Source organism: Nicotiana tomentosiformis, chromosome 12 (genome assembly GCF_000390325.3).
Source record: "Nicotiana tomentosiformis chromosome 12, ASM39032v3, whole genome shotgun sequence".
NCBI lineage: Eukaryota > Viridiplantae > Streptophyta > Magnoliopsida > Solanales > Solanaceae > Nicotiana > Nicotiana tomentosiformis.
This window is the reverse complement of record NC_090823.1, coordinates 110207406-110279494: the sequence shown is the minus strand read 5'-3', so window position 1 is coordinate 110279494 and position 72089 is coordinate 110207406. Positions and strand designations below refer to the sequence as shown.

Genomic DNA, 72089 nt, shown 5'->3' with positions numbered 1-72089 from the left:
CTACACCTACCTCTCCTAATTAGACATATCACTATCAAATCTCGCACCTCCTCACTTCTCTTCCTCTTCACATGCTCGAATCATCTTAGCATCGCTTCCCGCATCTTATCTGCAATAGAGGCTACTCCCACCTTACTCCGAATATCTTCGTTCTTAATCTTATCTCTCCTAATAACCCACACATCCATTTAAACATCCTCATTTTCGCTCATTTCATCTTCTGAATGTGTGAGTTCTTAACTGACCGACACTCTACTTCATGCAACATAATTGGTTTGATAATCACTTTTATCCTCAAGTCTTGATGACACATTCTTATCCTATTAGTCAACGTTGATAAATTAATTAGGATATAGAGCTTTGATTTTCGCAGTATAGCAATATCCTGAACGTTCCACTTAGTTTGATTAGCGAGGTAGAGATGGGTTTAGAACCTTAGCCAACAAATGATTACATAGAATGATAATGTGGTTTATAGACAAGCAAACTGATTTGATCCAAAAATGATAATGAAATGAGATTAAAAGTAAGACTTAGCAATTGAAATTGATGAAGAAGCTAACAAGCCTCGCTCCAAGAGCAGTGTCTCCGAGGACAGAAATTAGAGCAATATAAAAGAGCAAATAAAGTTGTTTAATTGAGAGCGAAAATGAAATATAGCATATGTTTTGCTAAGAATTTGCGTCCCTTATTTAACTGTTGAGCCTACTGTTTATAGTTATACCTAGAAAAACAAGATCCTAGGATTAAGACCCACTTAAATGATAATAAATGAGTGATTCATAAACATGTAACGGCAGGCCATGACTGCAAATATTCTCTGCAACGGCTGCCCATTTAATGTTAGAAAATATCTTTTTTGAATGCTATCCGATGACAAATATTCTATTTGACCATGCTCCCTTCGGGGTTTACCCAATATCAATTGCAGTTGTTGTTCCCGATACTAATTGTTACTTGACTCGCCTTCTACCTGTCTTCGACTCCACGTGTCATGCTATCATTCGATCATTTATTACAAACCAATTTTACCCTAAACATAGAAGTCAAAAGAGACTGTGAGTGGTCGACACCTCTTTTAATTTCCTCACTTTTTTTTTTTAAATTAAAGATAAATTTCTTAGCATTTTTTCACAAATTAGGGATGGGGAGATTAGCCAATGAGAGAAAATATAAACAACAGAGTTATGAAAAATATTTTTCTGAAATGTACTCCTTCTGTTCATGTTTACTTGTCTACTATGCTAAAAATATATTTTTATTTTTACTTGTTAATTTTGACAAATCAAGAGAAAATTATATTTTTTACATTTCATTTCACAAATCATTTCTCAAGACTTTTTAAAATTTTATCATTATTATGGGTATTCATATAAAATATGAATTTCATCTTCTTCTTTTTTTAAGAGACAGTGAAAAATCGATTGTGTACATGTAAAAATGAAGTAAGGGAGTACATAATTTTCTTTTTTAAGTCTTGCGTCTATCTAGATCAGAAATGTGCACTAGCACTACTAGTGAGGTGCCTCTTTAAGTTAGTCATATGACTGTCTAATTAGAGACGTGGCTAAACGGTTTTCTTTGAACCTTTATCACGGCCATAATTTGAAATTATAAATAAAAGCTCTGATTAAAGACATTGATCTCACCCTAATCTTTACTTTATTTCTCTTTAAATTATTTAATTTAATTCAATTTAAAGTTTCTCCACCCTTTACATGTCAAATGGAGAAGGCCTCGTACCACTGCTGGTGGTTGTTTGAGTTCCAATATTAAAAAACATTAGGACACCGACCGACCGACATCTGCCTTTAATAATGGAGTATTTTAATATAGTTCTGTAAATTCTACTGAAAAAAAATATATAGAACACACAATCATTATTTAGGACAACAAATAGTAACTCGACACGTGTATGTATGACATATCAAATGATATGCATGTTCTCATGAAAACCCCATAGGTGTACCCCACAAGTGTAAGAGGTTGAGATCCAAGGACAGAGAAAATTTTAAGAAGATATAAATCTGGCAGATGGTTGAGCCACGTATGTAATTAAGTTAGGTCGAATTAATAAATTTACGTGAACTTTTTTTTTAACCCGTACAAAAAAGAATGACCTTTTTACCTATTTGAAAATAATTTATCTTTATGCAATGATTTATACTCAAACAAAATATATGTGCCTCATTTTACAGTATAAATTCAAAAATCTTCTATTTTTTCTTAAATTTCGTGCTCAGTCAAATGAGTACGTACTATTTTGAAATATAAAATCAAGTGCTTGATTTTCATTGGATACAACTAACTTTAGCTTTAGGCCATCTTGTCTAAATATCTACCAGATATTTCTGTCCTGCCCGTCGATTCCCTGCCCTTTGGTTATCAGCCACTGGATCCTCCTGCGTATTCGCATCTTCCTTTATTTGATCCGCCTCGGGCAGCTCTTCTACCCGTTGCCTCTCTTAGGGCTGGTTTTATTTGCAGACGAAAGTTATGCGAATATGATAATACAAAGATTGCGATATAATTATTTGTTACATAATTGTTTCCTTGGTGAATATTTGATATATAATATGAAAAATTGAGATATATAAATATAAGTTAATAGCAATAAACTTTTTTTAATTAAATAATTAATAAAAAAATGAAATCAATGTTATTTTGGTCTTTTAAAGTTTATTCTAGTAAAAGCTAATCCCAGTTAAGTTATATCATATCAGAACTGGTATTAAAATTGTACCTAGTGTTGCTTATATTGGTATTGGAAATAAAATGCATGCCAGCCAGATATTATATACGTATAGAATTTTATATCGAAATTATTTTCCTAATCTAGGTAATCAAATGATCCCTTAAGGGTCGTTTGGTTTGAATACGGCTTATGCCGGGATAAGTTATGTTGTGATTAGTTATACTGGGATTAGTTATTCTGGTATTGTTTTTTATCCATTGTTTGGTATGTTGTATTAAAAATGACAATTGCATAATTTCTAAGAAGAATGTATAAGTTATCCCGACATTAATTACCCCACCCTCTACAAGGTATAAGTTATCCCGATACTAATTATTATCCCGAAATAACTTTTATTAGCTTTGCTAACCAAACAAAATATTAAGGTGGTATTAAATTTTTATACCACCACTATACCTCATATCAAACGACCCCTTAATGTATTAGGTGCACTCAAATTTTTAAAGTTAATGCATATTTGGTCTGTTCAAATGTCTATATCTAATAGAACAAAGAACTTGTAATTAAATCACATGCCTCATATATAGTTAAGGGTGTTCATGGTTCAGTTTGAGTCGGTTTTTCCATAAAAGGAAACCAAATCAAGCAAGTTATTTTTTTCAAATATTGGAACCAAATCAAACCAAACCAATTAAGTCAATTTTGTATCGATTCGGTTTTTGTCGGATTTTCGGATTTTCGGTTATTTATCGGATTTTTTCCTTAAATATGAGACATACACTACCAAACGCATATTCTAGCGACTACATTTTCAATTTAATACTATCAAATCAATTGCTTTTTGAGAAATCTATCATTATCAAGATATATTGATGATAATTGAATCAAATTGTGATGAATAATTTAAGTACTCATGTAAAAATCGATAATATCTAACATGAAATAAATTCTTGTACTTAGCAAAAGAAAACTACCAATCAAACTAGAATATAAAGGCAAAAATTAGATTATTATAATAGCAAAGAACTAGAATAAAAATATAAATGACTAATATGTACCATAAAATTTTAGAAAATTTATATAAAAATATACATATATATATGTGTAATAATAAATTTAAATAGTTACTTTTATAGTCGGTTTGGTTCGGTTTTTTCGCTTTTTTTTATTAATACCAAAATCAAACCAAATTTGATCGGTTTTAAAATTCAAAACCAAAACCAAATCAAACCTAAAAAGTATCTATTTTTTGGTCGATTTGGTTCGGTTTCATCAGATTTTTGAGTTTTTATGAACACACACACACACACATATATATATATATATATATATATATATATATATATATATATATATATATATATATATATATATATATATATAGGTGTTCCATTATTAGATATAGATAGGAGGACTGCTTGAACGCCATTCTTGAAAACATAGCTTGAAAATACTAGTTAGTGCTCCACTTTGCACATTAAAAGAAAATATATGAGTGAAACACATTTTCTCCTAATTACCAGCTTGTTTAGAACTAAAAGGAAGGACAGGTGCATGGCATGTCAAAAATATAACTGTACAATTTAGCTATGGCGAAAAACTTATTATTATATTACTATTCCCATCCCCATTTATTATTAATCTTTTTGTTCGATCTGTACTCTATTGGTATCACCTACAACTGGAGAAACTTCTTTTGTAATAACTTTAATCTAACAAATGTAAATTTTTTTAAATAGGAATTAGTTCTCCTTTAATGAACTTTATACAATGCAAATTCAAATATGTCAGAGCTTCAATGAAGACTTTTAACACCGGGTGAAAAATAAAAATAAAATAAAACTCTAATGTAACTTGGATATAATCTTTTTAAGCCAAAAAAAAAAATGGAATAGTGGCATTCTCGCATCAACTTATGGCGTGTTTTCAACACTCTCAATTTGATCTCTAATATGCTGAGTGTATCAATCTTTTTCTCAGGATGAAGTGTACAAGCACTACCAATATGTATACTCTTCAATCTTGTGTGCTTTAGTTGAGTGGTTTCTCTATAATAATCATAATTTAGAGAAGCATTCAATTAGTCAACTAATTTTTACTAGTTTAGCCTTCTAATAATCTTCTAGCTAGTGTGATTAGGCTTACTATGAAACTTCCCACCAGTAATGGATCTTTTACAAAATTGATGTTGCCTACTGAAAAGAAATTAATCTTCTTTCAAAGTTCCCACTTTTGCAAAATTTAATGAAGACTTTTTTTAGGTAAGTTAGCGTTTTTGGTTCGTTGACATGGAAATTTTTTAATAAAAATGCCTACATAATATTTGACCACTAATTTCTCCAACTAGTCGCACAATAAAGCATTTTTATTAGCTTACATATATTACTATATATGCAGTCTTTTAATACATATTTTGTATTTTGGTTATGAGAGTGTATTACTTAATTTCTTTTCTTTTTGAAACTTCATTTCAGTTGTTGCCATCAAATTCTATAAAATGGTAAGTTCAAAATAGGCAATGTTGTTGAAATTAGACAAGTGTATACGGGTAAATCCGAGCTCAGCTCGTTGCATGACTCGACTTCCCGGTAAGCCAATCGGAGCATGAACCCGTATTGTATCGGAGTCAGAACGAAGAATCCCTCATATTAAGGCTCGGGCAAGGCACCTGCCCTCGGGGATATCGAGGTCATATCCTCGAGAGCCAATCTGAAGATTGAAGACTTCGGAGAACATTACCAAGTAGTTGCGCACGACTAACAAAGGGTCGTGATGTCCGTGTCTAACCGGATATCACGACGCGAAACTCGGCTCGTATCGGTGATCGGCGAAACGAAAGATTTTACTTTTTTTAGAATTGTACTTAGAGTAAAATTTCCCTACTATATAAGGGAGAAAGATTATTATTCATAAGGACTTATTGTAACACGTATATCAAGGCAATATACTCTTATTTTCTCTTTTATTCAAAGTTCTTACTTTTGTTCATGAGTTTTTCATTAGTGTGAGCCCAGGATCGAAGGCAAGCATTTCATTAAGACATTACTGAGTTCGGGATCACTCTCCTTATTGGTTTGAATTTATTATGTCCTTTATCTGTTTAATCTAACACCATATATTATTTGTATTGAATTAATCCGCATATTCTTAAAACAACATATAAATTTAATTATTATCCATTTTTTAGGGTAAACAGTTTGGCGCCCACTGTGGGGCTAAGGATAATAGTGGCAATTTAATATAAATTTTCATAACGCACTCTATTTCACACTTGTTCTTTGAGCTTTTAATTTCATGTCAAACTCCCAATCTGCCCATTTGAACGTTGATGATGAGTCCGACCACTAGGGCAAGAACAACAACATGGTGCCCAGCAACGAGGTGCCCCTTTCTGACCCCAACAGAGTCCCAGTTGCAGATCCGATCAATGCTAACTCATACATGGCTATCGAAGCAAACTTGCCTACTGACCTCGAAAATAGTATTTGCTGGGGAGCTCGGTCGATAGCCCAAAGTACACACGACGGCAAAGGGTTGGGATCAACTTGCGGAGGATCTTCGAAATGTTATAGGCTCAACAGGAAGCAATAACCCAGTTACAGAACCAAAGTCGCGCCCCCAGCAGAGTTGAGCCCGAAACATACTGGGAAAAAGCTCGCAAAAATGAACCGTCCATAAAAAGGCCGGGTAAAGCAGAACCCGGGACCAACCCTGAGATAATAAATATGCTTGAGGAACTGACAAAACATGTGAAATTGGGAGAAAAGAAAATCGAAGCCAACGACAAAAAATGGAGACTTATAACTACAGGGTCGATCAAATCCCAGGAGCACCACAGATACTGAAGGGCCTAGATTCCAAGAAATTTGTCCAAAAGCCTTTCCCTCTGAGCGCAGCTCCGAAGCCGATCCCAAAGAAGTTCTGTATGCCCGAAATTCTGAAGTATAATGGAACAACTAATCCAAATGAACATGTGACCTCCTATACGTGCGCCATCAAGGGGAACGACTTGGAAGATGACGAAATCGAATCAGTTCTGCTGAAAAAGTTCGGAGAGACCTTGTCAAAAGGAGCTATGATATGGTATCACAACTTACCCCTTAATTCTATTGACTCGTTTGCTATGTTTGTGGATGCCTTTGTAAAAGCGCACGCCGGGGCCATCAAGTTCGAGAACAGGAAGTTAGACCTTTTCAAAGTAAAGCAAAGACATAACGAGATGCTCAGGGAATTCATGTTGAGGTTTCAAATGGAACAAATGGATCTGCCTCCGGTCGTAAACGATTGGGTCGTTCAGGCATTCACCCAAGGACTTAATCCCCAAAGCTCATTGGCTTCGCAGTAATTGAAACAAAATTTGATAGAATACCTGGCGGTAACTTGGGCTGATGTCGATAATAGGTACCAATAAAAAATTATGGTCGAAGATGATCAACTCGGGGCCCCTATCAAATCTGTTTATCCCGTCAGAACTAGTGACAGATCCAAAAGAGTCGTCGACCATGAACCAAGTTTGAACAGAGATCGGTATCATCCATACAATGGAGATCGAAGGGGTAATGGGTCCGGACACAACCCTGCGAGGAGTGAAAAAAGAAGCGATCGAGGTCATAATAACCGGGGACTCATGAGCAAAAATAGTTTCTACAGACCCATCGGGTCTAATGAGTCACTAAGGTTATCAGAGTACAACTTTAGCGTCGATGTTGCCGGCATCATATCAGTCATCGGACGAATTAAAGATACTAAGTGGCCTCGACCATTGTAATCTGATCCTACCTAAAGGGACCCCAGCCTAATGTGTAAGTATCATGACACTGACGGCCACAAACCGAAGACTGCTGACAACTAAGAGAAGAAGTAGCATGGTTATTCAATAACGGACACCTCCGAGAATTTCTGAGTGATCGAGCCAAAAATCACTTCAGGAATAGGGACTCCAACAAGTAGATCGAGCAAAAGAAACCTCAGCACGTCATTAACATGATCATTAGTGGAGTTAACGTCCCCCAAGGGCCGATGTTAAAGCATACTAAGGTGTCCATTATAAGGGGAAAATGGACTCAAGATTATGTACCAGAGGGAACCGTATATTTCAATGACGAGGATGCTGAAGGCATCATGCAACCACATAATGATGCACTGGTTTTATCTGTACCCATAAATAAATCTCGAGTTAAGCGTGTATTAATTGATCTAGGTAGCTCGACCAATATCATGAGATCGAGGGTCGTGGAAGAGCTGGGTCGTCTACAAGACCAAATAGTGCTTACAGTCCGAGTATTAAACGGATTTAACATGGCATGAGAGACTACTAAAGGGGAGATAACGTCCTATAAACACCGTCGGAACCGTTCAGGAAATAAAGTTCTACGTGATCGAAGGAGATATGAGATGCAATGCTCTATTCGGAAGGCCATAGATTCACAATACGAGGGCAGTACCCTCGGCACTACATCAGGCATTGAAATTCCTCATACCGGGAGGGATCAAGACTTTATGTAGAACAGTCGGCCACAAAATATTCGCGGTCGATGAGGTGACCCCGATATCCGCACTCTCGACATCAAAGAACCAGAGTTTGGTTACCAAAGAAGAAACCAAATAACAATCACCGACACCGGCCCCGACCGAACCAGAAAAGTAGGAGATAGATGAGGATGATGATTACAGAGTCCCTAGGTCCTTCATAGCCCATGGCGATTTCGATGCCACAAAGTCAACCGTTGAGGAGATGGAGCAAGTGAGATTGATCGAGCGCTTGCCCGATCGGAAGGTATACTTGGGCACGGGGCTAACTCCCGAGCTCAGGAAGAAATTCATTGAATTCCTTATAGCTAACATAGATTTTTTCGCTTGTTCCCACCTTGATATGACAGGGATCCCGCCATAAATAACCACTCACAAGCTGATCTTGGACCCGAAGTTCCACCCAGTTAAGCAGAAGAGAAGGCCTCAGTCCGAAGTCAAGCACGCATTCATCTAAGACGAGGTATCAAAACTCATTAAAATAGGTTTCATTCGGGAAGTTAAGTACCCGGATTGGTTTGAAAATGTAGTAGTAGTGCCTAAAAAGGGAAATGAATTAAGAAGGTGTGTAGACTACAAAGACTTGAACAAGGCATACCCTAAAGACTTTTTTCCTTTGCCAAACATCGATCGCATGATCAATGCGATGGTCGGCCACAAGATACTCAGTTTTCTCGACACCTATTCTGGGTACAACCAAATACGGATGGACCCGGGCGATCAGGAAAAAACTTCCTTCATCACTAAATACGACACCTATTGTTAGAACGTAATGCCATTCGGACTAAAGAATGCTGGTTCCACTTACCAACGCCTGGTAAACCGGATGTTCGAAGAACAAATAGGAAAATCAATAGAGGTTTCATTGTCGACATATTAGTTAAGTCCCTACGAGCAGGTGACCATTTGGAACATTTGCAGGAAACCTTCAACATACTCAAGAAATACCATATGAAGCTGAACTTGAGAAATGTGCATTCGGGGTCGGGTCCGGGAAGTTCCTTGGATTCATGGTGTCTAATCGGGGAATCGTGATCAATCCCGACAAAATCAAAGCTCTAGAAGACATCACCGTAGTGGACAATGTCAAGACCGTTCAAAGGTTAACCGAGGCGAATAGCCGTCCTGGGTCGGTTCATATCAAGGTCCTCCGATGAGAGCCATCGGTTTTTCTAATTGTTGAAGAAGAAGAAGAATACCATTTCGTGGACCCCAGAATGCCAACGATCTTTGGAAGAACTCAAACAGTACCATTCGAGCCCACCTTTACTTCATACTCATAAGGCAGACGAGAAGTTGTACCTATACTTAGAAATTTCCGAGTTAGCGATAAGTGGAGTCTTAGTTTGGAAAGAAGAAGGTATGCAATTTCTTTTATATATATATATATATATATATATATATATATATATATATATATATATATATATATATATATATATATATATATATATATATATATATATATATATATATATATATATATATATATATATAGCAGGACTCTAGGCGAGGCCGAAACAAGGTATCCTCACTTGGAGAAATTGGTGCATTATGTTGAAGACACCCACGGGTAACGTAGTTAGGCAAGCTATTAGAACTGTGAAATTCACTAACAATGAGGCCGAATATGAGGCCATGATCGCAGTTCTCGAATTGACTAAAAGCTTGGGGGCTGAAGTGATCGAAGCCAAATGCGATTCCCACCTCGTGGTAAATCAAGTTAATGGAACATTCGAAGTGAAAGAGGAACGAATGCGAAGATACTTTAATAAACTACATGTAACACTACATCGATTCAAGGAATAGACTGTACAACACGTGCTACGGTATAAAAATAGTGAAGCCGATGCTCTAGCTAAATTGGGGTCGTCAGTTGATGATGATGAATTTAGCTTGGGGACAACCGTACAACTTATGAAATCAGTAGTTGAAGAAGGCCATGCCGAGATAAACTCGACAAGTTTAACCTAGGACTTGAGAAACAAGTATATAGATTACCTGAAGACTGGGAAGCTTCCCTCGAATCCCAAAGAATCGAGAGCTCTGCATATGAAGGCGGCTAGGTTTAGCATGTCCGAAGATAATTCCCTATTTCGAAGAACGTTCGATGGCCCTTCGCCAAATGTTTGGGATCGGGGGACACCGAATATATTTTTAGGGAAGCTCACGAAGGCACCTGTGGGAACCATTCGGGGGCAGAATCATTGGTTCGTAAGATAATCAGAGCCGACTATTACTGGATCGACTTGGAGAAAGATACGATGGAGTTCGTGCAAAAATGTGGGGTTTTCAGAGGCACGCACCAATGATCCACCAACCCATGGAGTTGCTACACTCGGTCCTGTCACCATGACCGTTCATTAAATGGGGAATGGACATCGTCGGTCCCCTATCATGGGCACCCGGAAAGGCTCAGTTTATACTATATATGACTGACTATTTCTCTAAATGGGTTGGAGCTCAAGCGTTCGAGAAGGTCCGAGAAAAAGAAGTCATTGACTTCATTTGGGACCATATAATATGCTAGTTCGGTATACCGGCCAAGATAGTATGAGATAACGGGAAGCAGTTCATCGGCAACTATGTCAATAAATTTTTCGAGGACCATAAGATCAATAAGATCTTGTCAACATCCTATCACCCTAGTGAGAACGGGCAGGCAAAGTCGACGAACAAAACAATCCTTCAAAACCTTAAGAAAAGGTTGACCGATTCCAAAGGGAAATGGAAGGAAATCATGCCCGAAGTCTTGTGGGCATATCGTACGTCCTCAAAATTCAATATCAGGGCCACCCCGTTTTCATTGATCCATGGTGCCGAAACACTAATACTGGCCGACGAGGGAGAACCGAGCCTCAGGTTCCGATATGCAACCGAAAAGTCAAACAATGAGGCCATGAGCATGAGCCTAGAACTACTGGATATGAGGCGCGAGGCCGCTCTACTTCGGTTGGCCGGCCAAAAATAACAGATAGAAAGATATTACAACCGAAGAGCCAACCTCTAACACTTCAACATCTGGGACTTGGTATTAAGAAGAGTAACATGGAACACCCGAAACCCGAACGAAGGGAAGATAGGACCGAACTGGAAAGGTCCGTATCGAGTCTCGGGATTACCGATAAAGGTTCGTACAAACCCGAAGCGGGAAATGACACATGGCTACCCAACAACTGGAATGTGACCCACATAAAACGATACTATTACTAAGGTACACCATCATTCTTTTTCTTTTATTTATTTTATTTTGGCTAACACTTGCAGGCAATAACCAAAGGAGAATGTAGTTGATTAGGTCTGAAAGCATACATTGCACTCTTTTTTCCTTGAACTGGTTTTGTCCCAAATATATTTTTCGGCAAGGTTTTTAACGAGGCAACAATAAATCATGCTAACTTAGAGTCGAAGACTAGTTTTAAATCGGAGTCAATGGCCGCATCAACAGTATCAGAGTTTACTTGAAGATCGACCTCGAATACTGAGGGCCATCACCCTCAGGTCATGATTTTTAGTAAAGAAGGAAACTCTGTGCTCGAATAGTCTAGGCTCTGTGGTTAGGATTCATTGTAAGGGCCAAGCGGTCAAATGAGCCGTGCCCGCGTAGGTCACCGCGGCCACAACACGAGCTTTTATATAATCTTGCACGTTACACACAGAAATGAGAATGTTTCTACTTTGCTAACAAACACTCTTTGCTTCTTAAAAGTATCGAGCCCAAGGGCTTTTCCTACTCGTGAACTATCAAGCCTAAGGGTCACCTTTGTCCGAGCCCAAAGGGCTAACCCCACTCGGGGACTACCATCCTTGATAAGTTCGGACGGCTTGGGTTATCAAAACCTAGAGGCGCAAAACTTATTAGGCAGTGCCCAAACCTAAATGGCTACTGCTACTCTAAAAATGGTTCGGAGACGCTCGAAGCCCATAATCATAACATAAGGCCTTCAACAAAATTCCAAACATATTCAAAGGTTACCCTCGGTAAATATATAGTCTAAAAACATTTAAACGAACATCTTAAGGAAAGCTTCCAGTTACTCCGAGCTCCCATAAGTTTCAAGCAAAACTTGTATCGAGGATGAGTCTTGTTCGGACCTCCGAAAAATGACTTATTACTACGTTAGATTTCGTGCTAAGGAATTTGAAATCTTTGCAATTAGGATGCTAAAAATAATAGACTTCAAAATTGCCAAAAGTGAAAAATTTTATATAAATTCCGGAATGTCTTTACAAAGGCGAATGAAAACGGCCGCAACAAAATAAATGTACAAGATACAAAAACAAAGACAAAAAATCCTAAGGCATCTACGCCTGATCTTCACCAGGACCCGATTCGTCACTAGAGCCGTCGAGGCCTTCTTCATCTTCGGGTTCTCCAAAGCCCTCGAATCATCACCATCGGGTTCAGCTAGCTTCTTGGCCTCGACCTCGAGTCTTTTTGCCTCCTCGAGCTTGGCTCATAAGTCGAAGCCTCGGGCATGGATCTCCTCAACGGTCTCCCTCTAGGATAGCCGCCTCACGTACTCAGCAGTAGTCTTCATGCGAGCCTTGATTACTTCAACATCAGCACTATACTGGGCCACCATCTCTTCATCATCAGCCAAGGTTACTTCCAACTTGGACCTTGTCATTTCAAGCTCCAAAGGCATCCCGTTCGGCAATGGCCGAACCCACTTGAGCTTGAAGGCCCTAATTTTGTCGAGCACAAGCATCGACTTTCTCTTTCGCCACTCAGAGTTGAACCTCCATCGATGCTAACTATGCCTGGGCGGTCTCCTTCTCCAAAGCCAGCTGGTCCATTTTGCTCGTCCAAACATCGGTCATGGCTTGGACCTCATTCATTTCAACTCGGAGTTGGTCGATCCGATCAATTTTCTGCTGAACTTGCGAGATTTGGTCGTTAGTCGCCATGGCTAAGTCTTCATTGCTAACTTCGAAAACCTTTACCTTTTCCACCAAGTTGGCATACTCTTTATGAGCCGCATCTAACTCGGCATGGAGGTTCTTGACGACCCTTTCATGTTGCTCGTTGAGAAGCTTATACATGTCTCTTTTCTCATAAAGCTCCTTGACCTCAACCTCGAGTTGGTTAACCTCAGTTCGGTACCGACAAAGGCTTTCGTGATGGTGTACCGAGGCCTGCAAAAGGGTAAAAGAAAGAAGATATGAGAAATATCAAGGACTAAGTCAACGGTCGAAAGAGCGTAATGATGCCTTACCCGATTCAGGGCCTGCTGCACTTTGTTGGACAGGCGCAACACGTCCACCTCATTAATTTTTGCTTGGTCTTCTTCGGTCACCAGGCATCGAAGCTGGCTCGCTACTTCCACGGGAGCAGAAAGAGCCTAGGAATCCTCTGGGATAGTGATAATTATCGACCTCTTACGACCGGGGTCCGCACTCGGGATAGTGAACTAGTTGACTAACTTTGGGCTCGAGTTTAGCCCTCTAGCTTTTGAAGACGGATCCTTTCTCGGCACTTCCAGGTCACCCAGCCCTGAAAAGTCTTCCAAGATGGACGAGTCCACACCGTAAAAAAAAGAACGAAGGGGATCGTCCACGCCATGATCCCGAGATCTCAATTACGATGGGCACTTGCTTTGATGCAGAACCGGCATCCTTGAAAGTTTCACCCCGGGGATCTGCGTCGGCTTTCTGAGTTGAAGGGGTAGGCCTCGCGAGTCTCTCTCTCGGATGCCTCCTAGTCCCCGGGATAAGGGGTCGTCCTATGAGTTACGAAGACAGATTCATCCTTTGACTCATCCCTAAGCCGAATGAGGGACTCAGAGGCAGGCACACGGGAATGGGAGCACCTCCTAGGCTTGCGGAGCACCCCCTTCTTCGATTTCTTCGCCTCGGAGCTCGGGGATCCCAAAAGTTTTCTTTTTCTCTTCTTCTTTCCGAACAGGCGGGGGCATATATTCCTCCCTTTCCAAAGGCCTAAGTTCGGTGGTCTTAGGCAAACCTATAATGATAAAGAGAAGGGTTTAGTATAATATAAGATGGAGACGTAATGATGACTATTTCCATGAGAACAGACTTCCAATTGGCCCTTTAAGAGTCCGCGCCATGTGCGATTGAAGTAGAACATCTGAGTGCAGATGCCCTCGATCCACTCCTTTAACCGGGGGATCGCATTCGAAACCCGGGCAATAGTTACACAATCACAAACACGAATGAGAAGATCGAAATAAAGGAAGAAGAAATTTTGGTGCTAAAAGAAGGAGTTACACTTACGAAACGCATTCCACTTCTCAGGGAATGGCATGTATTCTGAGGGGATCAAATCCTCGGTCTTCACTCGGACGAAGCGTCCTTGCCAGCCCCAGTCTCGGTTCTCGTCGATACTAGAGAAGCTGGCCTGGCATGTAAGCTTGCTCATTCCCCTTCGGAATATCCGGGGACTATATAATCGGAGCAGGTGGTCGATCGTGAATCGACGAGATTCAATCTTGTTCACGAAGTAACGGAGGAGGGTCACGATCCTCCACATTGACGGATAGATTTGCCCGAGGCACACTTCGTACCTCTTGTAAAAATCCAGGATGATCGGGTCCACCGGGCCCAGCGTGAAGAGATAAGTGTAAACACTTAAGTACCCCTTCACATGGGTAGTAACGGCGTCCTCGGGCCCGGGGACTACTGTGTCCTTGCCTTCCCTATCACAGTCCTTACAGACTATGGGAAGAACGTCCTCGGTCACAGAACGCATATATCTCGAGACCCATTAGCCCTGATCCTATTTGCGCGAAGGCTTCTCGACCTTGAAATCGTCAGTAATTGAGTAGCCCCCGGGGATAAATGCCGACAAAGGAGGCTCATGGGACGGTTCATTAACAACCGCAACAAGAGAAGCCATTTCGAGGGCCACCACCTTGGGGACGACCCCTTCAGTACCAACGACAGACTGAGAAGATGAAGAGGCAACTTGTTGAGGAACGATTTTCAATGTTTTTGCCATTATCATTTGAGAGAAAGTTTGAAAGTTTGAAGAATAAAAGTTTTGGAGAAATGGGTTTTGAAGATGAAGAACAGAGTATGAAGATTTGAAGAGATTTTGGTAGAAATTTCGAGATTGCTATGGAGATTGAAGAATAGAGATGAAGATTTGAAGATTTGATGAAGGTTCTGATAATGGTTGATGGTTCGAAGATAGCGGTTTGATCGGAAAGTAGAAAAAGGACAAAGGAATGAGGCTTTTATAGAGAAACAGGCGACGCTTCACATTCGAAGGCAGCCCGCCGGTGAACGGCACGTGTCCGAATTCAGAACGACACGATTGATGGGACGCTTCGGCTCCCCGTCAAAACATACGAAGGAAGGAACCAGAGTCATCTATCGTTTCCCATTGTTTCGACAAACATACTTTGTGAGAAACGAGGGGACTATCTGTATACGGGTAAAACCGAGCCTGCTGCATGACTCGTCTTCCTGGTGAGCCAATCGAAGCAGGAACATAACTGTATTGTATCTAAGTCAGAACGAAGAACTCCTCGTATTAGGGCTCGGGCAAGGCACCTTCCCCCGGGGATATCAGGGCCATATCCTCAAGGGTCGATCTGAAGATTGAAGACTTTGGAGAACATTACCAAGTAGCTGCGCACGACTAACAAAGGGTCGTGATGCGTGCCTAACCGGATATCATGGCACGAATCTCGACTCATATTGGTGATCAGCGAAACTGAAGATTTTTACCTTTTTTAGAATTGTACTTAGAGTAAAACTCTCCTACTATATAAAAGGGAAAGATTATTATTAACAGAGACACATTATAACACGCATATCAATGTAATATACTCTTATTTTCTGTGTATTCAAAATTCTTACTTTTGTTCATCTGTTCTTCATTAGTGAAACCGGGATCGAAGGCAGGCATTTCATTAAGACGTTACTGAGTCCGGGATCACTCTCCTTATTGGTTTGACAATTTATTACGTCATTTATTTGTTTAATCTAACACAATTTATCATTTGTATTGAATACATTTACATATTCTTAAACCATATATAAATTTAATTGTTATCCCTTTTTAGGGAAAACAACAAGTTTCTTGAATTTCCTTTCTTTTAATTTGTGAAGCACAACACTTAATAACAACAACGACGACAACAACGATAACAACAACCTACTATAATTTTATTAATGGGGTATGAGGAGGGTAGTTTGTACGCAGACCTTACCCCTACCCCGGGGTAGAGAGCCTGTTTCTGATAGACGTTCACCTCTCTCTCTCCAAGAATTTCTCATCATACTTTTGGGATGACTCGAACTCACAACCTATTGATTGAAAAGGAATGATGCTTAGGTTACGGGATCACAACACTTATGATAGGAATATACAAGCTCAGACTTCATAAAGGAAACAAGTATGTTGTCACTTAATTTCTTTCACAATATTCAATGTTGTCGTTGTCCTATTTGAATTATTGGCACATTTTTATTAATTAAAAGCATGCTTAAGGGAGCTTACACGCAAAACAAGATAGACAAGGCTCCTTAATCATTCTGTTTAACCTAGGGTTGACAGCTTCCAGACTCCCGAAAATATCTTGGACAAGTCATCCCACTACTACTTTTTCTGTTCAACAACTGACCTAATTAAACAAAAGTTTAATTAGTTAGAGACTGAAATTAACAAAAGTTTTTTTTTCTCTATTCACTCAACTTTTTCCGTTAGTTAGAGACAAGAAAAGGAAAACGCCAATTCTCCTTTCTTCTCCCTCAACTTTAACTTAAAGGCGTAATATATACTTTCCCCCTCAACTTGCAAAGATCTTTCCCTTAAACATTTAATTAGGCTGAATAATATAATTATACATCTAAAGTTGCTATGCTTTTTTATTTTAGACATCTCAAGTAGCCCTTGTTCCGATTAAACATCTATAGTAGATTCAAAATGTACGAATCAAATACATTACATTGACATAATTAATAGCGTGAGTTGTACATACAAAATGCTAGAATAACTCATTACACACATCATTTTAAAAACACAATAACACTTGTCGAAATTTGATTTAACTTGGACAAAATCCCTCTTCATATATATATATATATATATATATATACCTCAAAATCAAACAGATATATATATACCTCAAAATCAAACTACTTTTCGCCATTCTTACAGCTTTTTGAATGTAACAAACCAAGAAGATTGAAAGAAAACTGTAGGAATAAGAAGTTACATATATATTTTTATGATTTTTTTCAATTTTGTAACAAATCAAGATGAGTCCTTTTTTCTGACGATGATCGTTGGATCTAATAACAACCAAAAATTGAACAAGACATCTATTGATTTTTCAGCAAAAGACACTTGCCACAACAAAACAAAACAAAAAAACAAAAAAAAAATTTATTGGCTGATGATCCTATGATTTTCTATCACTCTTCATCTCACAAAAAATAGCTTTGAAAACATGGCAGTACAAAATGGTCTTTGGCCAATTGTAACATTTCATGTGCTTTGATTCTTGTCAACATTCTTTTCTATATATATGTTGTACAATGTCAAAGGCTACTTACATAATTAAGGTGTGTAAGGAAAACAATGTAAGTTGTGGGAGAAGTATGTATTAAGACTAAATTAAACAAGAGAAATGGAATGATCTTCTCATTCATATTTCATACCTCTCTTTTTATATTTTATCCTCTATTTTTTTTTTACTTACAAGAGTAGATGACCTTGTTCAACTTGAGCGCAAAATTCCAACATTTTGATTTTATCTTATATATTTATTATTGATTCATTCTTAAATTGAAATTTATAATTTCTTAACTAATTTCGTAAATCAAGGTTATTAATACAATTATAAATAGGGCAAATGAATTTTTTCCTTTTTTTAGTGAAGAAAGTGAAAAATGCCATAATCCTTTTTTTCATTTGTAATGTTTTCTATCAACTAAATTATTTGTTTTTATCATATCAATATTAACTTAATGAATCCAAGATGCTTAAATGCTCGATCCATTATGATTTCTTCTCAAGTTCATAGGGATAACAATCCCTCTCTCAAGAATTTTCATCAAGAAATACTAATTAATAGTTGGATTAAAGTAGTATCAAGGGAGCAATTATTCACAAAAAACAAAAAAGTAAAAAAAAGTGAGATGTATGTATGTAAAGGAAAATATACATAACCACTTGATTGCCACATGGCCTCTTAAAATCTGAGGAAAATATCATTGCCACGTATGCAATCCCAAGGAAGAGAGAAAACATAGTTAAAGATCTCCTCCTCTCTGCTCCATATCTTTTTCTCTTCTTATAAACTCTCTCCTCTTCCCCCTTATACTTTTCTTTCTCTAAATCTAATTTCTCTCCACACAAATCTAAAATAAACCTTCGGTTAACCCAAAATCTACTACAAGATTTTCACTGACCAATTTTCAGGATTACAATTTCTGGTAAATTCCTTTTTTCATTTTTCTTGAATTTTAGAAAATATTTACATCCATTTTTTTCTGGGTTTCTTCGTGCATAATATGTCAAATTTAAAGAACTGATCTTGTTGAAGGGCTTATATATGTTGAGCTGTATTTGTTTTTAGTTCTAATTTAATAAAGTTTTTTTTTTGCTAATCAGCTTTATTTAACTATTTTCAAAGTTTTTATAGGAATAAGAAATAGTACTCCATATAATTGAAGAATTGATTGATTTTTCAAAAGGCACTAATTTTTTTGTGCATTTTTGTAACTGTTTGAGGATTTGTTTTTTGGTTTTGCAGGACTAAGGGATATATTATTTATCTTCCTACTGTTAAAATAGTGAAATTTACAGCTGCCATAAATTTGAAGAAACAAGCTTGAAGCTCTAAGGTGAATTTTTCTTGATAAGAGAAGTGGATGGACCGTCCTCGGATTGGGATCCAAAATATGTTGAATTACAGTATTTTGATCCTTGATTGGTAGCGGGCAGTTGATGGCTTTACCAGCCGAGCATTTTTATCATATCACTAAAATTCTTGGATTGTCACACAGTTATATATGGCTGCTGCTGTTGCTGCAAGCGAAAGGTGGATTGATGGTCTTCATTTCTCCTCATTGTTTTGGCCTCCTCCGCAAGATGCACAACAGCGGAAGGTGCGTTTTTTTTACTTTGCTACAATATCTTATCGTCAGCATTGTGTGGAGAAATGCACATTCTTGGAGACTTGGATATAATATGGAACAAAAAGTTGAAGAAAAAATTGCTTCATTTAGGGGACATTTGAAATAATTATTATATCGGCTAAGTTTAAGTTGCTTAAGTGTTCTAGTTTTTTGTATATTGTGATAAGAGAAGAATGTTTATGGTTAGGTAGAAGGGTATACAAAAAGGAGGAATACAATGTCACCGAATTTAATGTAGTGTTCCATCTGCCAAAAGAGGCCCTCCAATCTAATTAAAGATAGGTTGAGGGAATCATGTAGCACTCCTATTAAAATAGTATGACTACCTTATCAAAAAGAGGGGAAAAAAAGAAAGAAAAATAGAATGACTATTTCCCCCAGACATGCTTTGTTGAAAGAAATGGGTTTTGGATGTCGAAAAAATCCTAGCTTTATGGGAAAGAGATTGAGGGTAATTTGACATTAGCATGCATAAGCATTATCCATAGACCACACCACAACTAATGAAGCATGCAGCCAAAGATTACCACTCTGTGTGACTAGAGCTTCAATGTTTAACACCACAAATTAACGAGGTAGATACAAATAATCTTTGCTGCGATTCTCTTGTAAAAGAAAAACTTGCACATAGTTCAGCTACTTTGGTTTGTCATTTGAAAAGCCTTCTTAATTGTACCTTATAATAAGTGTTAAACCTCTCATTTTCCAACATTAAGTAAATGCCTTGATATTTGGTGAAACTTTAGCTGAAAGTATTCTCCTCAAAGGTGGTGAAAGAATTTTGTAATAGGATTCCAACCATTAAGAACGTCAGATGTCAATGACAATGAGAAGGATTTGCATGTGATTTTTTTTTTCAAGGGTTGGAAAGAATGACGTTAGTGATAGAATCGAAGATCTTGTGGTAACATTTGCTTCTTCATAGTTTAAGCCCATATAGAAATGGAATCCAATAGAAAGAGTTACTTTTCTGGTGGAAAAAAATGATAATGATAAAGTGGGAATATAATAAACGTTTGAAAGCCAGTGTTGATTTTATGAGATAGTAAGGAGCATCTCTAACCCAATGGTCCTACAAAAAGCAAGTTATTGCACCATGGTTTAGTCTTTCTCAAGCAAGTGATGAATGGAGGATATAGATGTGAGATACGCTTTTGACTTTCAAGTCCCCTAGAGGATGTCCTTGTGGCTGACTCATGAGAGTAACAGTTTGGAGATCCTAGGTTTGAATCCCATTTAAAATACTTGGCCTGAGCTCTTATGTCCAACCTTGGTGGATATGATTATATTCGCAGCCTGTTCCTTGTGGGCCGAACAAGTTGCCAGTGAATTAGGTCGAGGTGAGCCAAATTAACCTGAACACTGTTGATCTTAAAAAAATTAATTCATGGACTTTCATGTGTGATATTTTTACTTATAGAGACCATACTTGCTGCTAATCGCCTTGTAGAGAGAATTGGGTTCTTCCATTGGTCACCCCAACTTTCTTCCTACTAAAGTAATTGATTTCTATGTCGCGCATGTTCCATTGTGACAGCTTGTTTATCAGTTGATTGTCTGACAAGTGGGTAACATGACTAATTAGCCGTCGAAGTGTGTAAAACGTGCAGGATATTACAATGAGGATTGGTTGACACATACTTCAAATGGATAACAAGAAGTTTCTTTCAAGAGGTGTCTGTGTTGTATAGTGTTCACAAGGAAAGCACCCAATTGTGTGGCATAATGGTCAATAAAGTGGGTGCAAGCCTTGAGATCAGGGTTTAAGTCCCAACAGAGACAAAAAGCACTAGGATTCTTCCATTTTGTCTTAAGCCTTGGTCGGTAGACACTACCTGCTCGTGGGAGGTAGTAGGAACCCAGTAGATTAGTTGAAGTTCGAGCAAGTTGGCCCAAACCCCACCTTTATCAAAAAGAATGTTCAACAAGAAAAATGTTGACCAAGAAACAAACAATTCTACATACTGTATAATGCTTCTCTAATAAAGTTGAGATGCAAGACGAATAAATGTGCTCCTTGCGGAGGGAGCAAATGGTGAGTAGTAAAAGGGACATAACCTGAAAGGCCAGCAGGTAGGTAGAAACTTCTTGAGGATTAGACCTCTTATTAAATTTCGAGAAAATATCCATGAATTGTGCACTACTTAAAGATCTCCGACACAGAATTCCGGCCTTCCTATGCTATTTGTTGGACTTGGAATGAGTTGAGTTAGTCTCATTGCAAATCAACGAACTCCCATGTCGCATTCTTCTCAAGTGCACTCATCTCCTCCACCATCACCCGACTATCATCTTAAACTTTTTAATGCCTGAAAGACTTCTGTTTTTCTTTGTTCTCTATGGTCTGCATTTTGTATGTTCACTCATGGCAAACCTCTTTTTATATTCTCTTCACAGGCTCAAACTACTGCGTATGTTAAGTACTTTGGTCAGTCTACATCAGAACAATTTCCTGAAGATATAGCTGAGGTATTCAGTGAATTCTGAAGTGTTAAGTCTTTTCTTATAATTTTCAACATCTAGACCAAGTTTTATTCATTCTTCCCTGTAAACTAACTGCATGCGTTTAATTTGGAAGCTCATACGGAACCGGTATCCATCAAAGGAAAACCGACTTTTTGATGATGTTTTAGGTATGATTAATTCTTACTTATTATTTAGCATTTACGATATCTCTTGCACCTATTTGTGATGCTTGATTGACTTACTTCTGTTTTTTGTTGTTTGTTTCAATTGTCAGCGACTTTTGTTCTTCATCACCCAGAGCATGGGCATGCTGTAATTCATCCAATTATTTCATGCATCATTGATGGTACACTGGAGTATGATAAAAGTAGTCCACCTTTTGCTTCTTTTATATCGTTGGTTTGCCCAAGCAGTGAGGTATTCAGATTCTTTAACAATTAATTTGATTAATCTCATCATGCTTTTTTACTCTATGGTTTGTTTAAAGCCCGTCTTGAATATCATAATCTGGGTCATCCTACTAATTGTTAACCCTTAACGTAGAATGGATATTCTGAACAATGGGCTCTTGCCTGTGGAGAGATTTTACGAATCCTAACACACTACAACCGCCCGATTTTCAAAGTTGATCGTCAGGAGAATCGAGCAGATAGAAGCACCAGTGGAAGCCATGCTTCAACTAGTAAATCTGCCGACAGTGAACCTGGTGTGCCTTCTATACAACATGAGAGAAAACCCCTGAGACCATTGTCTCCATGGATCACTGATATATTGCTTGCTGCACCACTAGGGATTAGAAGTGATTACTTCCGTTGGTAAGCATGTCTTTTATTGTTGCTTATGGGTTAGATGTTCCGTTACACTTTAAAATTCATCAAGATGCAAGAGAAATTCATTAGCATTAGTTGAAAAGGAATATTTTTTATGCATATTGTTTCTTGTACTGCATGCTTTCAGGCACTTGCTGTGAAAAATTCTTCTAAATTCAAATGGAAAATTACTTGACAGTCCCTATGAGAAAAAAAGTTGTCTCACTTGTGTTTTAACATAACAGGACTTGATGTTCACCTAAACGGTGTACTAGCTCATTCTGGCTCTATTCTCTGCAACTTAGACTGTTTCTCCTTAGATATGGCTTGCCCATTAAGTTCAAACACTTACGAATTAAGAGATTTATCATGTAAAGCGTTCTGCGGTCATTGATCTTGAAAGCATATGTAATACTTGTGAACAGATTGGATGGATCTGTTCTTCGGAATTGTTTAGGGAGAAGGCGTAGGTTCAAATGATTCCTAAAACTGGGACATTGACTCAAGGTCTTTTATGATTGTAAGGGAGAGCACTTTTCATTGATGGTTACTTACAAAGTTTATTCCTGCCTTTGTTTGTATTGGTTTAGTACGAGTCCACTGATTGCTCATTTAACTATGTCTTTTTACTCTCTTCAAGGTCTTTTATGATTGTGAGGGAGAGCACTTTTCATTGATGGTTACTTACAAAGTTTATTCCTGCCTTTGTTTGTATTGGTTTAGTACGAGTCCACTGATTGCTCATTTAACTATGTCTTTTTACTCTCTTCGGGTCATTGTGGAATTATTTTTTCATTTCCTGATTCCTTGTGACAAAACTTGGCAATCTGATCAGTCTTGTGGTCTGCTGTTTTTCTGTCTTTCTTGCATTTGTGTAGGCTTAAGACCATAATCCCTGGCTGGTATGCGATGTCAATCAGGCTCTTTCAGCTTTCTGCTATTACCATTTAGAAAGGATATGAGATAAAATTGTAATTTATGCCCAGTTCGTGTACTGTCGGCGTACATTGCCCCCTTAAAACTACTAAGAATTAATGTACCTTTATATGAACATTGCTCAACAGAATGTGAAGAGATCTATGTTGGATGTTCAAACATGTCGAAACAAATAGTATTTTGTATCTTTGACAATTTTTTCTCAACCATTTAAGAAGTTATGGATGTCCTAGGATACTCCTTATGTTTCTCCATGCTCACTTGCTTAACATGATAGGATTCTTTACCTCCTGCACATTTGTTTCTTCTCCTATTTCATCTTGTATGGTTCTTTGCGAGAGACATGTTACGCTGGTTGATGCTGGTAAAGCGCATGGAACAATGCTCAAATTTTAATGGCATGGTTGTGCGCTTCGCCTCGTTAAATCTGAATCAGCACTTTGGTGCAAGCATTTAAGCGCTAAGGCATGCCTCATCGTCCATGAGTTCTGTTGTGTAAAGAGCAATACTGTGTTATAAATACTTCACCTAATTGTATCTTTTTCAATTCTTTTGTTTAAAATCGTGGTTGGGATTTATAATGATTATTCTTGGAGTGTGTGCCTTCCTTCGTTAAAGCCCGTGCTTTATTAGTTCTTTGTGTTTAAAGTCCCAACAGATTTCAGAAAGTTTTTTCTTCTTTTTCACTTTTTACAAGATGACTCTGCTTTTGAGTCCATCTGTCCTTCAGAACTCCCAATGCTAGTCGGTGTTTATCTTCTCCTTGGCGCTTTTCAAATTAATGAACTTTAGGAATAATAAAGTTAAAGCCCGCTCTTTATCATCACTTTGTGCTTACAGGCCCAATAGTCTTCAGAAAGCTCATTTGCACTTTTTGCTTCTGATAACACTCCTTTAACTACATTTGTATCCTTCAGAACTTGTCCCAATGCTAGTCTGTATTATTTTCTTTTTGGTGCTTTTCAAATTAATGAACTTTTGGAACACTATCAATTTGTAGACCTGAATTTTTTTCATTGAAATTTTCTGCATTGCTGAGTTGTGGAGTTTGAGACTGATGAATCTGGACAAATGGAAACTACACTTTCCCGCTCTAAATATTGTGATCTTTCATGCTTGTGTAGGTGTGGTGGTGTAATGGGAAAGTATGCTGCTGGAGAACTCAAGCCTCCATCAAGTGGTTTGTGGACTTTCTTTTCGTGAAATGTTTGAGCCTGTTTTATGGTTTTAGACCTGCACTTCCAATATTTAGTTTTTAACACCTAGTTGTGCAATTCCTATGGACGCTGATAATGTGCTTGAAAATCTATGCAATAAGTATTTTCTTACCATGCTAAGTAAAATATGGGAATAGATTATTGACATCCTTTTTACTTACCCTATGTATAGTCATCACCTAGCTAGTGAAAATAATGCTCAGAGCTCATGTTTAGAGAGATGGCATTTCAATTCACTGTAATGTTCCCTACGTATTATTCTTGCAGTAGTATCTTACTATCTGTCTCTGTGTGTGTGTGTGTGTGGGGGGGGGGGGGTAGGGGGTAGGATTGCCTCAGCACCTTTTCTCCTACCGTTCCTAACTTCCTACCAGAGGTGAATTGCTTCCTTCTGCATCTCCCACAGGATTAGTGACCTTAGAAACCATAGCAACCAAGTCTTGCAAAAGAAATATTATCTTCCTCACATTAACATTAGTTCTCTTCCCTTTTTCTAGATTATATTTCTTAAAAAGAAAAAAGAAACAGGACCTGTTTTTCCTGACCGCCACTGCAAATTTGCACTAATTGCGAGATGAATTATGATAATGTGAAAGAATCTAAGCGTCCACCCAAAAATTTTAAGGCAATGGGTGGAGATCCACTATCTTTATAAACCACTTTGGAAGCCCTTATACTACCTATTTGGGAACACTATATAGCTCAATATTCAATACTTTTTCGCACATGTAAGATTCACACATAAACTCTGGTGCGGACTTACTAGTGAGAGAATGAGGATTACCCGACGTTGTGTTTGATACTATGTGAAACTCTATCCAACTCAAAACCTTAAGGTTATGGGTAGAACATGTAAAAACCTTTTTAAATTTATTTGGAAGCTCTCACTATCTGTGGGACAACTTATATAACTCGACGTATAACATAAATTTGCTTTGTTTCTCTTCATTTTCTTCCACTTGTCCTCCTATCAGACGTTGAGTTTCCTAACTTTCTTCGAGAAGGCTGAGATATTAATTTTAAAGAGTTTTCATATGTTAGAATTGCAGCAAACTGTTATTGACTTGACATTTTATTTTAGCTGCTTCTCGTGGGTCTGGGAAGCATCCGCAACTACTGCCTTCAACTCCAAGGTGGGCTGTCGCTAATGGTGCCGGTGTCATTTTAAGTGTTTGTGATGAGGAAGTTGCTCGCTACGAGACTGCTACCCTGACTGCAGCCGCTGTTCCTGCACTTCTGCTTCCACCTCCAACGACGCCTATGGATGAGCATCTCGTTGCGGGACTGCCAGCACTTGAGCCATATGCACGTTTATTTCATCGGTAAGACTAAAAGCATGATTTAACTTATTTTATAGGCTTTGAAACAAGGAACTCATTTTAACTTCTGTTTCTGGATTAGATATTATGCAATTGCTAGTCCAAGTGCCACCCAGAGGCTTCTTGTTGGACTTTTAGAAGCTCCACCATCTTGGGCTCCGGATGCACTTGATGCTGCCGTACAACTAGTGGAACTTCTACGAGCAGCTGAAGATTATGCATCTGGATTGCGTGTAAGTTACAAAATTTTTCCTTCAAATTATCATGAACAAGATTATGTGAGCATCAATCTGATATTTATCCGAACACCTTAGCCACTTTTGTTCATTTCTGTGTTTTCTTCGTGGTTCTTTGTACAACTGTAAGGTTCTATATTTTAACCATCTATGCCAGAACACATGATTGAAATGTTCAGTATGAATTGTATATAAACTTGTCCCAAACTACTATGCTCTCTAGTTCTAAATGAGCATATCTGTACACACAAAGAATTCATTGGTTGCAGTCTCACTATATGACCAATTTCAATATGTTGAATTGTCTTAGTTGCTCTTTTCAAAGAGCTTAAGTTGTTAAAAAGGAGCACTTTTGTTTCATCACTCAATTCTGCAACATGCTCCTTTATTTGCGGGTTTGATTCTTTTTTATAAACCAAATTAATGAAAATATTTTGATTGGTGGGTGATGGTGATAGTAGACAGGGGTCTAAGTGGAGTGGCTTGAATAGTAAGAACTTATATAGCGGGTCCCAACTAGGTCGGGTTACATAGTTGCTGTTGTTGTTGGTGGTGCTGGTGGTGGTACTGTTAATAGTTGAATTACTCTGCTACCATGTTGAAATATGTTATCTATAAGTGTTTAAACTGCTAGAGAGGAGATAATTTGATTATACTATGTTTGGTTCGTAACACTTGATATATGTGAGATATGAGAGAGTTTGACATAATGTGTAAGACAAGTGTCTTACTACTAGGGCTTATATAGATATGTACGAGGTATAGTACAAGACAACAGTCCAAGTTAGCACACCTTTAGCCAACTTCATTTTTTAGGACAACTTATTATTAGAATGAAAGGGCCCCGGATATATCAAAATTGATATTGAGGATCCATATAGCCAACCCGAACAAGTTTGGAACTGAAGCATAACTGTTGTTGTTGTAGACTTGTAGTTTTAAATTTCTGTTTCCTTGCTTTCAGCTATCCTTGAAATCCGTTGCATAAGCAATGACCTCTGGAATGTTCTCCACTAAAACATATTTCTACTGAGTGAACTTATTGATTCTGTTGCTTGAGTACACCTCCTGTCTCCAATTAATGGAGGTTTATCTTTTTATGTATCTTTTCTTAGAATCTCCTATAGAAATCCTAACATTTTATGTATTGCCAAAGCTTCCTAGGAATTGGATGCATTTGCATTTCTTGCGTGCAATTGGAATTGCCATGTCCATGAGAGCAGGAATTGCTGCAGATTCTGCAGCGGCTTTACTTTTCCGAATACTTTCTCAACCTGCTTTGCTTTTTCCCCCCTTACGGCAAGTTGAAGGAATTGAAGTTCAACAACATGTGGGTACAGAAGCCACCATTGAAGCCACAGTTGAAGCCACTGCCCAAGGGATTGCATCAATGCTTTGCGCACATGGTCCAGAGGTTGAATGGAGAATATGTACCATCTGGGAAGCTGCCTATGGCTTGATTCCTTTAAGTTCATCTGCGGTTGATCTCCCTGAAATTGTAGTTGCTACCCCTCTACAACCACCCATTCTGTCATGGAACTTGTATATACCCCTCCTTAAGGTTCTAGAGTATCTTCCTCGTGGGAGTCCATCGGAAACTTGTCTCATGAAAATATTTGTTGCTACCGTTGAAGCAATTCTCCAGAGAACATTCCCACCTGATTCCTCTAGAGAGGAAAACAGAAAAACTAGATACGTTTTTGGCTCTGCCTTCAAGAACCTTGCTGTGGCAGAATTGCGAACCATGGTTCATTCGTTGTTCTTGGAGTCATGTGCCTCTATAGAGCTTGCTTCTCGTCTTCTTTTCGTTGTCTTAACTGTATGTGTCAGCCACGAAGCAAAACCAAATGGGAATAAAAGGCCTAAAGGTGAAGATTCTCACCCACCTAGTGAAATAGGGGTAGATACACTCACAATCGTTGGAGAACAGAAAAAGATAGGAAATAAGAAAGTGAAAAAACAAGGACCTGTCGCAGCATTTGATTCTTATGTTCTTGCAGCTGTCTGTGCTCTTTCTTGTGAACTTCAGCTCTTTACTTTGATTTCAAGAGGGACTAATCAGCCAGATCCGAAAATCATCATGGATGAAGCAAAACCTGCAAATGATTCATCTATTGAGTTACAAAATGGGATTCATTCTGCCGTCTGTCATACTCGGAGGATATTGTCAATTTTAGAGGCACTGTTTTCGTTGAAGCCATCTTCTGTTGGAACTTCATGGAGCTACAGCTCAAATGAGATAGTTGCTGCAGCTATGGTAGCTGCTCATATTTCTGATCTGTTTAGACGCTCCAAGGCTTGCATGCGTGCTCTTTCTATCTTGATACGGTGTAAGTGGGATAATGGAATCCATTCCAGGGCATCTTCACTATATAACCTAATTGATATTCATAGCAAAACTGTCGCATCAATTCTCAACAAGGCTGAACCATTGGAAGCTTATTTAATACATGCACCAGTACTAAAGGAGCGGCCCAGATGCTTAAATGGGAAAAAACATTATAAATACACAAGTCGTAACTGCTTAACAGCAGAACAGCCATCAGTGCCTCAGTGCAAAGACTCTGATTGTAAAGCTTCAATTGTGTGCGGAGAAGGCTCACACTCAAGTGAGGTTGCAGGGTGCACCATCAGCAAAGTGTTTGCAAATTTCTCTTTAGATGCTTCAGATTTGGCCAATTTTCTGACAAAGGACAGGCATATAGGATTTAATTGCAATGCACAAGATCTTTTAAAATCAGTGCTTGCGGAGAAACAAGAATTATGTTTTTCAGTTGTCTCATTGCTCTGGCACAAGTTGATTGCATCACCTGAAACTCAACCCAGTGCAGAAAGCACTTCTGGCCAGCAAGGATGGAGACAGGTATCTACCTTGTTACTTCTTCGTGTTAATCATTGTTAACGAATTACTATTTTCTGTGGCAATTGTCCAATAGGAAAAATATATCATCATAGAGTAAGATGCAATGTGCCTGATAAGCATATACTATGTGCAATGAGAGCTTGATATCACAATTTAATATTTTGAAGTTGATTTTTCCATAATCATTCTCTCTTGAAGTTTCAAATAGGTGGTTTTATTGTTAGCTTTGGCGTCAAAAGATGTGAAACCATGTTACTTGAAGAACAAAGCACCCCCCTAAAACAATATTATTTGCTCACTCGCCTCTAAATTCGAGAAGTACACCGATTTTCCTTTTCTTTCCATGTTTGGTCCAATCCTATTTCCTTTTCCTGCAACACCTACCTCCCCTCTTTTTCTCTGTATGTGATATTGGTTTTTGCTAGGAAGAGTCCTGTTTGCTAACACTTGCTCTGTTGACTGAAAATTAGAATCTTTTGATTGACAATCCCAAGTTTACTCCCTCAAAACTTCTTTTTTCTTCCGAGGAAAAATAACAATCTTTACCTCCCTCAAAGCTTGTTAAGCTCATGTCAAAGAAGACTGGGGAATAACAGGGACTTTTCCTATTAGGTCATGGTAGCACCAATCTCTTCTTCTATTTACGTTTATGAATATGAATTTTCTATCTCACGTCGTGCACTCCATGCACAAGCAATATGCACATTCAAAGTAGCGGTAACTACCAACAACTTTAATTAGAACTGCATGGTACAGGCAGCATAACAAGAAAATCATTGAACTGTCTTCAAGAGGTGGAAAATGTTATGATAACAAGAACTTGTTAGGTTTTGGGAGTCAAAAATGAGAAAATGTTGCTTTTACGATTATTATGCAGTGGTTTTGTGATAGCATGAAGAATACCCGTAATCAAGTTAGAGCACATGCTGCTTTTTTCAATGTACATTCAAATACACAAGATCGCTGACAATCTTCCATAACTACAGGTGGTCGATGCACTATGCAATGTTGTATCAGCGTCACCTGGAAAAGCTGCAACAGCCATTGTTCTTCAGGTCCAGATTTCGCTGTAACTGTATTTGGTCAAAAAAGACCATGATTTTTTTTTTGTTAGGCTGCTGCTATTGTGCAAAGTTTCTATTTATTAGGATCCAAATGGCTAATAGATACACATGCTTTTTTTAAAAATCACATTTATGTTTAGGGAAAAGGGACAAAATTGTCTTTGCACTATTCGTAGTTGAGCAACTTTGCCCTCCGTTAAACTTTGGTTTAACATTACCCATTCCGTTAGGAAAAGTTATCATTTTTGCCCTTGACCCCTAATGTAGCTCCAACCTGAGAGTAATTTTAAACCATAGTCAAAAGATGGGTAAATTTAGACCTTTTTTCCCCAGAATTTAGACATGTGGAATCCAACCATTTCACTTTGGAGCTCCATTAATGGAAAGGGAAAAGACGAGACGATTTGATAACAGTAAGGGAATAAATGGACCAAAAGCGTAATGGAGGGAAAAATTGAGAAATTTTGAATAGTGGGGGGCAAATTTGCACCTTTTCCCTTTTCTCTATCATATTTTCGACCTCGTACACACGACAAATACGTCTTTTTTACGACAATGGGTACAGCACTTGTCTGGGTCCGAAGCTTATTCAACTTGCATGCTAATAGTTATCATAACTTGCTTCTAGGTGTATTTAGGTCTTCATCACCATATTTGTTTAGTCACTTTCTTGCCAAACTTTACTTGTCAGGCTGAGAGGGAATTGCAACCATGGATTGCTAAAGATGATGATCTTGGTCAGCAGATGTGGAGAATCAACCAACGTATAGTAAAATTGATCGCAGAACTAATAAGGAATCATGATATAGCAGAATCTTTGGTTATTCTGGCTAGTGCCCCAGACCTCCTTTTACGGGCCACAGATGGGATGCTTGTCGATGGAGAAGCATGCACCTTACCGCAACTGGAGGTAATGACATCTATAACTTTTGGTTTAGGGAAACATCTTTTGTAGTAGTTCTAATTTCCCACTGTGATGAATCTATGATTCAGAGAGCTAAGACTTCCTATATGTTTGTGACTACTTGAATATGTCTGATGATAATTGATTCATCATACTCCTTATCTTTTGTATATTTTGATGTATTTACATCCTTGCTCTTAAAAAAAATTGAGCAGCTTCTGGAAGTGACAGCTAGAGCAATTCAACCAGTGCTTGACTGGGGAGAATCTGGACAGGCAGTTGCTGATGGCCTCACAAACCTCCTGAAGGTGATACTCTTTGCTCGAATTGGGGAACAATAAAAGTGAAAATGATCTTGTCTTCTTTGAATTTTACTTTAGCACTTAAATGATGACCCATTTTGGGTTACAACACTGACTGGTACCTTTGATTTAATACATTGCAGTGTCGCTTAACAGCCACAGTTCGCTGTGTTTCTCATCCAAGTGCGCATGTCCGTGCTCTCAGCACATCGGTTCTTCGTGCCATTATGTTTGCTGGTTCAGTAAAACCGTCAAGTGCTAAACAAGCAGATGTAAATGGTATCCACAGTCCTGCTTATCAGTACCTAAGCATAAGCATCATTGACTGGAAAGCGGATATTGAGAAATGTTTGATGTGGGAAGCAAATAGCCGGCTTGAAAATGGAATGTCTGCTCAATTTCTTGGTACTGCTGCTAGGGAATTAGGCTGTACTATATCAATCTGAAAACTCACTATTCTGTACTTATCTTGGTAAAGTCACTTTTTGTTGGCTTGAGGATGAGGAAAGGACAGAATGCATATGATTTGTAGTTAGAAAATGATATTTAAAGAGTCCTTTCGCCCATCCATGATTGGTGTACAATGGAATGTAGATAGTCCTCCTCTATTTTTATGTTTGTTGTATGTCCAGAAACGAATATGTTTGTGAAAGTAGTAGATGTAACAGTTTATATTCGAGTGACTTACAAAAGGCTGGCTCAGCTTTAGAATTTTTCCTCGAGTCTCCTCCATGTAATAACACTTTGTTGTACATTCAGCAAGTAAATCATATTTGGAGTTTTTGTTTTCTGATTTAGATAACTAATGGCTCTGTGTAAATGGCCTCGCAATCCGCTCATAGTAAGGAAAAGGGATTAACTTTTATGCCAACTCAATGGTGGCAGTTTAGCAGATCAACATGTTTTTGTGGGTGTCACCTTCTTTCATTGTTAGATGGCGTAGGAGGCGCAAATAAGGTGTATGATTACACAAAATACAAGTTATATGGCTAATGTCAAGCAATCTTTTATTATGTGCGTGTGTGTATATGTATATAAGAGTGGTGTTCGGACTAGTTTATTTGTACCTCGATTAATCCACCAAGGTTGGAAGGGATGGACTCGCACCAAATATTGTAGCTGACATTTAAAGTTGGGATCTCCACGTTGTTACACCTATGATTTAGCCACATGGCTATTACTTTGGGGCCTATTGTCAAGCTATCATTCCTACATCTAATCTCGAACCTTAAAACAGGCATACTAGGCTGGGAAGGCTCCGGGTCTATGATTTGAACTTTGAACCTTTGGGATAGGTTTTGCCCATTTCAAAGGTCAAAAGTTAAAAGGCCAAAACTTGTTATTTTTCTCCATTAGTTAGGTCTTATGGTATCATTTTCTAGACGATATCCCACATAGGGTTGAAATTGTAGATGGTAATTCAAACTTTTATTTTTATTGCACCAAATTTATTAAACTATTTTTTTTAAACATAAAAATCATTCAACTTTGCCTAAGAATCACAACAAGTCACTAAACACTTTTTTAGTAACCAGAGGATCATTCAACATTGCGTAACTATCATATGGAATGCCTTTTTCTGTTCCACCTAATGACTTTCTTGTAATACTTATGCAAAGTTGATTGATCTTTTGGTTACAAAAAAAAAAAAAAAAAAGTTTAGTGACTCTCATGATAGTTACGTAAATTTGAGTGATTTTCTTGTTATAAAATATAATTTAGTCACTTGAGTGTAATAAGGTGAAAGTTGAGTGACCCATAAAATCAACCCCTCCGTGTATGATGAAAGATTTTACATATTTGTGAAGGTTTCAACAAAAAAGTCAAAAAGATTGCTTTTGTCTGCCAATCACAATTACAACAATGTGGAGAGTTGTGGCACTTATGGAAGGAGGAATAGAACTAGACTGTTGGTGCAACATGAATTAGAGATTTATAATGTGTTTGCACGCAAAATTTTCCCGATAAGTAACTCGAGACTGCTTAGGAGAAAGAAATGCAGGCAATTTTTTTGTTTATCAGCATATAAATTATGATGACGGAACACAAAAGAATGACAGAAACCACGCTCTATACTGAAGTCTCAATCCCTTCTGCCTGATGTTAATATTATAGTAGTAAAAAGAAGATTTATAACATTAAGGAGAATCTAATTTGATCGATTTCGGGAGGTGTATCTAGAGTCAGCTGACTAAAAAATCCTGGTATTTGCTATATCTTCTGTTTCAGCTCCAATGCTAGAGAATCTTACACCTTATCATCAACTTGTGAAGAATCTGATCCATGCTTAATTGAATGGCTACGACGCTCTTTGCCACCAGGTTTAGATGAGGCATTGCCATACCAGATCATTCCAAAAACTGCTATAATCATGCCAACTACAACTTGTATGTTTAGACCTTCTTTCCCGAAAAACAAAAATCCCAGTATCAAAACAAGGATCGTTTTCATATGGCCGATAACTTGGAATGAAACGGCAGTAAATCTGCCAATGCATATGAACTGACTGAGATTAGTGCCCACAGCTATAGTGCATGAAAGAATTATGAACACCTGCAGAAAAAAGAAAAGTGTAAGGGACCATGTTCTGAAAAGCTGACAGCTACAGCACAAATCTCTCATCTTTGTTTGATAGAATAAAAGGTGCATGCATCAACAAGCATACAGAATATTGTTCATATCAGAGAGATGGCAAAAATGAACTGTAATGCTGTGATCGCATGAAATGTGTGTTAAACATACATCGGTGAGCACTAAATCCCTACTCTCTTGAGAAGAGAAGTCAACAGAGTAAAGCAAGTTAGGAATGAGATGAACATTTTTCTGTATCTAGCAAAAACTGAAACCTGTTCTAGTTTGTTTTTTTTAGTTTAAATGAAGCCAGCTCATACAGCAATTAACATCAAACAGATACATCCTGAAGTTGTAGTTCATCATTATTGCAGGTTTATAACTAATTTACCAAGGAAAATAACAAAAATATAGATTGATGTATCAGACAAGAAAAACATAGACCTAAGACTTCTCAAGCTTTCAAATTGCATCAAATCCAAGGATTACAAGTAAGAAATATTTCAGAGCGCATTCCCACCAACATAAGAATCACCTTTCACTACCATTTTTTTCCTGAAGAACTAAAAAATCAACAGCAATCCATGACAGAGAGCAGAGTACTAACCAAAGATGGAAAATTGAAGGCAAAGTGATCAATCCTCTTGTTCGTCAACCAATAATCCACAAGCGGGCCTAATATCAGCAAACTTGCAGCCTGAACTGGTGCAGTATGTCCCAGCAGATTGAAAGAACTAAGGGAGTATTTCCTTTGAAGGTAATGAACATACTGCAAACACAAAACCAAGTGCAAAATTCAGTTTTTAACCAAGTGCCATTACATTCAAAAATAGAAGAGCTTCGAAAAAATAGAAAGACTAAGAATTGCGTATAGAATATTATTTTCAAATCTAAGTGAAGTATAGAAGTGACAGTTTTATACAATTACCCATAAAACAAGTTTTCCATTTCTCTTATAATAAAAGAGGCTTAGGTCTTGTTTGATTTCCGTACGAACTTTGCATTAATAATACGTCTGATTTTACTTATCTAAGGAACGGGAAAAAAACTGACTAGCGTAGAGTGTGATTTCCCATATAAAACTCTAGATCACGAATACAACTCTGCGTTGCTGATACAACCTTTGGTTTCCGATATACAACTAATCATAAGTAATACCTGCATATCTTATGCAGGAGCTCATTTATGTTTTATATCCTTTTCTTTCATCTCAGAAAAAGGGATATAATGTAGAATAAAGTACATGCAGAAACAATACATCGATAAGAGCACCTAAACACAAAAATGCCTTCAATGTAGGGGACTTATTTTCGTAAATAAGAATAAATTCTTTTCTATAAAAAAAACAAAAATAATGGTAACATTCTATAGTAAGAATTTTTACATAATTTTTAACGCTTTTAAACTAAAAGTTTTAACAAGTTAAAGCTAATCTTGAATTTGGTATGTATTATTAATACTGCATGCATCTTTTAGATTATAATCCATGTATAGCAACTTTTTTATGACAGTTGCATCAAACCCAACTTGCATGCAACTCGATTAATCCACTAAGCTACCTGGTACGACCACAAGTATATTTCTGGGTAAACCTGTGCGCTAAGACTAGAATACATTTGCTCATACTAAGCTTTATAACTGGATTTGTACCAAGGATCTCCGGATTGGTACTCTTATACCCCAAACACTCAACCGACCCCTTGGGCCATAATACCTGCATTACTAGTCCGGTAATCAAATGACACCTTATTGATGGTGCATCTATTCCCTTCGTGTTTTGGTGTATTGGTTAAATGATTCAATCAAGCTTTTCAAGATGAGATAAGATATTTAATTGCCGAGACAACTTACATACTGTTGCAGTGCAGTGCTCCATACAGCTACAAAGGCAGCAATGAAGCCTTTGGTATTAACACTCACATCAGTGACTGTGCACACAGCAACACCTAGGAGTACCACGACAATACTCAGCTTTGTGTCCCTTGAATAACGGATCTTGTCAAAGGCAACTTCTAGTAAGCAGGACACAGGGATCATACTCAACTTTGCAATCTGAGAGTGATAATGGAGATTAGTATTTGATTTCCTCAATAGAATCAGAAGAGCAGGGTCAATGTGTTGAGCATAGAATTACCTGGTAGAATCCCACCGAGTTCCACATTAAACTGATGTTCATCCCAACGATAGAGAAGTTTGCAAACAGTACAAATTTTAGAAGATCTGGAAGGGGTAAATGAGAAGCTTGGATGTACCCGAGCCACCTAAGAACAATAGTCATCAAGGTGGTTGTGGCAAAATGCATCCCGGTTAATGTTGTTGCTGCAAAGATTGTCGTAATCAAAAGCTAGAACAACGATATCACAAAAAGACTGAAAAGAATGTATAGTAATTTTAAATCTTCATCTTCACCAAGCAAAGAAACTTGTATAAGTTTTAACGCTCTTACAGCAAAACTCTCTTAGGTTCAAGTTTCTCTTAGTCTCTTCTTAATGTATATCTGCTAAGTATATGTAAATTTTGAGTTTCATTTCAAAGAAGCATGCGTTTCCCTTCTGACTTCTCTTCTTGCCAAATGTACCATAAGACTTGTTTTCATTGCTTTTCTTTTTTAAGAACAAACACGTCTAGCTATAACACACTATAGGTCATAGAGTTTATGCATATTATGTTCCATCATTCCATGACATTATATCCTTCAAATTAAAAATAATTTAAAAAACCAATGCCGCTTGAATCTTAAAAATAATTTAATAAGGAATGCTGTTCTGAAATAATGACAAATATTGCGGAGAAATTTACCAAAGAAAAAGCCATAGTTAGCCATTAAGGCCTTGTTGACAATAATAATTCCAACTGAAGTGACCACATTGAACATCCATGCAGCCACATCACCTGCAGCCTTCTTATCAGCCTTGCTTGCAGGAGCCATTTGCCTTTATCTTTTGCTGCGAGAAACAAGTTTTACCCTCCAAGCAGCAAAAAGAAGCATTCACACTTCCACATCAAAATTTCCAAATCTTCTATTTGCTCTTCCCCACCTAAAATACGTAGAAGAAAACATTATGATCCATAATTTATCAGGCAAACAGAACACTTCCCTTCTATAACCCAAAGACATAAATAAGAAAGTGGAGTTAATAATACCATTTCCATAATTGAAATGGTTAATAAGCTATAAAAGCAAAATTAGGGTAAAAGAAATACAACAACTAAAGAAAGAAACAATTCCTCGGATAATCAAGTACCAAAATAAGCTTTGAAACTCCAGCAGCAGTAACCTTCATTAATCAAAATTCTTTTCTTTTCTTTTTTCCTTTTCTTTAAAACTTCTATTTTTCTAGTCGAAAAGCAGTGTCAGCTAGTAAAAATCACAGCTTTGCAGAAAAGATCAATGAATTCTCAAGGATAAAACCCAAATGACCTAAATTAACTAAATCTCTCTATAATTACAACAATGACTCAATCCCAAACTAGTTGGAATCAACTATAAAGTTTTAAGTTCTATGCACTAACAATATAATAAATATTTACACAATTAGGTCGCTTATTAGGTAATTACAAGTAAATCTCTTCACAAGCATTAATTGGTAATCTAGTAAAAATAGTAACTACCCTTCTATCACAGGTTAAAATTTACTGATAGTGTAAAAAAATCTTTACACTGACAATGTATATAACTTAAATTATTAACTCTAGATGAATCCTCATATCCATTCCACTCCATTTCGACCCGTATAAATCCAACACCACAGTAAAAAATTAGATAAAAATCACAAGATCACTAGAATGGCAACATTTGCATCAATCACAAATGCAGATCCACATACTTTTATATGAAAAAAACATGAACTTTACTTCAAATAAAAGAAGACCTGCACTACTCCATTCTCAGATCTAAATAAAAAACACCCAATTAGCATTCAGTCAATAAAATTCTCACAAAATCATTCAACAGATCTACAAGAATCAACCCATTAACATCACTACCCCACCCCCCGGTCCCCAAATAAATAACTAGTAACTGATTGACCCACCAAGTGACCCGTCAGATGAATTGAATTCAGATCTTAACTTACGAGCTGGGTTTTATTAGTATGTATAAACAAATTGAACAAATTTGGATTGTAAAAAGTTATGAATTGTGAATGTAAGATGTAGGAAAATGAAAATGGAGGGATTAAATTGAAGGGAAGAAGAAGGAAGAGAGAGTTACAGAGTATGAGGGAAGATGCTGCTTTTATTGGCCCTTTTTCTTGTTTTTGTCAGCAACAATTGACAAATAAGAAGTGCAAGTTCAAGAAACACAACTGTATTAACTATTTAAGTGTATGACATATATTGTGTTTTGTTACATGTTAACGAAGTGAGAGAGTAGTGGCGAGTGGGGAGTCGTGGGATGTACTATATTCTAAATTGGTCCATGTGATTTGTTATTTTTTATTTTTTCAATTACGCCTTAGAATTGTGATTACTTTTTTTTTTTTTTTTTTTAAAGTCGATGGTCTATTATAAATAGATCATTTGACCTTCCGACCTTTCAGGATAGGAATAAGACTGTGTATATCTTATCCTCACCGGTCGTGAAAATTCACTGATTGGTTATTATTGTTGTTATAGGAGAATTAGAGAAATGAATTAGTTAAAATTAGAATCACGTCAATTGTAAGAAAAACTCTATTGTTACTGTTTGGTTCATTTTGCCTTCTTAATATGTTCCTTCTTACTATTCGAGTTATAAAATAAAAATAAAAAATGGAAATTCAAATCCAAATTTCCAAATGTGAACAATTAAATTGAGTTACATATTATAGGTAGATAAGTGGGGGAGGGGGGAGGGGGAGATGGTTATGAGAATTGATGACGCATCTATTGTGTGATGACTAGATGTAAATTTTGGTGATATTAATTTTAGGTCTACTAGTTACTGAATATTGCATCGCACACGATCCCATTTAATTATTATAAAACTAGTGATGATGTCCGCGCTTCGCGCGGTCAACAAAAAGAATCTGTAAAATACTCAGTATTTTTTGTAAATTGGTCAAGATAGGATAATGAATTTTATGTATATTCATACAAAAACTAATTTTATAAGTAGATTAAATCATAAATAAAGTACTTTTTTTGGTTTACTCTAACACTCAATATTTCACTAAGTTTAGAATAATAACCGAAGAAATTCTTAAGAAAGAATCTCTTATTTTCTTAAGATAAAGATTGTTGGTCTTTCCTTGCAGTTATAATTTATATATAGATTTTTTCCATCTTCTGAACTCCCTCAATTGTATTCTCCCTTCTAACAATACCAATCTTCTCTAGCCCCTATATTTTTATCCTCATAAAATGATTAAGAATTTTAAATGTTATGAGTCATCTTACAAACTTGAGATAGTCCAAAGTTATGAAGGAAACGAAGTCAAAAAGTAAAATTATAGATGAACGTGGAGAAGAATATGAGTAATGGAAATTCAACAACAAAGAAGTATTATGAGAATAACTAAAAATGAACTTATATAAGTATACAAACAATTGAACACCACAAGGTGTTATTAACTTATACATTAAATATTTGAAAGATACACACATGAAATGCTAAGAGAGTTATGGCTATTAAGAAGAGACTAAGAGGTGTGAGATAAAAAATATTACTCTCTTAGTTCACTTTTACTTTTTTACTATATTAAAAATATATTTTTATTTTTACTGTCTATTTTAACAAATCAAGAGAAAGACATTCTTTTTTTCCTGTTTTACCTTCATCATTAGCTATTCACTATCCGAAATATTCCTAAGACTTTCTGAAATGCTATCATTATTATGGGTAAAATATAAAATTTTAGAGGTAATACAAAGTCAAAAGGGAATAATTAAAAGTGAACGGATGAAGTACTTGATAAAACTATTGTGACACCTCTCAATAATTACAAATTACATTTATCTTTTTCTCCTGTTTTTGGATATTTTTTTTATTTTAATTGTTTACCTCATTAAATAATTAAATAACAAAATATAAATCTCCTCATTGAAGAGACACCTCCCCACTTATTGAGGTTAGGAAATAACCGATCCGTCGTTCCGTTTTACTTCTTATAAGTCCATTAAAAACAAAATGTCCATGAACTCAAAAAGTCACAATTAGGGAAACAAATTCCTTTATTAGAAGTACTCATAACAATATCATTAACCAATAACTAAGCAGGTTACAACACATCTTGATCTATGTTCTTGTGCTTTTCAATATTTAAAATGTACAATAACTAATAAAGAAAATTTTCAAATTGCATAAGATCTACTAACAATTAAATCATGTACTTGCCTACAGGAATAATTAGCAGCTCACATCATAGTCTTGTACAAAAAATATCACATCTGGAAATTACACATCTAGATAATAATTACTGAAAATTCACCTTTTATTGGAGCAAGGAATTACAGCATGATGCATCGATCGACACTTGCCTCAGCGATTCTTGTGCAGACGTAAGTCGGTTGTCCAATATAATGAATTACAAATTACATATGGTTCTTCAAAGAAAATCCGGTTCAGATGTCATTTACACGTAAATTTTAAAGTTTCAGTAAAAAAATAAAAGTTTGATCAATAGGGAGATAATGCTAAGTAATGTGACAGCGAAACATGGGCATGATGAAACAACGAACTAAGGGAATCGTGTGCCATAAAAATGATAGGTTACTCTGTCAAAGTTTGATGGTTAGTCAGTAAAGTTATGAGTGTAACATGCTAGTATGAACTTTGATAACAGTTGTAGTGCAAAGAAATTCTTGGCTGAAGTTTGGCAGGTATGTCGTGTTATTTTATTTGATTATGAATTAGAGGCGAAAGCCTGGTGATCTCCATTTTAAGCAAAGAATACCACATGCAAGTCCCAAAATAAATTTGCGCCAAAAAGCCCACATGTGCGCTATTCATAGACAATAAAATTACAAAATAAATTAACGGCATAATTGACGGTCTGATGTGCAGCAGATGACACCTTTAGAAAGAAGACGATATAATTGTTAATCATAAAGCGAAGACAGAGAGAACTATTGATAAAAGATGAAAAAAAAACTTACGTTAATGTCATTGAAAACAGAAACTTCTGTTGAAAATGGAGATGGAAACCCTCCATCATGAATCTTAATATGTATACCAAGTTATAAAAATATGAAAAAATAAGAAATGATTATAAGTATAATACTGAAGATAATTAAAATAGAGAAGACCGAAAGTTTGAGTATATAGAGAAATATAAGGCCTTTACCTGAAATTTCACGGGAAAGAGAAGAAATGCAGAGAGGGGAGATGGAATAGTGAGGAGAAACAGGCATAGGAGGGATTGATTTTTAAAGCATTGATATGAAAGGGTGGAGACGTTTCACAAAGAGGAACGAAAATGTCTTAGATGCTTGCTTAAATAATTTAACAGAAAATAAGAAAGAAGGCAAAAAACTGAGAAAAAAGAAAAATGCAATTCCTTGGCAAAGAGAAGTACCACGTAACCTTGCTTGTGGCCCTCTATTTTATATATATATATATATATATATAGATTTTTAGCTTCCCAGAGATATCAACAATAAGATCATGTCCATCCATATTCTCACTACTCCAATCAAAAATTATAGATACCCCTATTTGGTCTTTAATTACGTATGGTATATTTACTATAAGATCGGTATTCAAACTATTCCAAAAATACAAATTGGGGACACTTTCCAATGAATTTGGGATCTTCATACTCTAAATAAAATAAAATTCTTCCCATGACAATATTTCCATTCCCACTTGTTCCTATTTACATAGACTCAGGATTACTAACTATGTCGTATGCTCAATTTGCAAAAATGGCAATGAATCCACCGAATATGTCCTCATTAGTTGCCCATCGCCTACAATTTTTGCAATATATTAGGCATAGATATGCTTGACATCTCTTTTCATACTGTCTTCTAACCATAAGAAATATTAATATTTATCTTCAAAATACTTTTTCAAAACTGGTGGAATTGAATCATAAGCTCTATAGAGTAAACTAGAGTAACTACTACATCACTGTCCAAAAAAAAATACAACAGTAAATAAGAATAAGGGAAGGTGACTCCGAGACCTACGGACGCCAAACAGGCATACCTTGAAGTCTCCAAAAGCAGCTACAAATAATTTCTAACGATTGGCACGAGAAGACGTACCTGGATCTACACAAAAATTGTATAGAAACGTAGTATGAGTACACTACAATGGTACCTAGTAAGTATCAAGTCTAACCTCAGTAGAGTAGTGACGTGGCCAGGTCAAGACACCTGCTAGGATATAAATAGACAGTATGAAAATGTAATAAGGGTAAATAATAGAAAGTGGAGAAATAACTGATACGAACCAAGATAATAGCATGAATTAATAATAAAAATTAAACATGAAAATAGCATAAAAGAAGCAACCAAAGAGAACTACAGTGATCATATACGGACAACAACTGCTAGAACAATAAAAAATGAAACAACAAGAAATGTTCCCACTAAAATTCTTTGCAACATGAAATAAACGGCAAGAATCACAACGAGGTACCGCCTCGTATAATCAAGAATCACAACCGAGGTACCGCCTCGTATTCATATTTCTCAATTTCAATCACAATCTTTCCTTATATCGCCACGTGCCTTACATTTGAAATAGATTTTTGAAAATAATTTTTCCGAAATAGCTACGCGCACTTTAGCCTACCTTATGACGACATATGGCTTCGCGTAGTTCCCCTACAAGCAACACATACATAAGTTTTACCTTATACCGCCGCATGCGCGTCAATAACACATTACAATAACAACTCACACTACAAGTATCACAATTTGCCAACAATCGACAATACCAATATTTTTACAATAATAGCTCACGACTCCACCACAACGGGTACAAGAATATCTACAACAACAATGAATGTAAAATGCTCAACAAGAAAGATATTTCAACAATAATAATTTCGCCTCAACGTGATAACGACTTTTCACAATTTCAACACCAAACTCAACAATGAGAGATAATGCATAACCACGTTATTTAATAAGAATAACTCACAATGAAAGAGGTAACATGTAACAATGATTTCAAATAATGGAAATCAACAAGGGAAGGGGTAACATGAATAATAACTTCAAATAATAATAATCAACATTGAGAGAGATAACACGAATAATAACCTCAGATAATGATAATCAACAATGAAAGAGATAACATGTAACAATAATAAAGGCAACAAGTTCAACAAAAACATGAGAGCAATTTATCAATTAGGATGTAGAACAAGTGTTAACGAAATCATTTAAGGCATGTAAGTATATACTAACACAAGTAGGAATAGACTGACTATGAGAATTTAGAACATGATACGTAGCCTAAACCGGTCAAATACCATGTACAACCCGTGTACCCACTCGTCACCTTGCGTACACGGATTTCACATAGCACAAATGATTCAAACAATACCAATCATAAGGGGTAGTTCCACCACACAAAGTTAGGCAAGACACTTACCTTAACTAGGCCAATTCAACACTCAGAAATAGATTTTCCCTTAAAATTCAACTCCACACGGCTCAAATCTAACAAAAATCGATTTAATATCATCAATCAGTGCTAGAAAAATCAATTACAATAGATAAAGCTAAGATTTTTAGACTTTTTCAAAAAAGTCAACAAAAGTCAACCTCCCGCCTAGTCAAAACCCGGGTCCAATAGTAGATTCCGTATTTATATATGTGATTAGTTTCAAAATTCGAGTCCAAATCGACTCTCAAAACTCAATCTCTTATTTTTCAAAAACTTAACAAAGTTTCACTTTGATCAACATGATTTTGATGTTAAAATCTATGATATGTTGATGGAATATGATTAGAAATAGATTAGAATCACTTCCCCAAAGTCTTTAGGTGAAAATTGATAAGTGGGGATTTTGACTGCTTATTAGCACCTTTTAGCTTCTGTTTTAGTCCAAAAGCATTGAATTGCATTCCCAAAACTAATGAAATTGTGAAAAATTATAGGAATGCTGGAAGTTTGGTCTCCCGAGATAAAATTCGACTCAAAAAGGAGTGTTCCGAAGCACAAGGCAATAAAGGGCGTAGAAGCACAAATGTGTAGTCCGTAGAAGAAATTGCGGGCCGCGGAATACCATATGCGATCGCAAACCAAGAAGAAAAGTTTAGCAGAACTCTACGCAAAATGCGGACCGCGCATGAATTGTGCGGCTGCAAAACTGGGCTAAGAGTCGAAGATCAGAAAGTATAAAAAAAGACCAAGTATAGAAGCCTCTGTGAATTGCGGACTGTACAATAATTGTGCGGCCGCAGAAGAGTTGCCTTGCGGCCGTAGCCCAGAAATGTGCTGCTGCAGAAGATTGTTTCGCGACCGCAGTTTAGAAATGTGCAGCCGCAGAACTCCACTTCCTGCCAAATGAAGAAATCATCGAACCGCACATTGAATTGTGCGGCCGCAGAACCTCCCGAGGGGTATTTTTGTCCGAGATTTTTAGCCTTGTATAAATAGACGAGTTTCACAAAATTAGGTTAAGTTTGAACATCTGAAGTTGTTGTAGCCGTTTTTCTTTACTACTTTAGGAAGTTTTACATTGATTTGGTGTATTTACATTAGATTTAATCATTTTAAGCTTCCATTATGAGTTTAATTAGTTTTTATTCCTTATTTTCTTCAAATCCCATTATGAGTAGCTAGACTTTTACTAGGGTTGTAACCCAACCCTACTATATGAAGCTTATGGGTATCTAATTTAGTGCTTGTTTATGATTGAGTGTTGATTATTTAGCTTAGTTCATGCTTTAATTGTAGAATTAATAGTTGCAAATATTAATTCATGCCTATTTGATTTAGTCTCTACTTGAGAAAGAGGGACATTGTCTAGGATAACTTAGCTAACAAGGAATTTGGTCAATTGAGAGATTGATTAACCCAATTAAAGGGTTCAACCTAGAGATAGTAATAACCCGACTTGAGCTCTTATCAACTGTTTTGGGTGATACCCATTTGGTTTTGAGAAAGCAAAATTGGGCAAAACTACTCTTTGACCGAGAGGTATTGAGTGGGTAATGTAGAGTTGAGAGCTATAATACACCCCAATCAACAAAAACAAGCATTAATATTTTTATCCCATTAGGCAAACACCTAGGTTATGGTCACAACCCTAGGTCTTTTACCCATTTGGGAAAACCTTAAAAACAATTATCTCTAGTCTCCTTTCTTTATCTTGCAATCATTAGATTAATAGTAGAAATAGAAAATAAATTCTTGTTGTGAAAGTGCAATCTAGATAATCCAATTGCTCATTTGAAATATATACCCCTAACTCCCATCCTAGCTTCAAGTGGGTTCGACCCGACTCCTAGTTGGGTATTTATTATTGCATATGACCGTTTCATATCTCTATTGAGGTGTGCTTTGGACATGATAAAAATTCCCTCTCCAAATCGCCTCCTACCGAGTCTAGGGTTAAAAATGAGAGAATGAGAGATGAAATCCCGACTTTCAGCCCTTTTGATCAACTACAGATGTCGCAATTGTGACATGGGTTTGCAATTGCGAACCTTCGCAATTGCGAAGTATTTCTCGCGAATGCGGCCACTGTCAGCTTTATGAGGAGGTCGCAATTGCGACTCTGGCTTCGCATTTGTGAAGCATGTCTCCATTGAAAATGTGACTGCTTTGTTGCAAATGTGAACTACCCTCTACATGAAGCTACTTCGCAATTGCGAGCCAGGTATCGCAATTGCGATACATGAGCCCCTTCCTAAGCTTGCAAATGTGACATGATGTATGGCTATAATTTATGGTTTAGCACATTATTCGCCTTGCATTTTTATACGTTTTAATGATAAAGTACACCTTATTTACGTGTAATAGGGTCCATTTTATGTATAGGTAAATTGGAGATGAAAGTAGAAGAAAAAGTAGACCTACAAGTCGAAAGTGTGCGCGGGTGCAGCGAATAAGAGAACCTGGCGACGCCAGGCTTGAAGCTGGCGTAAGGCTGGCGTTGCAAGGCAAAGGCCAGGCTTGAAGCTGGCGTTAGGCTGGAGATGCAAGGCAAAGGCCAAGCAGAACCAGGCGTTAGGCTAGCGACGCCAGGCCTGGAGCCAGGTTCATCAGGCGTTAGGCTGGCGACGCCAGGTTTGGAGCCAGGTTCATCAGGCGTTGGGCTGGCGACGCAGGCCTGGGGCCAGTACCAATCCGAGTTTTGAAGACTTAATTCATTTTTGGGTCCGACTAGGACTTGGCCTACACGTTTAGGTCTTTTCCTACACATATAAATAGACCTAAAAACACACTTGGAGGGACTTTTGCAACCGGAGGCAAGGATAGCTCTTAGAACAACCGTTGGGAGTTAGAGTCAACAATTTCTACATCACTTTATCTTTATCTTGTACTTTATTTATGCAACATACTTTGGATATTGTTACTTTGATCATGAGTAGCTAAATCCATAGTCTAAGGTTTTGATGAAACCTATTGAAGGATGATTTTCTTGTTACGTTAATATAAATTTGTCATAGTATTTTCTCTATTTGTTCAACTATATTAGTCTTGTGGTTGATTGAAGGGCCCTCAATTAGCTGTGCCTATTTATTATGTATTACTCGGGAGAGAGTGCATATTTAGGTAGTTGTTGAACAACATCACTCCTAAATGTATATGAGGGATCAATACGGAGGTTTAAAGGTGGGATTAGGGATAACGAAACCTTAGTGCGATCTAAGTGAGCTGTACTTAATGCCAGCTAGCGTAATTTGGGAGAATATATCTAGTAAATTGTGGAAATTACTCGGGAGAGAGTTACGACAGTTAGAGTGCTCATGGTCTATAGAGAAGACTTAGGCAAATTTGTAGAAAACGTAGCGGAAAAGATTCCGACAATAGGGGAAATCACAACCTTAGATCATTCAAATTCTTGTTTACAATCCGTTTGTAGTTAGTTATTAATTATTGCATTTTCATTACGTAATATTTAGTTAATAAAACTCAAATTGTTACTTAAATATTTCTAAAGATTGATTGCGTAGTAGCTGTGTTTGATAGGTTAATTCCCTGTGGGATTCGACTCCGAACTTATTAGCCGGAATATATTTGCAATGACCGCTAAGTCCTTTTTATAAGGCATAGTTGGGCGTGATTAAATTTTGGCGTCGTTGCCGGGGAATTAACGGTGTTATTAATTGCAGCTAAAAGAAGTGCTAGAATTCTTAATGTAGTCAATTTTCTTCATTCTAAATCAAATACATTGAAATTCTAACGTTTGTAGTCTTGGGTGATACAAGTGCATGCCTAGGAACTCCTCAAAAACTGGTGAATTGCTCGAAGCGTTATCAGATCCTGAGAAAGTTTTCAAGGCACTAAATCGTGCAAACAAGAAAAGTAAACAGCAACAAAACTCGACAGAACAAATCGAACCAGACATGGCTGACGGAATAGAAAATCCAATCAACAATAGAAACAATGAGAATGAACCAAACAATCGAGGTATGGTGCCTCTTGTACCAGAAACAACATTATATGATTGGGCATAACCCACAACCGATAATCTGGAAACCGCAATTGCAGTCCCTTAGATACAAGCAGAATCATTCCAAATCACAAACAACATGCTACATTTATTGCAGAACAAGGGACTGTTTTCAGGGTCACACATTGAAGATCCTCAGCAGCACCTGAAGAATTTCCTGTCGATATGTTTAATGCAAAGGCAACCTAACGTGACACCTGACACAATAAAGCTTTTGTTGTTCCCAATCTCGGTGACAGGAGAAGCTCAGACTTGGCTTAATTCAGTCCCCATAAATTCCATCACTACTTGGGAGGAATTAGTCAAGCAATTTTTGAACAAATTCTACCCACCAAATAAAATTGCCCAACAGATTAATGATATATTGAGCTACAGGCAGAGACTAACAGAATCACTACAGGAAATGTGGGAGAGGTTCAAGGGCATACTGGTTAAGTGTCCACATCATGGTATTCCAGATCAGATGTTGGGGCAGAGATTCTACATGGGATCGGCTGACAGTTTAAAGGCCAATATTGATGCTTCAGCAGGTGGAGCATTTCTGAGTAAAACATTCGCGGAATACAATATCCTACTTGATAAGATGGCCCAAAACTCAGGATGGATGACAAGAGCCTCTACGATCACTCCGGTAGTTCACTCAGTGGCTTTGGACACAAACAACTCCATAACTGAGAATGTGGCCACTCTAATGACACAAATGAGTATCCTCACCAAAAGATTGATGAATCAGGCCAGAAGCAGCAGGTTTATATAGTTGACACAACTATTGGGGGCTTATGTACACCATGCATTAACCAACCATATGTTTGCTCTTGGAGTGCGAAAGGTGAAAACTAGTAATACCAGGAAGATATGAATTATGTAGCCAACTATGGGGGACAGAGGCAAGGTGGTCAGAATTGGGGTCAACATAATCAACAATATAGACCAGCACAACAGCAGTACAATAACAACAACAATCCTGGAGCTATGCGACCACTGGGTCAAGTTGCGCCTTACTAAATGCAACAAGGCTACATCTAGCAAAATCAGTAGCTGACTTATCAATAACCTCAACAACAACAGATTGGGTTTACTAAACTTGAGGGAATGTTGGACAGCAATAACAGAATGCTACAACAATTGATTGGGTCCACGGGAAAAATGCAATAGAGGATAGACTTGCATGAATCAGCGATAAAGGGTATTGAGATTCAATTAGGACAGATTTCTGTGGCCCTAAACAATTGTCCCCAAGGGACGTTACCTGCAGATACACAAGTCAATCCAAAAGAACAGGGCCCGAAACAGCTTATGTCAGTGAGTTTACGAAATGGTAGAGACCTAGATCTGGAGCAAGAGATGGCTCGTGAAAGCCGGCCTACTGAAACACTTGTGCTAGTACCCATCGAGATAGATGACTCAACAGGGTTAACAGAGGTGACAATACAACATGCTCCAGCTGAAACAAGCAAAGAAAAAGAGGTCGCGAAGGAAACTGAGTCAGAGCAAGAGAAGGCAGTAGAAACAGTGCCAGAGCAGGTTCAAAATCAAATCATAGGAAAGAAGCGGCCTCCAGCACCCTTTCCCCAGAGATTGGCCAAATATCAAAAAGATGAGCAATATAAGAAATTCTTGGAGATGTTGAAGCAAATTCAGGTGAACATTTCATTGATTGACGCCTTAAAGGAAATGCCTGGTTATGCAAAAATTATGAAGGACTTGATGTCTCATAAGTTCGACTTTCAAGACTTGGCCATGGTTACACTGACTCAGACATGTAGTGTTGTTGTAACAAGACCCATAGCTGAGAAGTTATCTGATCCAGGTAGTTTCACAATCCCATGCACAATAGGCAACTATGTGTTTGCTACGACACTTTGTGATTTGGGGGCAAGCATAAACTTTATGCCCTTGGCTATCTACAAAAGGTTAGGCATTGGAAGAGCTAGACCCACGTCTATGCTATTACAGCTGGCCGATCGAACAGTAAAGAGGCTCTCTGGAAACCTTGATGATGTATTAGTACAGGTATGGAAGTTTGTTTTCCCAGCAGATTTTGTCATTCTATACTGCTGGGTTGACGAGGAGATTCCCATAATTTTAGGAAGGCCATTCTTGGCCACTGGGAGAGCCCTAATTGATTGTGAAACCGGGGAGCTAAAGATGAGACTGAACGATGAAGAGATAACGTTTAATGTGCAGAAATCTATGCGGCGACCCAGTGAGTTTGCTAACTGCTCTCTGATAGAAGCTGTGGATGTGATCTTGGAGGAGTAAGATGACACTCTGAATGCAAAAGACCCTCTAGCAGCATGCCTCATGAACTTAGAAGAAATGGATGGTGAAAACTTGGCAGAGTGGGTTTTGGCCCTTGAAGGGAGAGGGTACTGGAAAAGAGAGCTCAAATTCGAGCCCTTACACTTAGAAGAAAGAAAAACACCTCCAGCTAAGCCATCAATTGAAGAGCCACCACAGTTGGAGCTAAAATCATTACCGTCTCACCTTAGGTATGCTTTCTTGGGACCTAAATCCACTTTATCTGTTATTATCTCATCCAGTTTGTTAGATGTGCAGGCAGAACAACTTTTGCAGGTGTTAATGGAATGCAAGACTGCGATTGGCTGACCATGGCAAATATTAAGGGGATCAACCCGACATTTTGTATACATAAGATTCTACTGGAAGATGGGCACAAACCTTCCAGAGAACATCAAAGAAGGTTGAACCCTAATATGAAATAAGTGGTAAAGAAAGAAGTGATCAAGTGGTTAGATGCGGGAATCATCTTTCCAATCTCTGACAGTAACTGGGTCAGCCCAGTTCAGTGTGTGCCAAAGAAGGGTGGAATGACTATAGTGCCCAATGAGAATAATGAGTTTATCTCGACTCGTATAGTTACGGGTTGGCGAATTTGTATGGATTATAGAAAACTGAACACAACCACCCGGAAAGACCATTTTCCTTTACCATTCATTGACCAAATGTTGGATAGATTGGCAGGGAGGTCTCACTCCTGCTTTTTGGATGAGTATTCGGGGTTTAATCTGATTTCCATAGCCCCCGAGGATAGAGAGAAGACATCATTCACTTGTATGTATGGCATCTTTGCCTTTCGGAGAATGCCGTTTGGCCTATGCAATGCACCGGCCACCTTTCAGAGGTGTATGTTAGCCATTTTCACTGACATGGTTGAAGATATTATGGAAGTCTTTATGGATGATTTCTCTATGGTGGGGGATTTGTTCGAAGACTGTCTTCACAATTTAAAAAGAGTGTTGAAAAGGTGTGTGGAGACAAATTTAGTGCTGAACTGGGAAAAGTGCCATTTTATGGTACAAAAAGGTATAGTGTTGGGGCATCGAGTGTCCAGTAAGGGTATTGAGGTTGACCATGCTAAGGTTGACGTGATTGAGAAGTTGCCACCGCCCACTTCAGTCAAGGCAGTAAGAAGTTTCCTTGGGCACGTCGGGTTCTACAGGCGATTTATAAAGGATTTCTCTAAAATTGCTAACCCCTTATGTAATCTCCTTGAAAAAGATCATTCTTTTGTGTTTTTTGATGACTGCAGGTTAGCATTTGAGGAGCTGAAGAGGAGACTGGTGACTACACCAATCATCATTGCACCCAACTGGGAGCAACCGTTTGAGCTAATGTGTGATGCAAGTGACTGTGCTATAGGAGCAGTCCTGAGGCAGCGGAAGGACAAATTGGTGCACCCAATTTACTATGCAAGCAGAATGTTAAGCGATGCACAACTCAATTATACCGTGACTGAGAAAGAGATATTGGCTATGGTGTTTGCATTCTACAAATTCAGGTCTTATTTGATTGGTTCAAAAGTGATTGTTTATACTGACCATGCAACACTTAGGTACCTGATAGCAAAGAAGGAGTCAAAGCCACGCTTGATCCGTTGGGTTCTGTTGCTACAAGAATTTGATTTGGAGATCCGTGATAGAAAAGGGGCAGATAACCTAGTGGCAGACCACCTTTCAAGGTTGGAGGGAGCTGAAAAGAAAGTCGAGGTAGAAGATATAACTGAGACATTCCCAGATGAACAATTGCTAGCAGTGACATTGGAGGAGGCGCCATGGTATGCAGACATTGCAAACTACTTGGCAAGCGGTATTATCCCATATGATCTTTCCTCTGTTCAAAAGAAAAAGTTCTTTCGTGACTGTCACATATATTATTGGGATGAGCCTTAACTGTTTAGGATTTGTGCTGATAACATGATCCAGAGATGTATCCCCGAGATAGACCAATCTTCTGTTTTGCAGGCTTGTCATGCATCACCATATGGTGGCCACTTCGGGGGAGTAAGGACCGCTGCAAAAGTGCTGGAATCGGGCTTCTATTGGCCGACAGTGTTCAAAGATGCACACTTATGGGTGAAATGTTTGACGAATGCCGACGCACTGGGAATATTTCCCGCCGACATGAGATGCCTATAAACCCAATTCAAGAGGTAAAAGTGTTTGACGTATGGGGAATCGATTTCATGGGGCCCTTCGTCAGCTCATATGGCAACAAATACATACTCGTAGCTGTGGACTACGTGTCAAAATGGGTGGAGGCTGCAATTCTCCCGACAAATGATGCTAAGGGGGTAATTGGCTTTTTGAGAAAGAACATATTCACCCGATTTGGCACTCCAAGGGCGATATTCCGTGACGGAGGCACTCACTTCTGTAATCGAGCCTTCGCAAAGCTGTTAGAAAAGTATGGTGTACGTCACAAAGTTGCCACCCCATATCATCCACAAACGAGTGGGCAAGTAGAAGTGTCGAACAGAGAGATAAAGAATGTTTTGACAAAGACTGTGAATGCTACAAGAACGGATTGGGCAAGAAAGTTAGATGATGCACTCTGAGCCTATCGTACCGCTTTCAAAACTACGATTGGTATGTCACCGTATAAATTGGTATTTGGGAAGGCATGTCACCTACCAGTGGAGTTAGAGCATAGAGCTTTATGGGCACTAAGGCAGTTGAATCTCGAAATAGAAGATGCGGGCACAAGTAGCGTCACAGAGCTGCACGAGCTTGATGAATTTCGTTACCACGCTTTCGAGAGCACAAGATTATACAAGGAGAGAATGAAAATAATGCACGATAAAATATTCTTGAGCGGAGTTTTAAACCCGGAGATAAGGTGTTGATACCCAATCTCTATATATATCTATATATATATATATATATATATATATATATATATATATATATATATATATATATATATATATATATACCTTCAAAATAGCGCATATGCATCATCATTTAATTTACAATCATGCACAAGTATTTTTCATAATTTTCCATAATTTTTAAAGACTTTAAATCAATTTATTTCTGCATTTTTTATTATATAAATATCCACTAATTACCCTACAAATTATTTTTATAATAATTTAATCATATAAAATTATTATTTATACCAATATGAGGTTTTAAATATTTTCAGTGCATTTATCATAATTATATTTGCATTTTTAGGGCCAAATTGCATATTTTGCAATAATAGTACATATGCATATATAATTACATTATTCATACAGAAAATGACTTTTTATATTTTTATAATGTTAAGTAATTATTGTTAATCATTTTCATGCACAAATGATATTTTTTTTATTTATTAATTATTTTATAAATTATTTATTTGTTAAATAGTGGGTATTTAAAATCTAGCCCTAAAATCTCCTATTTTCGGATTTAACCCAACACCCTTACACCAGCCCAATACCCTTGGCCCAAGACCCATTAGCCCAATCCCCATACCCATTTAAACACCCGACCCAGGACCGCTTTAAATCGTGACCATTGATCTCTAAGATCAACGGTCCACGTTTTACCCTCCCCTTTAAACCAATCTAAAACCCTAACCCTAATCATTCTATACCACCTCGCCGCCCTGGAATTCTCTCGTCTCTCATCTCTCATGAACCTTAGTCGTTGTTCCTATCAAACCAACCCAAATCCAGCCCCAAAACAGAATCCACCATGGAGTCCCTTACCTTATTTACCTCTCCTTACCACTGGCCACTCGTCTATGATCTTACTTAGTTGCTTGCCAAACATGGAAAGCAAATCTTGCCAAAATCGAACCAAATCGGTTCACACCTCTAATTTCTGTGGCTATTCCGTCTATGTTCATCATTTATTCTTTGTGAGTAACAAATATTCTTCATATCTGTTGATGATTCTTACCGACCCCAAATTAGGGTTTTCAAACCCTTTCAATCGGACCAAAATAGGTCTGATTTTCTGATTTTTAATGGTATTCCGCTTCTATTCATCTTATTTTGTGCGATTTTACTTTATTTTCCACTGATTTCACACTTTTCCTAAAACTAGGGTTTGAAACTTTCTCCTTTTCTTACCGATTCTAGTGAATCTTTCCTTTCTGTGTTCGATTACTTTCTTTCCTTATGTTTTCCCTGATTTTTACTTTAATATTTGTTTAAATATTCTGAATAATTTTTGTTTTGGTATTATTTATGTTTTCTTTAATATTTGCTTAAATATTCTGAATAATTTTTGTTTCAATATTATTTGTGTGTCCTTTAAAGTCTGCCTTAATAAGTCTGAACGATTTGTGTTTTGGTATGTGTGTGTATTTACCTTAAATATTCTGAATAATCTCGGGTGTTTCCCTGATTTGCTGAATCCCTTGATTTGTACCCTAAATTACCTATAACTAATTCTGAAATATTTTTCTTGTAAGTGACTGATTTGTTTCCATGTTTATGTGTTGATTTCTATCACTATATATACTCTTCCCCCATTCCCCTTTGAAAGGACCTTCGACTACTTTTTGAACTCACTATAGACTTACTAGACCTAAGGTTATTCTGATTTTGCATTCTATACTCTAACTTTGGCCGGCTGGAAGCCAAGGCCAGTCAGCTCTGAAATCTTGCCATATACTGTGGACTTCCATACTTTGTGCATTTTTTTCACTTAACTGGTGAGTCACCTAACTTCTGCACTTTCATTCTTACATGTCCCTGATTTGTATATGTGATTACTACTCAATTTGTTATTCAATATGCTTTGGAAGGGTGTTTAAGTATAATTCTATCAAATTTGTATGTCTTAGTCCCTTTAACACTTAATTGCTCCTAATGTTACCTGTGCTGAAATTATTTGAACTTATTTAAGGTCTATCTAGTTAGTGTATCAATCCTTGAATGCCTATGAACATGTTTATCCCCTTACCCTGAATCCCTGCAGTGAATGCCTCACATTTGTGACTCTTATTACTAGTTATAATCTGCCTCTTTGCTATTATGTTAACATGATCACTCGATCCCACACCTCCTCTAGTGTTTGTTTGTAATTTAGAATAGTTGTCTCATCATGTTCGAATTACTGCTTTCTTTGATACAAACTGGATCATCTTTGGTTAGATCATTATAACAAAGTTATATACTACTTAACATGATTTTACTAAGTGTGTGTGTCTTGACTTATGACTGTAAGCATGATGCCCTCCCCCTTTCTATGATGTTGTTCTGGTTTTCTTGCTAATAACACTAGGTTATGTACTTAACATGATTGGGCATGCTTTAACTCATTCTGCACCTATGACTTTGCCAAACTTGCAAACATGTTCTTTGCCAACTTTTAGCATGTGACTGCTACTGTGCTGAGTTTGAAACATGTTTATCAGTTTCATTAAACTAGATCTTTTTTTTAAGTTCTATTTAAGTGTCTGCTTGTTGACTCAATTTGGTCATGTCTATTTAAATCCTCAATTCCTGTCTTTTCAATTTTGGTCTTTCTTTCTCCGTCACCTAAGCTCTTTTAAATCCTATTCTTAGCCAATGCTGCCCAAGTTCTGTCCTTTGGCCTCCCTAGCGTGAACACTGCTCAGGGTTCATTAGAGACCCTTGTGAAATCTGACACACTAGGATTTGGTCCCTAATCCTTCCTCTGAACTATTCTTGTTAACCACCCTAGTGTGAGCACTGCCCTGGGTTCTTGAAGCCCTTGGGAACTCTGACACACTAGGGCCTTGGTTCTATATGATCAACTCTATCTTGTGCTCACTGGGTGAATCATTCAATTCCTGGCTATTGTTTGTCTATGGGTGTGTAACTTGGAGACTGTTGTGATTTGTGAGAATAAAGGACAGGCCTGTCCAGGTGTATTTTGGGCTTGCTGTAGGCTCCCTATAGTTATTCTCCTATGTAATTCATGCTATTTATTCTGGGTTTGTAATAATTATCGTAATAACATTTGAGGTATTAGTAAAATTGGGAAAGGAATTTTTATCTTATATTTGCAATAAATAGGGTAGAAATCCTGCCTATAGGTTCAATAATGTGTGTTTAGTTATCGTGTGTTAGAAATCATGCCTATAGGTATCCTATTATGTTCAGTCATTATATGTTAGCAATCCTGCCTATGGTTTCAATACTTGGTTCAATTGTGTTCTATTTCTGCTTTTTAGAAACCATGCATATAGGGAATTGTATGATTCAATATGCGTTTACATGCTTCCCTATTCACAAATTGTAGAGATCATGTCTATAGGATCTAAAATCGGATTAAATTGTAGAAAGCATGCCTATAGGTCTGAATCAGTTTAATTATCATCTTGCTCGTTTATTCAGGAGTTCTCGACACTATGTCATTATTATCACTAGAAAATATGCTTATAGGACTAAATGAGTAATTTTGAATATCCTTACGTGATTACCATTATTTATTATTGAGTAGAACACCTAAACATCATGCCTATAGGTTTAATCCCCTTATGCCTAAAATCAGTAGGCAAATTATGTAGGTTTCTGGAAATCGTATTTAGGAAATGGCCTTTGCGTGTAGCTGTCTGCTCATTAATTTGGTATCATATAGAGATCCTGCCTATAGGATTCTGCAACCTTAACTCACTAAAATCTGTCAATGTTAACCAGTTTGGCGTGCATTTGTTGTCTAAATGCGGAGGCTAACTTTAGCCCTTATTTGCTTATATGTGAAAGTTCTAAATGTTTTGCTTGTCGCTAGTATTTTTCCTTTTGAGCAACCTAAGTTAAAGTCTAGAACCACCCTAGAATAGAGGTCCAAATGCCTCCTGGACCATAGGCATGTGACGGGTAGTACACGCATAGAGTACGACTTAGAATTGACTAGTGTGCTTTAGGTAAACAACTTAAAGATAGTAATCGGATAGCAGGAGATGATAGTTTCTGCCCGCTGAATAATATGAGTAATACCCCATCTTGAGGGAGTTACGAAGTATTATTTATGTTGTACGGGGTGATCCTTTAGGCTAAAAAACTTAGGACCCCCCCCCCCCTTTTGTTTAAAGTCAATCATTTTATTTGCCCAAATTGCTTCCCTTCTCTTAGACTAATTCATATAATTCGAGTTTGGCCGGGACCCACTATTGTGGACCTTGAGGAGTGCCTAACACCTTATCCTTAAGGTAATTTGAACCCTTACCTGATCTTTGGTGACACGAACTGGTTAATCCAGAGTTATTTGCAAAAATAGGTGCCCTAACGCACCTTAATCCATTATGTGGCGACTCTCTATTTTAGTACCCTTCCTTTAAAATAGTTGTCACGACGTCGAAGCCTGATTTCGCGAGAAAGAAAGGGCGTGACATAAGGTATTGCTATACAACTCAAGGTTGAGGTTATTTCCGGGTAAGTTAAAGTCACGATGGTTGGGACTATTTAGTGTGGTAGAGATTCACCCAACTGGAGCCATAGAGATTACTGCATCAAATGACTCTCGCACGTTTAGAGTCAATGGGCACAGGTTAAAACATTATTTGGGCATGGAAGATGCGAAAGTAGTGTCGGTGACTCATTTGCTCGAGCCACCAAGGTTAAGCGAGCCTTAAGTGCAATTATCTATGCCGAGCCGCGAGGTTAAATCAGGCGCTTCATGGGAGGCAACCTATTGGACTGTTGTATTCGTCGTGCCACGACATTAACTAAGGCGCTCGTTGGGAGGAAACCCAATTCGTAGTTGATTTTTAGTGTAGTTAGAATTTTTCTTTTTTGTTTTTAGGTACTAACAAGTTTGCAGGTGTGTTTGGGCAAGTTGAGCAGGGTTTCAGCATTACCTGATGTACACCAGGCGCTGGGGCAGGCGACGCTACGATAAAGCCAGGCAAAGCTGGCGTTGGGGCTGGTGATGCCTGGCTAACGCCAGGTCCACCAGGCCTTAGGCCGGTGACACCTAGGTAAAGACATGTAAGGCTGGCGACGCCTGGGTAACGCCAGGTACTGGGCCAGGCGACGCCAGGTAAGTTATTTCGGCCTAGTTTAATTTTATTTTAGTCGAACCTCCTCATATTACATGCCCTAAACACTGAACACAATACAAAACCCTAATCTCACTTAAACCAAACACACATCAAGCTCTAAAAGAAAAATTCACAAGTACACACATCTGCTCATCATCTTTGCTCTCAACCAAACACACTGCACTAATTGGCTCACCCCCACACACTTAACAACACATTGCCATAATTGTCTCTCCCATCCCCATTGAAGTCAAGCTTAGTCTTGCTATTCTTTCACACTCATAAAAAATTCTCAGGCAGCTCCCTCCTCTGAAAAGCTTCATAGGTATGATTTGATCTCTTTCCTTTGTAATTTCGAGTTGGGTACATGTATACGATTACACATAAAAATTGGTGGTTGTTATTCATTGTAGTATTAAGTTTATGTGACCCAACCCCATGAACCCCATAGGAATGGTGCTGTGATTGTGAAAACATGTGGTAGTACGGAACCCCCAAGCCGATTTGGGAGGATGAGGCAATCCCTCATTTCCATAAGAACTCCTATGTCATTAATGTATGTTAAGTGTATGATATAATGCCTCAATGGCATTCCTTGTCCCCATTGGATCCCGAGTATTCAGGATTAATAGACTAGTGTTATGAAGTCATGCACCACGTTAAAATCTTTAAGTGTGGGGTGGCTCGCGGGTAGCCCATGTGTTGTTCTTTGATTCTAATATTAAGAAAATACGAGGTGAAGTCTGAGTAACCTCGGAAAGTTGGGCAAGATTATGTGTGTAGTATGTAATGCAGTTTTATCTGACTACTGCTTATTTGTGTAAGAATGAAGATGCCTACCAGAAAAGACATAGGCAAAACCAAGGCTACTTCCACTGCGCCGGCTAAAGCAAAGGCGACCTCCGCACCTCCCCCAAAGAAGATAAAATGGGGAGAATCTACCTCCAATCTAAGTGGAGTACAAGCTGTGGCAGCTATAGTAACCATGCGTCAACAACCACAAGGCCAACGGAAGTTTGGCATAAACAGCATACCACTGCATACTAAGGATTGGTATAGGCGTTGTAGGCCTAAACATGTACACCCGGAAGCAGCTATCCACGAACACAGTTTGAAAGCAAAGTATAAGGCAATTTGGAGGGGCATTCAGGATATGGGGTTGAGGTATGTATTCAAGAACACATGGGACATCAATCTCAACTTAGTTCGAGAATTCTATGCAGGGTTTGATCCTCAGAGTACTGAACAGTTGATGCCGATACGTGGGCAATTGATAGATTTTTTAGCCACAACCATATATAACTTTTTAGGTGCTCCGAATGTTCCTGTGGAGCCATTGGACCACTTCATTCGTCGGCCTACATATAGAGAGTTGAGACACACGCTTTGTGGTGCCGACTCTACGGCAGCATGTGTCCGGGATAAGAAAACTAATTGGCACAAGAGGTTCCCCAAGAAGAAGATGATGGTGGAAGCTCAAGTGTGGCTTAAACTGATAAATGCACGGCTGCTACCGTGTAATCACGACACGCTCATTAGCCATGAGAGGACCTGTGTGCTCTACTTCCTCATGACGGGTCGAAGGTTAAATGTGGGTCATCTGATCCGCTACTAGATGTCTGTAGTCAGAACGAGTAAAAAGGTCGATCGAATGTTATTTGCTACTTTTCTAACTCAGTACTTAAGACATGAGGGGGTTGAGGAGGAGCTAGAGTTTGACCACACCATCGATCAGCCCCTACGACAAATAGACTTCACTAGCCTCCGACTGAAAGAAGAGACTACCATGACATCTTTGACAAGTACTGAGCGCAATGCTCTGGATGATAGTTTTATGGCCCATCTATATGGGATGATGGATTTGTAGCTAAGGATAGGAGGTCGCCCGGCCACATCTGAGGAGAGGACTGAATTAGAGCACCGGTAAGCGCTCAATGCTCATGCCCAGCAGCTGGTTGGGTTAGGAGATGGATACAGACTCCCCGATGATGAGGATATCAACACACCAGAGCAGTCTTAGGCTGTGCAAGAGCAGTCAGATGATAAGGGAGATGATGATGAGGAGGAGGACTAACATGATGACGAGTGGAGAGCATCAGAGGATGAAGACGCTGCTTGATCAGGGAGTTTCTTTATACCCTACTCATTTTTCGTGTTTTTTCATTTTGTACAGGCACTGAGGACAATGCATGATCTAAGTGTGGGGTGGGGACTTGTACATGTTAATTTTAGTTATTTAGTATTTGTTTGCTTTGTTTTAGTATGTGTTTTAGTATTAGTTTAGTAATTGATTTGGCTATGTGTTTTAGTTATTTAGTGTTAGTTAGAAAAATAGAAAAAAAAGGAGAAAAATTGGACTCTTCCCAACGATAGATCTCCTAGACAATTTTCTTGAGGGAAGTAGGTCTAAAGAAAATATCAAAAAGATTTTTTTGTGTAGGTAGTGTAGTAATTCCCCCTTGGTTTTTCTTTAGGCCGCAGTTCTTTTCCAGAGGCTTTTAGTTGAACCGGCTGTAGTTAGTTTTAATTTTTAGGAGTAGGAACCACGAAGCTATGCATTTAATTGTAGCAATATCTCTTAGTTTTGTTATGCCCTGAGAATAGTTAGTACTATGGTCGTGACACTTAGGCTCGGTTTTTGACTCTAGCATAAATATCTTAAATCGTAGATTCCTAATTTTGCTTAACTGCTTTGACTAGAGTGTCGCGATGAAACCAATATTGAGTGAGTTATGTGCCATGTGTGTGTGAGTTTTGTATGTATTCTGTGCATTGCATTTGATGTCTAGAACTTGCCCTGTGTGTGTGCAAAGTGAAATAGTAGTCTTGTTTAGTTTGAGAAGTAATATAGGCATTTCTTTGTTAAGCCAGATATATATAGTTTACCCACCTAAAGGTTATGTAACGTAGTTAACCTCTTTGAGCCTGTAATCCTGTTTCTTTGGCAACCACACTACAAGCCTCATCCAATTGTTTGAATTAACCATCTATTTGAACCTTTTCACCTCTAATGAGCACTTAAATTGTTATGAAGTTTGTAAAAGTTAAAGTGTGGGGTGGTTGGTTTGGTTTTTGAGTGGAACTAATGAAATAAGGAGAAATGTATACTGTTTTGAAAAAGTAAGATTGAATTGGAAAAAAAAAATAGTTGTGTTGTTGTAAAAAAGAATACTCTTTGATAAGTGGCGACTCTTAATGTAATTGTGCTTAAAGAAGTATGGGGTAATATACATGTGAAGGTGGAGTTTTGGTTTGACATAAGTATGGGCTGTGTATGAAAGTATATATATCAAAGTACTTAAGGGAGGTGTAGTCACTTATATCCAAATGTATCCTACCCGACCCGCAGCCTATATTACAACCAATGAAAGTCCTACTCGATTAGTAGAGTATTACACTACGGGCAAGCCTATGGTGCGTTATTTGTAGCATATGAGTGTTATTTCTGAGAGCGAGTGAATTTTGTCTATCTGGAGTTTCTATGTTCTTAAAATTCATTATGTGTGGAAATAAGCTCTTTGATTGGGTGAGGGCACATGATTCATAAAAGAAAGGTAATGTTGTTGACTTCCATGTAGAGTAAGTAAGTGAAATGTGAATAAGGCATGGTATTTGTGAGTCGAATCTTGAGGCGAGGATGTCACACCTTTGTGCTTAAACTATTTTTAAAGATTCTTCGTATAATGAGTTAAGGGAATTGCTTAATAGGTTGTGTCTATGAGTGTAGTTTGATTGCTCAAGGACGAGCAATGTTTAAGTGTGGGGTATTGATGTGTGGCTATAATTCATGAATTAGCCCATTATTTGCCTTGCACTTTTATACGCTTTAATGATAAAGTACACCTTATTTGCATGTAATAGGGTCCATTTTATGTGTAGGTGAATTGGAGATGAAAGTAGAAGAAAAAGGAGACCTACGAGTCGAAAGCGTGCGCGGGAGCAGTAAATGAGAGAACTTGGCGACGCCAGGCTTGAAGCTGGCATTAGGCTGGTATTGCAAGGAAAAGGCCAGGCTTGAAGCTGGCGTTAGGCTGGCGACACAAGGCAAAGGCCAAGCAGAACCAGGCGTTAGGCTAGCGACGCCAGGCCTGGAGCCATATTCATCAGGCGTTAGGCTGGCGACGCCAGGCCTAGGGCCAGGACCAATCCGAGTTTTGAAGACTTAATTCATTTCCGGGTTTGACTAGGACTTGGACTACACGTTTAGGTCTTTTCCTACACATATAAATAGACCTAAAAACACCACTTGGAGAGACTTTTGCAACCGGAGGCAAGGATAGCTCATAGAACAACCGTCGGGAGTTAGAGTCAACAATTTCTACATCACTTTATCTTTATCTTGTACTTTATTTATGCAACATACTTTGGATATTGTTACTTTGATCATGAGTAGCTAAATCCATAGTCTAAGGTTTTGATGAAAACTTACTCTATTTACTTCTATATGCAATCTAGGGTTCCCACTTTCGAGTTCAACTCTAGATTCGTAGATAGTATTTCACTGTTAATTACTCAGCAAAATAATTAGAAACAGAATTAAATAAACAACCCAATATGATAAACCCAACGTCGTCAAATTAAACTTCAAACATCAACATTCATGTATACCCATGACCCTAGAATAATAGGGTTCTTAGCCACTCATATTCAGGCAATCATCCCAAATTTCATAAGATTGCATAAAAATCAATAAAAGAAAGAAAGGATAAAACTCCAGACGAATTCCGTGGTCTTTGAACTTGGTTATAGCCTTTTTTCTTCTCTTCCCCCGTCTCTCCTCTACAAGAGGCGTTTTAAAGCTTATATATTGCGTCCAAAAGTTGAAATCTAGAGTTCTCCTAACTCTAGTCCAAATCGGCTTCAGGGGTTGATGCTAAGGCGGATGCGACGCATCCACCTCGTCCTCCATTTCTTAAATTTGCATGTGAGGGTAGACGCGACGCATCCAGCCTTCTCTTCTACTTCCCAGTTTCGCACGCGATGGCGAATGCTTTGGCCCAACTTCACTGCTAAGGTTGCACGCAGGATGATGTTTTCCTAGGTTGGATGCGACGCATCCAACCCTTCTTCCTCTGGCTAAACCACCTTTTCTTCATATTTTGCACTCCGAACACCTTAAATCGTCACACATAACTTAATTAGTCATCAAACCAATAATTACACCATGTTGGGAGTTTTAAAGATTAAATAACATCAAGAAGTGGTTAAAACATGGGTAAAGTAACATCAACACATATCGAAATATGCCAAACATCACTACCCCACACTTAAACCTTTGTTCGTCCTCGAACAAACCATCACTATAGTAAACAAAATAAAATTAAGCTCTTATCATTCAAAGCACACTACATCTATGACCATGGTTATTTGCTACAATTAGGCTCTAGACTATGTCTAGTAAATTGTGATAATTACTCGGGAGAGAGTTACGACAGTTAGAGTGCTCATGGTCGATATAGAAGACTTAGGCAAATTTGTAGAAAATGTAGCAGAAAAGATTCCGACAATAGGGGAAATCACAATCTTAGATCATTCCAATTCTTGTTTACAACCCGTTCGTAGTTAGTTATTAATTATTGCATTTTCATTACGTAATATTTAGTTAATAAAAACCCAAATTGTTACTTAAATATTTCTGAAGATTGATTGCATAGTAGCTATGTTTGATAGGTTAATTCCCTGTGGGATTCGACTCCGAACTTATTAGCCGGAATATATTTGCAACGACCGCTAAGTCCTTTTTATAAGGCATAGTTGGGCGTGATCATGACCCTAGTATTCGCAATTGCGATACCAGAGCACTAGACACTAGATTTTTTGAAATTTAAGTCCAAACTACTCTAAAACATGTTCGAAACTCATCCGAGCCCTCGGGGCTCCAAACCAAATATTCACACAAGTCTAAAAAAATAGTACGAACTTGCTTACGCGATCAAAACACATAAATAACGTCTAAAACTACGAATCGAATACTAAAACACATGAATTTCAAAGTAAAGTTCAAGAACTTCTAAAATTACAACTAAATATCTGAATCCTATCAAATCAACTCCAAACAACACCAAATTTTGCAGACTAGTTCTAAGCACCATAACAGGCCTATACCAAGTCCCAAAATTAAATTATGAGCTCGATAGCTAAAAGTCAACCTACCGTCAAACTTTTCAACTTCAAATTGCCAAATTTCGGCAAAAGGACATAAATTAACCTATCGACTTCTGAAATCAATTCTGAGCATACGCCCAAGTCCATAATCACAATACAAATCTGTCGGAGCCATAAAAATACTGTTCTGGTGTCGTTTTCACAAAAGTTAAAGTTTGGTCAACATTTCTAATTCAAACTTCTAAGTAAAGAATCAAAGGGTCCAAATCAACTCGAAAGCTTCCCGGTACGTAACTAACCAACCCCGCAAGTCTTAAAATCATAAATACATATGTGTAAAGCATAAAAAGGGGAAACAAGGAGTAATTACACAAAATGACCTATCGGGTCGTTACAAGTAGTCTAAAGATTCAAGTCGTATGATGCTCACTAGAAAAATAACCTGGTCAATGATTATATCAAAGAAAACTGATAACAAGAATATAATGGAAAACATTAACAACAACCCTTCTAGAGCGTGCAATAATAACTCAAAGTGCTAAATCCATCTTTGATCCCAAAACATCAAATAGAGGCAAGGTACGTGATAACACGTCAAATGCAGTCATTAACTCAAATAAGGGCAAAACAGAATATTTCAAAAGCAATTATAAAAATAAAAATATCAATCCCCTCTCAACACAATCACAACAACAATAAGGACACCCCGAAATATCACATAACGTCATCAACAATGCCACTCTTATTACATCGCATGTGCACATAGACACAATTGCACGGCAAAAACCTCGTGCTGACACCCCCAATCAATCCGCTCAACATGTCCACAAATGCCATAACATCTCAAAACAATAATACCAAGTTCCACAATATTGCAAACAATGACACCAAAGTTCTATCATATTGTAAGCTCACAACTTTCAACAACAGTGCACATGAACATAAAAATAATCATAAAAGTGGAGGGGTGTATAATAAATATAGCATGACAATGGCTAAGTCGATGTAATGATCATGATCAAATGGCCATAAAATGATCTCAACATGTTTTATATAAAGTTCATTATCACGATAAGGCATATTAATAGCCAACGGTCTATTCCGGTTAAATTCACACATAGTACCCGTATACACGCTCATCACCTCATGCACATATCACTTTCATATCATAGAAATCAACATAACATGATTAGCAGCTAAGGGTTATTCCCCCACACAAGATTATGTAAGATACTTACCTCAAAGAGGCTAAATCATTGCTCTAAGAATTCCTTCCCGCGTGAAACAACCTTCAGACGACTCGAATCTAGCGAAAATAACTTAATATCATAAATAAAAGCCATAGAAAACAATTCTGAATAATAAAGCTTCGATTGTTAACTAAAATAAAAAAATCAACTCAAAAAGTCAACCTCGGGTACCCAAAAACTCATAAATTTCGAACACTCATTTCGATACGAGTCCAACCATACCAATTACATCTAATTCCAACCTCAAATCGGCATTTAAATCATCAATTTATGTTTTATAAAAGTTTTTACTAAAATTCCCAATTTCTTCAATTCAAATCATAAAACAATTGCTAGATTTAAGGTTGGAATCATGAAATATAGATAAATCCGAGTAAAAAAGTACTTACCCCAATACAAATCGTGAAAATCCCCTCCAAAATCACTCAAATCCGAGCTCTGTAACTCAAAATGTGATAAAATAACAAAAGCCCTCTAAATATAGTATTAAATAGGTCTGCCCATGCATACCCTTTGCGATCGCGGATTTCACGATCCAAAATCCCACCTAAAAGAATCGTGATGGCACCTAGTCCTTAAGACTAGGTAAGTTTAACACATGCTGAATTATTAATTCCTACTGCCTGCCAGAACCAATTCTCTGGAATTTCCCACTAATTCCCCGCATGGTGCGTCGCCCCATCGGCGCACCTGTGCAGTTCTTACAGAGTAATTTTTCTATTTCGGCTAGGAGAAGGTGATTTCATTTGGGCCCGACCCTACTTGATATAAATACATGAAAAAATGTTATTTCCTGGACTTTTGACACATATTCGACCTAAGGAGGCTAAGGAGGAGTTGGAAGAATAAAAGCACAAGGATTTTATTATTCCTTCCTCACTCAAGAACCGAGTTTAGATTGAATTTATGTTTTCCTCTATTTTAACTTTATTTGTGATGAATTTCTCCATATCTATGGAGTAGTTCCCTTTTAGGATTTGATGGATTTGGTGTTTTGATGATTGTTTGTGGATTATAACTCTAGTTTTATGTATTGAAGCATGTTTGAATGATTTAACTATTGAATCTATATTTACTCATGTAATCGAGAGAGGCATAACTTGTGATATCTTTGCATTATATTGTTGGTTGAGTTCATTAATTCTTCTAAGTAATCGAAAGAGGCTAGATGAATCATTGATTAAATCTAGTTAGGAGAATAATCGAAAGAGATTATCCTAAAGACCAATCCACTACGCATTCTTGCATATCTTCACGTGCTTAAATTGGTTCATCTCGTAAGGTTTAGACTTAATCGAGAGAGGAGTTTTTGCTGAACGTTTGAACTAATAATTGAGTGAATTCGAGAGACTCACTTAAATATTAGAAGTGAATTATCTAGAGTTAGATCCCAAATAATTATCTTGCACCTACCCTATCAACCCCTATTTTATCCCACTGCTTAGTCAATAACTTTAGATTCTTAGTTAATTTTAGTTAGAAATCATATAAACCCCAATTGTTGATCATCTTGGATAACAACCAAGCTAGTAACTACGAGAACACTATTTAAATTCAATCCCTTTTGATACGATGTTATACTATACTATATTTGATTAACGAGCATAATTTAGGTGTGTTTCGAGCTCGTCAGATACTTACCTCAATTGCCCTTAATCAATACTCTAAAAATGTCTTTCCTCTAAAATTCGCCTATGCTTGGCTCAAATCTAACCAAAATCGACTTAATAACATTAAATAATGCAAGAGAAACCAATTCGAATAAATAAAGTTAAAATCTTTACACAATTTTTCCGTCAACAAAAGTCAATCTCGGGCTCACCCGGTCAAAACCCGAGTCCAAAGGTAGATCTTGACTGCCCATAACCCCACGAGTCCATATGTATTTTGTTTTTAAATCTGAGTCCAATTCGACTCTCAAATCTTAAATTTTTATTTTTCAAAACATAGACAAAAAACCCCAAAATTTTCATTCAAATCTCATGATTTAGATGTTAAATCTCATGTATAATGTCATGGGCTGCTTTCCATCATCGACCCATGACCCCTTGGACGCGCCCCGTGGCGTTCCGGTAAGCCTCCCAATGCCTAGCGCCACGGTCAGCACCGTGGTCTCGGCAGCGCCAAGTGACAAGCGCATATGTGCCTCTGTCGCCCAACCGATAATTAGTGCCAGCGCCCAGCGGCTCGCGAATGCCATCAGTGCCGCGCGCACCGACAATGCTGTGCGCACAAACCATCATGTTGCCAAAAGCGCTGCAAGCACAGACAGTGCCCCGCGCGCAAATCCAATGCCAAGCACCAGCGCCCAGCCGCTGGCAGATCCAAATAGTGCCGCGCGCGCCCACAACAATGCGCGCGCAGACCTTGCTGCTCAAGACAAAGTTGCTGCCATCGGACTTGCTTCCATAGAAGACTAAGTCCTTTTCATTGTAATTATAGAGTAGTTTTACTTCATTCATTTTCAGTGTGCTTCTACAACTTTCTTAGGTCAACTCATGTAACTTTGGTTTATTTTTTTAAGCATTATTAAGGGGGACCAAAGCATTCAAACATTTAAGCATTCAAACAATTCTCTGTACTGGTGTCTCTCTCCCCCGACACCGCATTGCATCTTGTAATAGCTTTCATCATCATCAATACAATCATTAGCTTTCATCATCAATTGCTCATTTTTCGCTGCTCAATTGCTCACGATATTGGTTTTCCCGTACGGCACTAACAATCTAGTCTAGCGTACAACGATGACCTCAGTTGGTGCATAGCAACCACACTAACATCGGTTGCTTAGCCTTACGTCGCCCTTCCAAGGAACTTCAGGAAGGCGCCGCGTAACAATAATCATGTAATATAATTGAAAATCAAAATCATTTACCCATAGTTATATGTGAAAGTCCCTCCTTAAAATCACCTCCTACCGAGTCTAGGGTTCTAAGATATGATAAAATGAAGCTAAGTCCCATTTCCAGCCCTTTTGTTCAGGTGCAGGAGCCGCAAATGCAATTTGCGAACCCTCGTAAATGCGGATAAACTATCGCAAATGCGGCGCCTGATGAACCCAGGGAAAGTCGCAAATGCGACCTTGACTTCGCATTTGCGAAGTCAGGAATGTGAAGTCAGGCCCTTCGCAAAAGCGATCATGTGATCGCAAATGCAATCCAACCGGCCCAGGCTCCCCATCGCAAAGGCGAACAAAATGTATGCAAATGTGATCCCCACCTCGCAAATGCGAACAATATCTCGCATTTGCAAGACTTGAGGCACCAACAACACCAGTAAAACTGTAATCACTCAAACACTCTGGAACGCATCCGAAACTCACCTGAGCCCCCAGGGCTCCACACTAACCAACCACAAAAGTCTAAAAATATCATACAAACTCGCTCTCGCGATCAAAACACCAAAAAATATTTGAAACCACGCATCGTACCTCAAAACACATGAAATCTACAATAAAACTCAAGAACTTCTAAAAATACAATCACGCGTCTCATTCCTATCAAATCAACTCGGAATGACGCCAAACTTTACAGACAAGTTTCAAATAACTAAACGGACCTATTCTAAGTTCCAAAATCAAAATCCAAACCTGATAGCCATCAGGTCAACCTACGGTCAAACCTTAGAAATTTTTAAACCTTCAAATTGCCAACTTTCGGCAAAATAAGCCAAATCAACCTAGGGACCTCCGAATTCAATTCCGGGCATATGCCCAAGTCCAAAATCACAATACGAACCTGTCGAATCCAACAAAATACCGTTCCGAGGTCATTTTCTCAAAAGTCAAATCTCGATCAATATTTCCAACTTAAGCTTCTAAAATGAGAATCATTCTTCCAAATCAATCCCGAATCACTCGAAAACCGGAACCGACCATGCATGCAATTCATAATACATAATATGAAGCCACTCAAGATCCCAAACCACTGAACGGAATGCTAAAGCTTAAAATGACCGGTCAGATCGTTACAGCGGAACCATCTTCGCGATTGTGAAACATACCCAAACACTGCCTCCAAATAACCTTACGCGAATGCGAGTTCAACGATGCAAATGCGAAGCACAACACACTCCTGACTCTACACAAATGCGGGCGAATCATCGCGATCGCGAAGGCTTACAGCCAGACGCCCCCAGCCGGCCTCCCTTATACGCGAACGCATCGACCCTCACGCGATCGCGAAGGCCACTGCCTCCCAAAGCATCGTGAACGCATTCATAACTTTGCGAACGCAAAGAACAACCCGCATGCTGTCAAAAATACCCCATGGGATCGCGATTACCTTTTCGCGATCACGAAAAAAGAAATCAGACATTAGAAATCAGCAATGCCAAAACATGGAGAAATGATCCGAAACCCATTCGAAACACACCCGATGCCCCCGGACCCCGTCCAATCATACCAACCTATCCCAAAACATAATACGGACTTATTCGAGGCCTCAAATCATACCAAACAACATCAAAACTACGAATCATATGTCAATTCAAGCCTAATGAGCTAATGAACTTTTAACTTCTAAAACTAATGCCGAGCCAAGTCAAATAAACTCGGAAAGACCTCAAATTTTTCATGCAAATCCCAAATGACACAACATACCTATACTAATTCCCGAAACCACAATTCGAACCCGATATTAAGAAAGTCAACCCTCAGTCAAACCTATCAACCTTCCAAACTTTCAAATTTTCAACTTTCGCAAATTCAAGTCAAAAATAACCTAGGAACCTCCAAATTCAAATCCGGACATACGCCTAAGTATAAAATCACCTTACGAAACTACTGGAACCATCAAAACACCATTCCAGAGTCGTCTACATTAAAGTCAATCTTCGGTCAACTCTTACAACTTAAGCCTCCAACCAAGGGATTAAGTGCCCCGAATCAATCCAAAACTCTCACGAAACCAAACCAACCACCCCGACAAGTCCCCAAAGCACAAATACACATATGTAAAGCATCAAATTGGGGCAATGGGACTAAAATACTCAAAACGATTGATCGGGTCATTACATGAATTATAGTATATTATGCTGGAAACTTTTCTAGTTTTAGCTACGGGTATTTTTGTCAAAATTTTATCGCCGCATTAAAAGTGGCTATTTTTAATTAATTTTGGAACGATGACTACTTTTCAATTACCATGTCAAAAAATGGCTACGCCGCACCATTTAAACAATTTTCTTATGATTGTGGTTAAAAAAAACTATTAAGACAATTTGACAGAAATACTTTATTTGTAGGTTAATTTTGATAATTTAAAATAAATACTTTGTTTGTAGGTTGATTTTTGTAAAAAGAACAAGCCCAACTTATAAAAGCTCAAATTGGAAAATTTCAAATAACCTAATTTATTAATCAAAATAGAACTTTTAAAATGGAATCAATTGGAGCTTTTTTGGTTTAAATTTGAATTGTAACTTTTAAATCCAAAAACAGAATTGTTTTTTCATAATCCATTCCGAACTGTCCATCCCTACCAATACTGTATTCATACCCAAACCACCCCTAACATTTGCTTACAAATGCAATTGCGTCCTATATCACACAATCCTCCAACCTCCGCCGCGAAATTCGTCGGAATCTATCTACCAGAATATCGCCTGAGATTTTTCCGATTATCGAAAACGGCTATAAAAAAAATAAGTTAAAAGAGATAAAAAGGGAAATCTCGCGTTGAAGGATGGGGAAGAAACGAAAGTCGCTAGCAACGAGCCTCGATGAGGTGGATCGAACCATGTATTCAACTTTCTGTAGCGCTGCCAACTCCCTTTCTCAGCTTTATACTCAAGCTATGAACCAACAGAAACTCTCCTTCCTTTCCGGTGAACGCCACGGAATGGTATTTTTACTTCCTTTTTTGTTTGGTTTCTTAGTTATATGTTATAAATATTGTTTTTGTTTGTTTTGTAGTTTTATGCTTAATTTTGGTATCTAGGAATTGTCTTTTGTTTTTCTGTCTGAGCTCTAAGGTATAGCTGGTCTCAATAAAGGAGTAGAGTTGATGGGGGATGAAAGCCCATAGGAAAATACTGTGGAAAAATTACTTTAGCTATGAGTATTATTTAGTCAACACCAACTAGTTTGGGTTGATACATTGTTTTTACTTTTTTTTTTTTTTTTGTGTAATTTTGGAATTTGAACTTTGTCTATGTGAGCTTTGAAAAGTATAGTCGGTCCCGCGTAAAGGAGGAGGTTTGCAGTTCCAATAGAGGCTTCACTATGTGAATTCTTCCTCTGGCTGAGCCATTATGCGAAGAGTTAGTTACCTGAGTCCTATATTCGTGGGAGGTAGCAAGTGCTTGAGGTGTACACAAGCTATAGCTCGAACACCACCATAATATAGAAAGAGTAGGATTCCAATTTCCATTTCTGTGCTAAACTTCAGACCTTGTGCTCTTATTCAGCTACATCAGAAGTAAGGAATTCTTATGGGATTAGCTTGCTGAAGGAGGTAATGAAAGAAAATATGTTTTATGGTATATAGGAATAAGAGTGGGACATGGTATAAGGATGTGGTTGGGAGAAAAGTGTGGTGGAACAGCTCTAGAGGAAGCAGTCAAACAGAATTTGAAGTAGTGATTAGCATGGCGCTATGGTGTCTGACTGTTTGAGTAGGGAAATCAATAGCAAGGTCGGATAATCGGAGGATATTGAGGAATTTCTTCACAGATGTATAAGTGGCCTATAGGAGGTGGGGAGATGATAGGATAGTATGGGGGAAGAAGGGAAAAGTCATCTATCTAAAGTACATACCATATGAACTATCCTGAGATGGAGATAGGAAAGAGGTATAGAAAAAGTGGGATACCTAGGCACCTAACGAAGCAGATTTCTAATGGTTTATGGTGCAAGGTGCAACTTTAGCAGCAGATAGTTTAAGGAGAAAGA

The 72089-nt window shown here is 37.8% G+C and overlaps 3 protein-coding genes across 7 annotated transcripts in view; 2 read left to right on the top strand and 1 right to left on the bottom strand.

The window, feature by feature from the left end:
• Nucleotides 1-18494: 18494 nt before the first annotated feature.
• LOC104104191 (protein GIGANTEA-like) lies at nt 18495-32245 on the top strand. Of its 2 annotated transcripts, XM_009612198.4 has the most exons (15): nt 18495-18634; nt 18955-19045; nt 19208-19309; nt 21737-21808; nt 21918-21972; nt 22080-22222; nt 22349-22620; nt 24675-24730; nt 25849-26089; nt 26169-26319; nt 27479-29185; nt 30172-30240; nt 30941-31159; nt 31369-31461; nt 31599-32245. In XM_009612198.4, exons 3-15 carry the CDS (start codon nt 19214-19216, stop codon nt 31899-31901), a joined length of 3477 nt encoding a protein of 1158 aa, XP_009610493.1. In that variant the 5' UTR covers nt 18495-18634; nt 18955-19045; nt 19208-19213; the 3' UTR covers nt 31902-32245. The 2 variants fall into 2 exon arrangements, with proteins under 2 accessions (XP_009610493.1, XP_009610494.1); XM_009612199.4 differs by having other exon boundaries at nt 18955-19309.
• Nucleotides 32246-33509: 1264 nt separating this feature from the next.
• LOC104104189 (UDP-rhamnose/UDP-galactose transporter 6-like) lies at nt 33510-38396 on the bottom strand. Of its 4 annotated transcripts, none has more exons than XM_009612194.4 (6): nt 38240-38396; nt 36826-37064; nt 36161-36345; nt 35878-36078; nt 34634-34795; nt 33510-34008 (listed from the first exon to the last, which is right to left on the bottom strand). In XM_009612194.4, exons 2-6 carry the CDS (start codon nt 36953-36955, stop codon nt 33703-33705), a joined length of 984 nt encoding a protein of 327 aa, XP_009610489.1. In that variant the 5' UTR covers nt 36956-37064; nt 38240-38396; the 3' UTR covers nt 33510-33702. The 4 variants fall into 4 exon arrangements, with proteins under 4 accessions (XP_009610489.1, XP_009610490.1, XP_070047593.1 ...); XM_009612195.4 differs by having other exon boundaries at nt 38061-38335; XM_070191492.1 differs by lacking the exon at nt 38240-38396 and adding an exon at nt 38103-38232.
• Nucleotides 38397-70651: 32255 nt separating this feature from the next.
• LOC104104186 (uncharacterized) overlaps nt 70652-72089 on the top strand; it is a 6099-nt gene continuing 4661 nt past the window's right edge. Inside the window, exon 1 of the mRNA XM_009612193.4 lies at nt 70652-71040. Within this exon, the coding sequence (XP_009610488.1) occupies nt 70882-71040 (159 nt within the window). The 5' untranslated portion in view covers nt 70652-70881. The remainder of the gene's footprint in view (nt 71041-72089) is intronic.

Coding starts and splice junctions, on each gene's coding strand:
- LOC104104191 (XM_009612198.4), top strand. CDS start 19,214: ATGGCTGCTGCTGTTGCTGCAAGCGAAAGGTGGATTGATGGTCTTCAT. Junction 19,310..21,736: donor AAGATGCACAACAGCGGAAG/GTGCGTTTTTTT, acceptor TTCTCTTCACAG/GCTCAAACTACTGCGTATGT. Junction 31,160..31,368: donor GCACCTTACCGCAACTGGAG/GTAATGACATCT, acceptor AAAATTGAGCAG/CTTCTGGAAGTGACAGCTAG.
- LOC104104189 (XM_009612194.4), bottom strand. CDS start 36,955: ATGGCTCCTGCAAGCAAGGCTGATAAGAAGGCTGCAGGTGATGTGGCT. Junction 36,346..36,825: donor TAACTATGGCTTTTTCTTTG/GTAAATTTCTCC, acceptor CAATCTTTGCAG/CAACAACATTAACCGGGATG. Junction 34,009..34,633: donor CCTTCAATTTTCCATCTTTG/GTTAGTACTCTG, acceptor TTTTTTCTGCAG/GTGTTCATAATTCTTTCATG.